The 72,089-nt window shown below is 32.0% G+C and overlaps 2 non-coding genes across 2 annotated transcripts; both read right to left on the bottom strand.

The window, feature by feature from the left end:
* Nucleotides 1-33,970: 33,970 nt before the first annotated feature.
* Nucleotides 33,971-34,077, bottom strand: LOC139869717 (small nucleolar RNA R71). The gene has a single exon (XR_011766301.1). It is a non-coding gene; the product is annotated as a small nucleolar RNA R71 (small nucleolar RNA).
* Nucleotides 34,078-42,446: 8,369 nt separating this feature from the next.
* LOC139869533 (small nucleolar RNA R71) lies at nucleotides 42,447-42,553 on the bottom strand. Its single transcript, XR_011766142.1, has one exon. It is a non-coding gene; the product is annotated as a small nucleolar RNA R71 (small nucleolar RNA).
* Between the last annotated feature and the right edge of the window lie 29,536 nt (nucleotides 42,554-72,089).

The following is a 72,089-nucleotide window of genomic DNA, read 5'->3' as shown; positions in this document are numbered from 1 at the left end:
ACTAACAGTTTCTATATGATGTAATACTGATAGCATGAAGAGATTAATGATTTTAGATAAGAATAGTTATAAAAATATCTCCAGAAATATGGAGGATATTTATAATGAAAGATACGATAACATCTCGGAATATCTAAGATCAGAGGATGATAGAAACTATTGTCTGCAAGGGTTAAGAGTAAGGAGCAAGATATTTACTAAAGACTTTAGCAGACATTGAATCATTTGGATTCTTTGAAGTCAAACTTATTCTTTGTGATTTGTCCACAGCTTTCTTCATAGTTTCGCATAATCTGCTTTTCGGTACTAAATTTTCTATTAAATGTTTCCAATATAATGATACACAGGAAGCACGAAGAGGTATATAATTTCGGACGAGAATATTTATGAAAATATCCTCAGAAATATCGAAGATATTGATGATGATATTTTGGGAATTTCTAAGTTCGATGGTTGATGAAGAAAAATTTTCCGCAAGATTTTAACATGACTTCGGAGTAAGATATATTCTAAAGATTTCAACGGATCCAGAATTATCTGGATTCTTTGAATATAGAGTATGGTCCTTGTATTTATCCTTGGTCTCCATCGTGGTTAGCTCAATCCGTTTTTCAGTTCCAACTTTTTTGAGCTTTTCCAACATACTATTCTTTATCATCAACTTTCGATGATTAAGGTCGTTTACGGTTGTCTACGGTTTCTGCTGCTTCATTCAGCTTTTTCAACATTCAGAGTATTGATTTGTAGACTGAATGCTTTTCAGAATTTCAGAATGAAAGATCATAATTCTAAGAGATAAATGTCATACATATAACTGTTGATGTAGCTATGCTGTGAGTTTTCAAAGTACTGATTACTGATTCCCAGTAATTGGTATGGCAGTTCTCGTTACAAAATGCGGATGAGTATATGATAGGGTTTCAATGAATAAATATAATGATTTATCAGAAAGATTTAAACCAAGAAGCAACGAGGTTGCTGGTACGTCTGCTGGTACGTCTGCTGGTAATATGGTGGAATATAAAAGAATTCTCCGGTATCAAAAGGGTAATCGTATATATCATTATTATAGTAAGACTACTTCGAATGAAAAGTTGAAGTTGACTTGTTGGAGCTGTGACAAAATTGGCTACTTTGAAAAGGGATCGCAAAGTTATTTTTGCTAATAAATTCCAAAGGATCTGACACGGTTACGTGGTAAGCTTTTACTCAGTTGCCGAGAGTTTCTCAGGTGCAATACTATATACATAAATCTTTCCTTCTGTAGATGAAGTGCGGTTAGTTCATCCTCTCGATTGAGGTGTTTTCAAGAATTATGAAAGGTTTGAACGCAGATTGTAATCGTCAAGGTACAATTGAGGTTTAAGATGAAATCAAGTGGCAAACTTGAAAAATTGTTTAGTTTCATATGTTATAGTCAATATTTTAATTCATTTTAATTATCCAATTTTGGTAGTCCACAGTTTATAGTACACAGTTAGCAGTTCAATAGTTCATATATAATTTAATATATAATATTTGAATTAATTAATACATATCGTGACCCGTATTCGTCTCAGACTCGATCATAACTCAAACTATATATATTATTGTAGAATCAACTTCAACCCTGTATAGCTAACTCCCGCATTACTGCATATAGAGCGTCTATGGTTACTCCAAATAATATATATAGATGGGTCGATATGATATGTCAAAACCTTGTATACGTGTCCCGATATTTAGAGTGCGTAAAATAAATAACAGAATTTAAATGACGATAAATAAAATTGCGAGAGTATAAATTGCGATAAATAAACTGCGATAAATAAATTGCGATAATTAAATTGAGATAAATAAATTGCGATAAAATAAAATGTAATACGGAATTAACAGTTAGCTAGGAACAGTTAGCTAGGATCTTATTAGCGTGGTTTCTTAACAAAATTTCATATTGTTAATTAGTCTGTTTCTAATCAATTTTTATTGTGTCCATTATTTCTTCATTATGCCACTTGTTGGATTCTGATAGGTCAAAATCCAAATATGAAATTGAATTTAAATGAAAATAGTTATTCTTCGGTGAACGGATACGTATATCGGTGGTTGTAAATAGGATAGTAAATGATCGTTGAATCAAATTCGAAGAATGTACAGTGTAACTTATTAATGCGAAATCCAAATATTTCTAGGGTATTACCTACCCGTTAAAATATTTTCACCATTAACAGTTTGTACAAAAGAATTTTTAGTTACAATCTTTGTGAAAATATACTTACATATATATAATTTCTTCAGATATAATATAGATTTAATGAGTTATTATGATATTAAACTCATTTAATTTACCGTTAGAACATGAATATATAATCTCTAAAACATTAGAGATTACATAATCATCATGAGGAACGAAGATGTAGAACGTCATGTAGAACGATGATTATACTCGAGGTACAGAATAAGATGTTGAGGCGTGTGATGTTGAAACTTGGGTTGTTGGTGGTACTGATGTTGTCGGTGCTGTTGTTGAAGCTGGTAGATTTTGCACCACGTTTTCCAAATTGATTACTCGAGCGTGAATTTCGTTGACTTCTTCGATTACTCCGGGATGATTGTCGGTAAGAACGAGCGAATGAATAAGACCCAGAATTTGAGATAGTATATACTCATGACGAGATACTATGGAAATGAGAGTGAAAATGATGTTTTGGACTAGTTTGCCGGTAAGTGTGTCAGGTTCTTCGCCAAGAGGGGAATGTGCGGGATGGAAGGGATCGCCTTCTTCGCGTCTCCATTGATTAAGTCGACTACGAACTCATCAGATAAATTAGGGATGAATGATTGGTCGATTCATTCTAGTGATGCATGCTTTCAGAGCTCAGGTGGATATCCATATCGAAATAGCTGTCAGAATAATTATCGGAATAGTTATCGAAATCTGAGGGACTCGAACTGGTTGAGGGGTTCATCTCGTACGATCAGATGAAGGATTTTCAATAAGAATTAGATTATAGGAGGTACTTTAGTACCCTGCAATACATAATTTACATATGCATATATAATACTAAAATCCCATAAGTTACGGAGGAATCTACGAAAGTTGTCAGGCAAAGTCTACAGTAATAGATATGTTAAGATATGAATTAGCAGATAAGCTAAGAAACGAATTTTGTCTATACACTATTTATGCAATCATTGCAGTAAGATGTGTCTAGACTAAGAATGATAAGCAGGTAATTTCCTAAGGATGATAAACAGATGATTCCCGACAAAAATGATAAGCAAAACTTTTGACATGCAGACACTGTCGAAGTCCAGACTTACTAATGCATCCTAACGACTATTAGGTAGACACACTAATGCAAGACCTGGTTCACTAAGACCACCACTCTGATACCAACTGTGAAGACCCGTCCTAATCCATCTGGACGAAGTCCATATCAATTATAAACGATTCACAATAGTTGATTACATCGCGAGGTACTTGAGCTCTATATGATACATTTTACAAACATTGCATTCGTTTTTAAAAGACAAACTTTCATTTCATCAAAAGTTGACAGCATGCATACCATACCCTAACATATTCAACTATAATTGACTTAGTAATAATCTTGATGAACTCAACTACTCGAATGCAACGTCTTTTGAAATATGTCATGAATGACTCCAAGTAATATCTCTAAAATGAGCAAATGCACAGCGGAATATTTCTTTCATACCTGAGAATAAACATGCTTTAAAGTGTCAACCAAAAGGTTGGTGAGTTCATTAGTTTAACATAAATAATCATTTCCATCATTTTAATAGACTACAAGATTTCATTTTCAGTTCTCATAAATATACGTCCCATACATAGAGACAAAAAATAATCATTCATATGGATTGAACACCTGGTAACCGACATTCACAATATGCATATAAGAATATCCCCATCATTCCGGGATCCTCCTTCGGACATGATATAAATTTCGAAGTACTAAAGCATCCGGTACTTTGGATGGGGCTTGTTGGACCCGATAGATCTACCTTTAGAGTTCGCGTCAATTAGGATGTCTGTTCCCTAATTCTTAGATTACCAGACTTAATAAAAAGGGCATATTCGATTTCGATAATTCAACCATATAATGTAGTTTCAATTACTTGTGTCTATTTCATAAAACATTTATAAAAATTGCGCATGTATTCTCAGCCCAAAAATATAAAGGGTAAAAAAGGCAAATGAAACTCACAATACTGTATTTTGTAGTAAAAATACATATGACGACATTGAACAAGTGCAGGGTTGGCCTCGAATTCACGAACCTATATCATTTGTGTATATATTAATACATATAATCGTAATTGAACAATTTTATATATTATAACCTAATTTATATATTATATATATATATATATATATATATATATATATATATATATATATATATATATAATTTGTGTATGTATTCAAAAAGATTAATATTTATATAGTTACATTAATATATCCATATTTATATATATAATTATAATGAAACTTACAATACTATATTTTGTAGTAAAAATACATATGACGACATTGAACAAGTGCAGGGTTGGCCTCGGATTCACGGACCTATATCATTTGTGTATATATTAATACATATAATCGTAATTGAACAATTTTATATATTATAACCTAATTTATATATTATATATATATTTAATTTGTGTATGTATTCAAAAAGATTAATATTTATATAGTTACATTAATATATCCATATTTATATATATAATTGTTTAGTGAAAAAAAAAACAATAGTTTGTTATATGTAAATATTTATACAAATAATATTAATAGGTTTAATATATATAGTTATGTGAAAATATTAATATAATTATGTAATAAGTATATTTTATGTACATAGTATTTATTTGTTTAAAAAGATAGCTTTGATAATAATAATGATTTACAATAATAATAATAATAATAACTTTATTATTAATAATACTAATAATGATATTGTTAATACTGATATTTATAATAATAATAATAATAATAATAATAATAATAATAATAGTAGAAATCTTATCAATAATGATAATATTAATAACCATATTATTTATTAATAATACTAATCATAATAACAATAACTGACAATAATAATAATGATATTAATAATTTTAATTAATACATATAGTAATAATAATGTTAATGGTAATAATAATACTACTTTTAATAAAAATAATATTAATGATGAATATTATACTACGATGATAGTCTTAATCATATTTTACAACAAATACTAATATTTATGATATTTCTAATTCTAGTAATAATAATAATAATAACAATAATAATGGTACTAGTGATATTTAATATATTAATTAATAATCAATCGTAATAATAGCAACATTAACAATAATAATAATAATAATAATAATAATAATAATAATAATAATAATAATAATAATAATAATAATAATAATAATAATAATAATAATAATAATAATAAAAAGGTGAGACTACCTCAATAAAGAGGCTGTCTAAAAAGAAAACGTCTCTGCCAAGGATCGAACCCGCGACCTCTCGCTCCCCCGTTAACATCTCGGACCATTGGGCTGTTGCCCATTTTTCTATTTTAAAACCCTCGAAATTATATATAAACCGTATTATAAAACCTCTTCTTCTTCCCCATGAGTTTTAATTCGGTCGATGTTCAAACCAGATTCATAAAGTTTTATTTATTTAGTTTAAGAATTGTTTAACAAACAGCAAATGATTAAAGATTAATTCATTTAATGAAAACATCGAAAACAAAAAATTAAGAAAACTGTAAAAAAAACCCCATTTTAGTTCTTCATGAACTCAAAATCAAAATCGAAGATTTTGAACATTTTAGCTCAAAGTTTCTACACGAAAAATGTTTGAAAACTTTTTTGTAATCTTTATCAAATCTCAATTTCACTAAATTCGTAACACAAAGATCGAATTTAAATGATGAACCCCGTTTGACTTTATGTGTTCAAACGTTTGACTTCCAAAATTCGATTTCGATATGGAAATTTAACAAATGAAACTTTCCAGATTGATTGAGCGAAGTGTTTAAAACATTACTGCATTAATAGATTTTTAATTAAAAAAAATTTCGAAGTTTTAGAAAAATAAAACTTGAACAGGGCCGTTACCTGTTATTTCTCGTTTTCTGTTTGAATTCCAATTGAAAAAAATGACTGTGAACGATAATTGTAAGTGATAATTGATATTGTATTTCAATTGTTTTCGTTTTACCACTGGAAGTGATCGATTTATATATATATATATATATATATATATATATATATATATATATATATATATATATATATATATATATATATATATATATATATATATATAAATGACTATCAACCTTGAATTAATCAGTACAGAAAAATATATAAAAAAAATAAAAAATAACAGAGGATAGAGATTGCTAACAGCTTTTGGATGTTAATGTGCTGTAAAGTCGTGATTCCAGCTAGAAACACATCTGGTATGGTGTTGATAGGAAAAGGCAACGAATTTGGGGATCCTTAAGGATCTATTTGTACGATTTTCTTATAGATTTAATAATTAATAATTAATAATTAATAAATATATTAATAATAATAATATTAATAAAATCAATTATTGATTTTCTAAGATATATATCTGTATACTAATATTAAGTATATAATAACATTATTTATATAAATTTTTATATATAATATTAATGACACAAATAATAATAGTAACAATAGAAATAATATTCATAATAAAATTAATATTAATAATAATACTACTAATAACAATATTAATAAGAGTAATAATGATATTAATAATGAATACAATAATATCAAAACCAATTATATATATCAACTTTCCTACTTATATATTGTCTATAGAAAATAATAGCATGACTAATACTGATTTCAATATTCATATTGATATTGTTAGTAGTGATGGAAGTAATAATGGTATTAGTATGACAATCATATGATTAACTTGTAATTACATTTAATATTTAATTTGTTAATTATATTTTATTATATGTTAACATCTATTGAATATTTAATATTTTTATATTTGATCTATATTGTAATATAATAATAATTATTAATAGAATTCATATATATATACATTAGATTTATAATAATATTTTATATATATATATTCATTTATAGTAGTACATGATTATTTTTGGTTACTCCAACTATTATTTTTATAATTTCAATTCTAATTGATTAAGTGTACTTTATTAATTCAAAATATTATATATACACTTATATTTATATTTATATCTATATATGTATTTACCTAATTATTTATACGAAATTGTTCGTGAATCGTCGGGAATAGTCAAAGGAAAATTGGTTACATGAACACAGTTCAAAGTTTTTGATATTTCAACATTACAGACTTTGCTTATCGTATCGAAATCAAATAAGATTTAAGTTTAAATTTGGTCAAAAATTCCCGGGTCATCACATCTATTAGGCTGAGCCCTTTTGTCTTAGTTAGGGTTTTACTCTATATACTGATATATGTTCCTATGAGATGGATTAAGCAATAAACAATACATTTCAATTAAGTCTAATACATGTAAGACGCCTAATCTTCTTTCAGTTTGTTTTTAAAATTTACGTATGCTATCTTATTTTTGTTGGAAGCTTCGACGAGCCCAACACACCCACTATAGAGGATCTAGACTATACTAGACTGTTGTTCGCGAGGTGTACTAGTAAATAGCTTATATTTTGCTAGGAAAAACTATTAAATACGATACAATTTTACACAAGATATTTATTTATTTATAGAATGGGTATACCTAAACCTTGCTACAACACTTATAGGCAGTGTACCTAATCGTACAGTAGTGTAGTTTTTAGTAAGTCCGGTTCATTACACAGGGATATACTTAAACAAGCTTAACGCTATATTAGTTCTAATTTATAAAAATACAAATATATATATATATAAGTAATCTTATTATTATAAAAAGGGAGTTTTTACCGTTTAATGACCAGTTTGTCGATTTTTAAAACTTTAGTCGCAGTTAAAACCTAATGTAAAATATTAAATAAATAAAAGACTTAATTTAAAGCGTAAAGTAAATAACGATAATGAAATTGCGATAAATAAAAGTGCGATAAAATAAAATTACGATAATTAAAGAGTACGAAAATTAAAAGTGCAATTAAATACAATGACAATAAATAAAAGTGCAATTAAATACAATAACAATAAAAAAAAGTGCAATAATTAGAAGTGCAATTAAATATGAAAATAAAGGAATTATGCTTATTTAAACTTCCGTAATCATGATGTTTGACGTGTTAATTTTAGTTTATTCCCATGGGTTAATTGTCCTGGATTATTTAATATGTCCGTCTGGTTTTTGTCCATAACAGTCCATAAGTCATAAATATAAAGTGCTAGTGTCCTCGTCAAATTATCCTTATACCCGAAGTCAAATATTCCAACTAATTGGGGACTTAAACTGTAACAAGGTTTTAATACTTTGTTTAATAATTACACCAGGATATCAACTGCGTGTAACCCAAGGTTTTAATACTTTGTTAACAATTACACCAAGTGTCCTTGTATATAATTTTACCCCTTTTTTAATAATTCTAGTGACTATTAATCCATTCCCGTGTCCGGTTAAATGAACGATTATTCGTACATATAAATACCCCGCCCATCGTGTCCAATTGAGTGTATATGGTTATTTATAGGTACGTCCAATTGTAAATCTTTATATTAAAATTAACAAACTATCATTTAGTTAAACAAATATAAAGCCCATTAATAGCCCATAGTCTAATTTCCACAAGCGTCGTTCTTTTGTCCAAAATCCAATTATGGTACAAAGTCCAATTACCCAATCTTAATATTTTTAGCCCAACATCATGATTAATTCGTCTTAAATAAGCATAATAATAACTTAGCTACGAGACATTAAATTAAAAAGGTTGAACATAACTTACAATGATTAAAAATAGCGTTACACGGACATAATTTCGACTTACACCCTTACAACATTCGCTAACATACCCTTATTATTAGGATTTAAAATTAAAATATAAATATAAATATATATATATATATATATATATATATATATATATATATATATATATATATATATATATATATATATATATATATATATATATATATACGTTGATAGAGAGTTGGATGGATGGATATATTAAACTGAACCAAACACGCGAATTTATAGGCCTGTGAGCTGAAAAAGGGGCTCATGCGATCGCATGAGTTTTGCTCCTCCAGCTCATGCGATCGCATGGCCAGCTGGGGAGGCTCACATGTCTTTGTTTTTTATGCCGACGGTTTTTATAATATAATATAATATATATATTAATTTTAAGAATTAATTATATATTATATTATATTCATGTGCATAGTTGACTTGTAATTTTTAGTCCGTTGCGTCGAGCGTTGAGAGTTGACTCTGGTCCCGGTTCCGGATTTTCGAACGTCCTTGCGTACAATTTAATATCTTGTATTTTGTGTTTCGAATCTTGTACTCTTGTAATTTTGAGACGTTTCTCATCAATAATTGGAACCTCTTTAATTGTATTTTGTACTTTTGAGCTTTTTGATCGTTTGCATCTTCAATTCGTCGAATCTGTCTTTTGTCTTCACCTTTTATTATTTAAACGAATATCAGTTGTAAATAGAACAATTGCAACTAAAAGCTTGTCTTTCTTGAGGGATAATGCTATGAAATATATGTTCATTTTTAGCATTATCATAGACTCACTACACCAACACTTTGACGTTGGTTAGCCTTTACTTTTATAAATCCTTAGTGCACAATGTACTTAGGCGACAGTGTCGACCATATATCTTTAGGCGGTATAACCGACCATGTATTACTTAGGCGGCAGAGCCGACCATATAATAAGAACAACAAAAGTGCACTAAGAACTTAAACACAAACTAAGGCTTGATCGAAAAACTTAACAAAAACACTTATATTAAATTACAATTATAATATTACTTACAAGCTTTCTCTTCTCTACTTTCGCTAACTCACACTCTTCTTCTCTTCTTCACAACTCACTTCTTATTTCACTCTCACAACTTACAAATGAACTCCTCACCCATATTTATACTACTACATGGAAACTTCTACACACTAGATATTTTCATGGATAAATATCTAGATATTTCTTTCAATTATAAATATCTAAATTATCTAGAATTTTCTTTTATATTATAATATCTAGATATTTTCTTATACATATTAATATCTAGATATTTTACATATATACATCTATTAATTCCATATTATTTTATAATATCAAATTTGCATTGCATTTTAATACTCCCCCTCAATGCAAATTTTCTTCCAACGATGTCTTGCAGACCATTCCAAGTGCTTCTCTGAATTTTGTAAACTTCGGTTTATTTAGGCTCTTGGTGAATATATCTGCAACCTGTTCATCTGTCTTTGTTGGCACCATCTTGATCTCCCCTACAAGAACCTTTTCGCGGACATAGTGATAGTGCACTTCTTTATGTTTTGTTCTCGCATGAAAGACTGGATTTTCTGCTAGACGTATAGCTGATAGGTTATCGCAGACAAGCTTTACTTGATAATCTGCTGATTGATGTAGATCTTCCATTAGTTGCTTCAACCAAGTAATTTCTTGCGTTGCTGATGCTGCCGACCGATATTCTGCTTCAGTGCTTGATAAGGATACTGTTGTAGTGACCCGAACTTTTCCATGTTTATATATATTAATTGAGATTGATATTTACATGATTAAATGTTTCCAACATGTTAAGCAATCAAACTTGTTAAGACTTGATTAATTGAAATATGTTTCATATAGACAATTGACCACCCAAGTTGACCGGTGATTCACGAACGTTAAAACTTGTAAAAACTATATGATGACATATATATGGATATATATATATTTAACATGATACTATGATAAGTAAACATATCATTAAGTATATTAACAATGAACTACATATGTAAAAACAAGACTACTAACTTAATGATTTTTAAACGAGACATATATGTAACGATTATCGTTGTAAATACATTTAATGTATATATATCATATTAAGAGATATTCATACATGATAATATCATGATAATATAATAATTTAAAATCTCATTTGATATTATAAATATTGGGTTAACAACATTTAACAAGATCGTTAACCTAAAGGTTTCAAAACAACACTTACATGTAACGACTAACGATGACTTAACGACTCAGTTAAAATGTATATACATGTAGTGTTTTAATATGTATTTATACACTTTTGAAAGACTTCAATACACTTATCAAAATACTTCTACTTAACAAAAATGCTTACAATTACATCCTCGTTCAGTTTCATCAACAATTCTACTCGTATGCACCCGTATTCGTACTCGTACAATACACAGCTTTTAGATGTATGTACTATTGGTATATACACTCCAATGATCAGCTCTTAGCAGCCCATGTGAGTCACCTAACACATGTGGGAACCATCATTTGGCAACTAGCATGAAATATCTCATAAAATTACAAAAATATGAGTAATCATTCATGACTTATTTACATGAAAACAAAATTACATATCCTTTATATCTAATCCATACACCAACGACCAAAAACACCTACAAACACTTTCATTCTTCAATTTTCTTCATCTAATTGATCTCTCTCAAGTTCTATCTTCAAGTTCTAAGTGTTCTTCATATATTCTACAAGTTCTAGTTACATAAAATCAAGAATACTTTCAAGTTTGCTAGCTCACTTCCAATCTTGTAAGGTGATCATCCAACCTCAAAAAAATCTTTGTTTCTTACATTAGGTTATCATTCTAATACAAGGTAATAATCATATTCAAACTTTGGTTCAATTTCTATAACTATAACAATCTTATTTCAAGTGATGATCTTACTTGAACTTGTTTTCGTGTCATGATTCTGCTTCAAGAACTTCGAGCCATCCAAGGATCCGTTGAAGCTAGATCCATTTTTCTCTTTTGAAGTAGATTTATCCAAGGAACTTAAGGTAGTAATGATGTTCATAACATCATTCGATTCATACATATAAAGCTATCTTATTCGAAGGTTTAAACTTGTAATCACTAGAACATAGTTTAGTTAATTCTAAACTTGTTCGCAAACAAAAGTTAATCCTTCTAACTTGACTTTTAAAATCAACTAAACACATGTTCTATATCTATATGATATGCTAACTTAATGATTTAAAACCTGGAAACACGAAAAACACCGTAAAACCGGATTTACGCCGTCGTAGTAACACCGCGGGCTGTTTTGGGTTACTTAATTAAAAACTATGATAAACTTTGATTTAAAAGTTGTTATTCTGAGAAAATGATTTTTATTATGAACATGAAACTATATCCAAAAATTATGGTTAAACTCAAAGTGGAAGTATGTTTTCTAAAATGGTCATCTAGACGTCGTTCTTTCGACTGAAATGACTACCTTTACAAAAACGACGTGTAACTTATTTTTCTGACTATAAACCTATACTTTTTCTGTTTAGATTCATAAAATAGAGTTCAATATGAAACCATAGCAATTTGATTCACTCAAAACGGATTTAAAATGAAGAAGTTATGGGTAAAACAAGATTGGATAATTTTTCTCATTTTAGCTACGTGAAAATTGGTAACAAATCTATTCCAACCATAACTTAATCAACTTGTATTGTATATTATGTAATCTTGAGATACCATAGACACGTATACAATGTTTCGACCTATCATGTCGACACATCTATATATATTTCGGAACAACCATAGACACTCTATATGTGAATGTTGGAGTTAGCTATACAGGGTTGAGGTTGATTCCAAAATATGTATAGTTTGAGTTGTGATCAATACTGAGATACGTATACACTGGGTCGTGGATTGATTCAAGATAATATTTATCGATTTATTTCTGTATATCTAACTGTGGACAACTAGTTGTAGGTTACTAACGAGGACAGCTGACTTAATAAACTTAAAACATCAAAATATATTAAAAGTGTTGTAAATATATTTTGAACATACTTTGATATATATGTATATATTGTTATAGGTTCGTGAATCAACCAGTGGCCAAGTCTTACTTCCCGGCGAAGTAAAAATCTATGAAAGTGAGTTATAGTCCCACTTTTAAAATCTAATATTTTTGAGATGAGAATACATGCAGGTTTTATAAATGATTTACAAAATAGACACAAGTACGTGAAACTACATTCTATGGTTGAATTATCGAAATCGAATATGCCCCTTTTTATTAAGTCTGGTAATCTAAGAATTAGGGAACAGACACCCTAATTGACGCGAATCCTAAAGATAGATCTATTGGGCCTAACAAACCCCATCCAAAGTACCGGATGTTTTAGTACTTCGAAATTTATATCATATCCGAAGGGTGTCCCGGAATGATGGGGATATTCTTATATATGCATCTTGTTAATGTCGGTTACCAGGTGTTCACCATATGAATGATTTTTATCTCTATGTATGGGATGTGTATTGAAATATGAAATCTTGTGGTCTATTGTTACGATTTGATATATATAGGTTAAACCTATAACTCACCAACATTTTTGTTGACGTTTTAAGCATGTTTATTCTCAGGTGATTATTAAGAGCTTCCGCTGTCGCATACTTAAATAAGGACGAGATTTGGAGTCCATGCTTGTATGATATTGTGTAAAAACTGCATTTAAGAAACTTATTTTGTTGTAACATATTTGTATTGTAAACCATTATGTAATGGTCGTGTGTAAACAGGATATTTTAGATTATCATTATTTGATAATCTACGTAAAGCTTTTTAAACCTTTATTGATGAAATAAAGGTTATGGTTTGTTTTAAAATGAATGCAGTCTTTGAAAAACGTCTCATATAGAGGTCAAAACCTCGCAACGAAATCAATTAATATGGAACGTTTTTTAATCAATAAGAACGGGACATTTCAGTTGGTATCAGAGCGTTGGTCTTAGAGAACCAGAATTTTGCATTAGTGTGTCTTATCGAGTTTGTTAAGATGCATTAGTGAGTCTGGACTTCGACCGTGTTTACTTGAAAAATGATTGCTTAACAAATTTTGTTGGAAACTATATATTTTTAACATGTGAATATTATGTGATATATTAATCTCTTAACGCGTTTGATATTATGTGATAGATGTCTACCTCTAGAACAAGTCCCATTGACTCACCTAATAATAATGAAGAGTCAAATGTAAATTGGAATGATTCGTGGACTGATTCACAAGTTCCCGAAGAGGAACCGGAAGAAGAGTCGGAACCGGAAGAAGAATCGGAACCGGAAGAAGAATCGGAACCGTATGAAGAAATAGAACCGGTGGGGGAAATAATAAAACGGTTAAGTAAAAGAAAATCCTCAACCAACCGACCAAGGTTAATTATGGTCAATGGTGTTTCCGCCAAGGAAGCAAAATATTGGGAGGATTACCAATTCTCCGATGAATCTGATTCTGACGAGAATTCCGATGATGTTATAGAAATTACCCCAACTGAATTTAAAAAGGCAAAAGAAAATAATAAGGGAAAGGGCATAAAAATAGAGAAATCTAATTCCAACCCCGATGAACTTTATATGTATCGTCAACCCCCGAAGTCCTTAAGTTGTAACAATGACCCGGGAACCTCTAAACCACCAGGTTTTTCTAAACCAATGTGGATAACGACGGCTCGTATTAGGGGAACATCATATATCCCTAGAAACTTGGCAAAACGAACCAAAACCGAAGAAGAAGAAACAAGCGAGTCGGAATAAGATAGTTGTATTCGTGTGGTGTAATATATGTAATATAGTGTGCTTATGCTTTATGATATATGTAAAAATTGCTTGTATTAATAAGTAATTTTTTTTATGAATCTAACTCTTGTCTATTTTACAGTATAAAAACACAAAATGGATAGACAACCCAATATTTTAAGAGACCTACCCGGAGACATGATTGATGAAATCTTGTCTAGAGTCGGTCAGAATTCTTCGGCACAACTATTTAAGGCGAGATCAGTTTGTAAGACATTCGAAGAAAGTTCCAAGAATGCCTTGGTTTATAAAAGGCTTTCGTTCGAAAGATGGGGGATATCACATTGGGAAATCCATAAGTTACGATGTGTTTACTTTGACGCATATATTGCGGGGAACCCAAATGCTATTTTACGCAATGGGTTAAGAAATTATTTTGACTCAATATATCCGAATATTGGACTTCGTGATTTAGAAAAAGCGGCTAACATGCAACATAAAGAAGCATGTTATGCTTACGGATTAGTAATGTTCGCTTCTCACCAAAGTGAGAACAAGAACATCGGCCTACAACTATTAAACAAAACGTTCCCACAAGTGACGGAGTCGGTAATTGGGGTAAGAAATGAGATTTTTAGATTGTTACGGGACTGTTGGACATTACGTAACCCTCGTCCCTTTGACGACATTACAACACGCTGTCTTATCAACGGCCATAACGGTTATGTTCCACAAGACCAAGGATGGGAAGTAATCCTAGTAAAACCAGAATGCATGACTTGTTTCTAGACGTATGAATTACGTGTCTTTATTGCCTTTGCTGAACGACTTGTGTACTAGCTAGAATTATCTTCACAACCATCTTGTATCAAATTTATTGTGTGCTATATTTCATGCTATATGTAAAATAAGCGGTATTGTAAGTTTGTAAAATATTGTGTAAAAGTTTGAACGCGAAATATTATTATAATCAGTTTTTCATATAGAATTGTAGTAGTTGAATTGTATATTAGCTACTAAGTATGAACTTAACGGGTAGGTACTACCCGAATTTAAACTTATAAAACGCTAATATGAAGAAAAAGCTTTTATAAATGAGTTCATATTATGCTACGAAATACTATTAACTACTCTTAATATTCTGTATGATTAACTTGTTCCATTTGACTATTTTGAAGGAAATAGCACCGACTACTCGACACACCGTGAATATGAATGAAGAGGAATTCCGTACTTTTCTAGCTTCAAACATAGCCGCAGTACAGGATGCGCTACATACCAACAATAACCTTGGATCTAGCAGTACAGGAAATCGTGTAGGATGCACCTACAAAGAATTCACTGCCTGCAAACCTTTGGAATTTGATGGAACCGAAGGACCGATCGGATTGAAACGGTGGACCGAGAAGGTCGAATCGGTGTTTGCCATAAGTAAGTGTACTGAAGAGGACAAAGTAAAGTACGCTACGCATACCTTTACAGGTTCTGCGTTAACATGGTGGAATACCTATCTAGAGCAAGTGGGACAAGACGATGCGTACGCACTACCGTGGTCAGCATTCAAGCACTTGATGAATGAGAAGTACCGTCCCAGAACCGAGGTCAATAAGCTCAAGACAGAACTTAGAGGGTTACGAACCCAAGGATTTGATATTACCACGTACGAAAGACGATTCACAGAATTGTGTCTATTGTGTCCGGGAGCATTCGAAGATGAGGAAGAGAAGATCGACGCGTTTGTGAAAGGATTACCGGAAAGAATCCAAGAAGATATAAGTTCACACGAGCCCGCCTCCATACAACAGGCATGTAGAATGGCTCACAAACTAGTGAACCAAATTGAAGAAAGAATTAAAGAACAGACTGCTGAAGAGGCCAATGTGAAGCAAATCAAAAGAAAGTGGGAGGAAAACGGTGATAAGAATCACCAATACAACAACAACAGCAATTACAACAATAATCGCAACAATTATCCCAACAATCGCAACATCAATCGCAACTACAACAAACGGCCCAACAACAACAACAACAACAACAACAACAACAACAACAACAACAACAACAACAATAACAGCAACTACAACAATCATCCCAACAACAATAATAACCGCAACAACAACAACAATCAGAAGCAGCTATGCCAAAGGTGTGAAAAGTATCACTCGGGGTTCTGCACCAAATTTTGCAACAAGTGTAAAAGAAATGGTCATAGCGTGGCGAAGTGTGAGGTCTACGGACCAGGGGTTAATAGAACGAAAGGAACAAATGGTTTCGAAACGAGTAATGGCGGAGCAAGTAGTGTCGGAGCAAGTTATGCCAATGTAGTTTGTTATAAATGTGGAAAACCGGGCCACATTATTAGAAATTGCCCGAACCAGGAGAACACGAATGGACAAGGCCGCGGAAGAGTTTTCAATATTAATGCGGCAGAGGCACAAGAAGACCCGGAGCTTGTTACGGGTACGTTTCTTATTGACAATAAATCTGCTTACGTTTTATATGATTCGGGTGCGGATAGAAGCTATATGAGTAGAGATTTTTGTGCTAAATTAAGTTGTCCATTGACGCCTTTGGATAGTAAATTTTTACTCGAATTAGCAAATGGTAAATTAATTTCAGCAGATAATATATGTCAGAATCGAGAAATTAAACTGGTTAGCGAAACATTTAAGATTGATTTGATACCAGTAGAGTTAGGGAGTTTTGATGTGATAATCGGTATGGACTGGTTGAAAGAAGTGAAAGCAGAGATCGTTTGTTACAAAAATGCAATTCGCATTATACGAGAGAAAGGAAAACCCTTAATGGTGTACGGAGAAAAGGGCAACACGAAGCTACATCTTATTAGTAATTTGAAGGCACAAAAACTAATAAGAAAAGGTTGCTATGCTGTTCTAGCACACGTCGAGAAAGTACAAACTGAAGAAAAGAGCATCAATGATGTTCCCATTGCAAAAGAATTTCCCGATGTATTTCCGAAAGAATTACCGGGATTCCCCCACATCGATCCGTTGAATTTCAAATAGATCTTGTACCAGGAGCTGCACCAATAGCTCGTGCTCCTTATAGACTCGCACCCAGCGAGATGAAAGAACTACAAGGCCAATTACAAGAACTTTTAGAGCATGGTTTCATTCGACCAAGCACATCACCGTGGGGAGCTCCTGTTTTGTTTGTCAAGAAGAAAGATGGTACAATCAGGTTGTGTATCGACTACCGAGAGTTGAACAAACTTACCATCAAGAACCGCTACCCACTACCGAGAATTGATGACTTATTTGATCAACTACAAGGCTCGTCTGTTTATTCAAAGATTGACTTACGTTCCGGGTATCATCAAATGCGGGTGAAAGAAGATGATATTCCAAAGACTGCTTTCAGAACACGTTACGGTCATTACGAGTTTATGGTCATGCCGTTTGGTTTAACTAATGCACCAGCTGTGTTCATGGACCATATGAACCGAGTGTGTGGACCATACCTTGACAAGTTTGTCATTGTTTTCATTGATGACATACTTATTTACTCAAAGAATGACCAAGAACACGGTGAACATTTGAGAAAGGTGTTAGAAGTATTGAGGAAGGAAGAATTGTACGCTAAGTTTTCAAAGTGTGCATTTTGGTTGGAAGAAGTTCAATTCCTCGGTCACATAGTGAACAAAGAAGGTATTAAGGTGGATCCGGCAAAGATAGAAACTGTTGAAAAGTGGGAAACCCCGAAAACTCCGAAACACATACGCCAGTTTTTAGGACTAGCTGGTTACTACAGAAGGTTCATCCAAGACTTTTCCAGAATAGCAAAACCCTTGACTGCATTAACGCATAAAGGGAAGAAATTTGAATGGAATGATGAACAAGAGAAAGCATTTCAGTTATTAAAGAAAAAGCTAACTACGGCACCTATATTGTCATTGCCTGAAGGGAATGATGATTTTGTGATTTATTGTGACGCATCAAAGCAAGGTCTCGGTTGTGTATTAATGCAACGAACGAAGGTGATTGCTTATGCGTCTAGACAATTGAAGATTCACGAACAAAATTATACGACGCATGATTTGGAATTAGGCGCGGTTGTTTTTGCATTAAAGACTTGGAGGCACTACTTATATGGGGTCAAAAGTATTATATATACCGACCACAAAAGTCTTCAACACATATTTAATCAGAAACAACTGAATATGAGGCAGCGTAGGTGGATTGAATTATTAAATGATTACGACTTTGAGATTCGTTACCACCCGGGGAAGGCAAATGTGGTAGCCGATGCCTTGAGCAGGAAGGACAGAGAACCCATTCGAGTAAAATCTATGAATATAATGATTCATAATAACATTACTACTCAAATAAAGGAGGCACAACAAGGAGTTTTAAAAGAGGGAAATTTAAAGGATGAAATACCCAAAGGATCGGAGAAGCATCTTAATATTCGGGAAGACGGAACCCGGTATAGGGCTGAAAGGATTTGGGTACCAAAATTTGGAGATATGAGAGAAATGGTACTTAGAGAAGCTCATAAAACCAGATACTCAATACATCCTGGAACGGGAAAGATGTACAAGGATCTCAAGAAACATTTTTGGTGGCCGGGTATGAAAGCCGATGTTGCTAAATACGTAGGAGAATGTTTGACGTGTTCTAAGGTCAAAGCTGAGCATCAGAAACCATCAGGTCTACTTCAACAACCCGAAATCCCGGAATGGAAATTGGAAAACATTACCATGGATTTCATCACTAAATTGCCAAGGACTGCAAGTGGTTTTGATACTATTTGGGTAATAGTTGATCGTCTCACCAAATCAGCACACTTCCTACCAATAAGAGAAGATGACAAGATGGAGAAGTTAGCACGACTGTATTTGAAGGAAGTCATCTCCAGACATGGAATACCAATCTCTATTATCTCTGATAGGGATGGCAGATTTATTTCAAGATTCTGGCAGACATTACAGCAAGCATTAGGAACTCGTCTAGACATGAGTACTGCCTATCATCTACAAACTGATGGGCAGAGCGAAAGGATGATACAAACGCTTGAAGACATGCTACGAGCATGTGTTATTGATTTCGGAAACAGTTGGGATCGACATCTACCGTTAGCAGAATTTTCCTACAACAACAGCTACCATTCAAGCATTGAGATGGCGCCGTTTAAAGCACTTTATGGTAGAAAGTGCAGGTCTCCAATTTGTTGGAGTGAAGTGGGGGATAGACAGATTACGGGTCCGGAGATTATACAAGAAACTACCGAGAAGATCATTCAAATTCAACAACGGTTGAAAACCGCCCAAAGTCGACAAAAGAGCTACGCTGACATTAAAAGAAAAGATATAGAATTTGAAATTGGAGAGATGGTCATGCTTAAAGTTGCACCTTGGAAAGGCGTTGTTTGATTTGGTAAACGAGGGAAATTAAATCCAAGGTATATTGGACCATTCAAGATTATTGATCGTGTGGGACCAGTAGCTTACCGACTTGAGTTACCTCAACAACTCGTGGCTGTACATAACACTTTCCACGTCTCAAATTTGAAGAAATGTTTTGCTAAAGAAGATCTCACTATTCCGTTAGATGAAATCCAAATCAACGAAAAACTTCAATTCATCGAAGAACCCGTCGAAATAATGGATCGTGAGGTTAAAAGACTTAAGCAAAACAAGATACCAATTGTTAAGGTTCGATGGAATGCTCGTAGAGGACCCGAGTTCACCTGGGAGCGTGAAGATCAGATGAAGAAGAAATACCCGCATCTATTTCCAGAAGATTCGTCAACACCTTCAAGAGCTTAAAATTTCGGGACGAAATTTATTTAACGGGTAGGTACTGTAGTGACCCGAACTTTTCCATGTTTATATATATTAATTGAGATTGATATTTACATGATTAAATGTTTCCAACATGTTAAGCAATCAAACTTGTTAAGACTTGATTAATTGAAATATGTTTCATATAGACAATTGACCACCCAAGTTGACCGGTGATTCACGAACGTTAAAACTTGTAAAAACTATATGATGACATATATATGGATATATATATAGTTAACATGATACTATGATAAGTAAACATATCATTAAGTATATTAACAATGAACTACATATGTAAAAACAAGACTACTAACTTAATGATTTTTAAACGAGACATATATGTAACGATTATCGTTGTAAAGACATTTAATGTATATATATCATATTAAGAGATATTCATACATGATAATATCATGATAATATAATAATTTAAAATCTCATTTGATATTATAAATATTGGGTTAACAACATTTAACAAGATCGTTAACCTAAAGGTTTCAAAACAACACTTACATGTAACGACTAACGATGACTTAACGACTCAGTTAAAATGTATATACATGTAGTGTTTTAATATGTATTTATACACTTTTGAAAGACTTCAATACACTTATCAAAATACTTCTACTTAACAAAAATGCTTACAATTACATCCTCGTTCAGTTTCATCAACAATTCTACTCGTATGCACCCGTATTCGTACTCGTACAATACACAGCTTTTAGATGTATGTACTATTGGTATATACACTCCAATGATCAGCTCTTAGCAGCCCATGTGAGTCAACTAACACATGTGGGAACCATCATTTGGCAACTAGCATGAAATATCTCATAAAATTACAAAAATATGAGTAATCATTCATGACTTATTTACATGAAAACAAAATTACATATCCTTTATATCTAATCCATACACCAACGACTAAAAACACCTACAAACACTTTCATTCTTCAATTTTCTTCATCTAATTGATCTCTCTCAAGTTCTATCTTCAAGTTCTAAGTGTTCTTCATATATTCTACAAGTTCTAGTTACATAAAATCAAGAATACTTTCAAGTTTGCTAGCTCACTTCCAATCTTGTAAGGTGATCATCCAACCTCAAAAAAATCTTTGTTTCTTACAGTAGGCTATCATTCTAATACAAGTTAATAATCATATTCAAACTTTGGTTCAATTTCTATAACTATAACAATCTTATTTCAAGTGATGATCTTACTTGAACTTGTTTTCGTGTCATGATTCTGCTTCAAGAACTTCGAGCCATCCAAGGATCCGTTGAAGCTAGATCCATTTTTCTCTTTTCCAGTAGGTTTATCCAAGGAACTTAAGGTAGTAATGATGTTCATAACATCATTCGATTCATACATATAAAGCTATCTTATTCGAAGGTTTAAACTTGTAATCACTAGAACATAGTTTAGTTAATTCTAAACTTGTTCGCAAACAAAAGTTAATCCTTCTAACTTGACTTTTAAAATCAACTAAACACATGTTCTATATCTATATGATATGCTAACTTAATGATTTAAAACCTGGAAACACGAAAAACACCGTAAAACCGGATTTACGCCGTCGTAGTAACACCGCGGGCTGTTTTGGGTTAGTTAATTAAAAACTATGATAAACTTTGATTTAAAAGTTGTTATTCTGAGAAAATGATTTTTATTATGAACATGAAACTATATCCAAAAATTATGGTTAAACTCAAAGTGGAAGTATGTTTTCTAAAATGGTCATCTAGACGTCGTTCTTTCGACTGAAATGACTACCTTTACAAAAACGACTTGTAACTTATTTTTCCGACTATAAACCTATACTTTTTCTGTTTAGATTCATAAAATAGAGTTCAATATGAAACCATAGCAATTTGATTCACTCAAAACGGATTTAAAATGAAGAAGTTATGGGTAAAACAAGATTGGATAATTTTTCTCATTTTAGCTACGTGAAAATTGGTAACAAATCTATTCCAACCATAACTTAATCAACTTGTATTGTATATTATGTAATCTTGAGATACCATAGACACGTATACAATGTTTCGACCTATCATGTCGACACATCTATATATATTTCGGAACAACCATAGACACTCTATATGTGAATGTTGGAGTTAGCTATACAGGGTTGAGGTTGATTCCAAAATATGTATAGTTTGAGTTGTGATCAATACTGAGATACGTATACACTGGGTCGTGGATTGATTCAAGATAATATTTATCGATTTATTTCTGTATATCTAACTGTGGACAACTAGTTGTAGGTTACTAACGAGGACAGCTGACTTAATAAACTTAAAACATCAAAATATATTAAAAGTGTTGTAAATATATTTTGAACATACTTTGATATATATGTATATATTGTTATAGGTTCGTGAATCAACCAGTGGCCAAGTCTTACTTCCCGACGAAGTAAAAATCTGTGAAAGTGAGTTATAGTCCCACTTTTAAAATCTAATATTTTTGGGATGAGAATACATGCAGGTTTTATAAATGATTTACAAAATAGACACAAGTACGTGAAACTACATTCTATGGTTGAATTATCGAAATCGAATATGCCCCTTTTTATTAAGTCTGGTAATCTAAGAATTAGGGAACAGACACCCTAATTGATGCGAATCCTAAAGATAGATCTATTGGGCCTAACAAACCCCATCCAAAGTACCGAATGCTTTAGTACTTCGAAATTTATATCATATCCGAAGGGTGTCCCGGAATGATGGGGATATTCTTATATATGCATCTTGTTAATATCGGTTACCAGGTGTTCACCATATGAATGATTTTTATCTCTATGTATGGGATGTGTATTGAAATATGAAATCTTGTGGTCTATTGTTACGATTTGATATATATAGGTTAAACCTATAACTCACCAACATTTTTGTTGACGTTTTAAGCATGTTTATTCTCAGGTGATTATTAAGAGCTTCCGCTGTCGCATACTTAAATAAGGACGAGATTTGGAGTCCATGCTTGTATGATATTGTGTAAAAACTGCATTCAAGAAACTTATTTTGTTGTAACATATTTGTATTGTAAACCATTATGTAATGGTCGTGTGTAAACAGGATATTTTAGATTATCATTATTTGATAATCTACGTAAAGCTTTTTAAACCTTTATTGATGAAATAAAGGTTATGGTTTGTTTTAAAATGAATGCAGTCTTTGAAAAACGTCTCATATAGAGGTCAAAACCTCGCAACGAAATCAATTAATATGGAACGTTTTTTAATCAATAAGAACGGGACATTTCAACTGTTGGTTGTCTCTTGCTACACCATGATATTACTCCTGATCCAAAACTAAACATGTATCCCGTTGTTGACCGTCGTGTGTCATAGTCTCCAGCATAATCAGCATCACAATATCCAGTCACCCGACATTCTTTTGTTCTCTTATATAAAATACCAAAGTTAATAGTGCCTTTAACATACCTTAAGATGCATCGTACAACATCAAGGTGAGGCTTCTTCGGATTGCTCATGTATCGACTAACCACTCCAACTGCATAAGATATGTCTGGCCGGCTTAGTGTGAGATAAATAAGACTTCTGACCATCTTTCGATACATGGTAACATCTTGAAGACTTTTTCCTTCATCTGCTCGTAGTTTTGTATTCGAATCCATCGGAGTTGAGATAGGTTTGCAATTAAGCATTCCGTACTTCTGTAAAATATCTCGTGCATATTTTTGTTGTCCAAGAAATAATCCTTCTCTTTTTCGCTCTATTTCGAGTCCAAGAAAATGTTTGAGTTCTCCAAGCTCCTTCATATGAAATCTGATAGACAGATTCTCTCTTGTTCTTTGGATCTCCTCATAATGATCTTCCGTGATGATTAAATCATCCACATATACTAGCACTATGGCTAGTTTTCCTTGATCATGTTTCACAAATAAACTAGAATCTGAAGGAGCAACTGTGAAACCACTTTGTACCAAGAACTCGCCAATCTTCCCGTACCAAGCTCTTGGAGCCTGCTTCAAGTCGTATAGTGCTTTCTTTAATTTGCAGACATGCTCAGGATGGATTTTGTTCTCAAAGCCTCTTGGTTGATCCATATAAATGTCTTTGTTAAGTTCTCCATGTAAGAAAGCGTTCTTGACATCCATCTGCCACATCTTCCAAGATTTGCTAGCGGCTAAAGCTAGTAGAGCTCGAATTGTTGTGATCTTCGCCACTGGACTAAACGTTTCTTCATAATCCAGCCCATATTGTTGAGAAAAACCTCTATCAACAAGTCGAGCTTTATACCTTTCAATGGAGCCATCTGATCGAGTCTTCGCCTTGTAAACCCATTTACAAGATATTGGTTTTACATCTTTTGACTTTGGAACTAAACTCCATGTCTGGTTTTCTTTTAGTGCATTAATTTCTTCTTCCATTGCTTTCTGCCACTCTCGACTTTGTGCTGCTTCTTCATAAGTAGAAGGCTCAATAGGTATTGATTCATCCACATGAGCAGCATTGGCATACCTTGGATTAGGTTGCCTCGGTCTTGTTGATCTCCGTAATTCTTGTACATGCTCCTCGACATCCATTTGGCTTGGACGAACCTCCTCGGATACAGATTGATGCACACCAGTTTTCCATGGACTCTTTTCCTTAGAGTACGACCCTTCTCCTTCTTTTATTGGATCCAATATCTGCTCTTTAGGTTCTTCTTTTTCTTCTGGACCTTCTTCTAATCCATGAGATTCTGGAAGCTCTATCTTTTTGAGGTGACCACCATGAAGACGCTTCATCAAATACCACATTTCTTGAAGTATGGCACTTTCCAGTATTTGGATCACAACATCTCCATCCTTTTCTTGATTCATCATAACCGACAAAAATGCACCGAATTTTCTTCTTATCAAATTTGCTTCGTAGATGATCTGGAACGAAGACGTAGCATACACATCCAAAAACCTTGAAATGGTTGACGGTCGGCTTGATCTTCCATAATCTTTCATATGGTGAAATATACCCCAACTTTATTTGTGGAAGCCTATTTATCACGTATGATGCCATTCTCATACATTCAGCCCAAAAACTTCCTGGTACATTCTTGCCATGAAGCATACTTCGACAAGTTTCAGCAAGATGACGATTCTTGCGTTCCGCCACTCCATTCTGTTGTGGAGTATTTGGGCAAGTTAATTGCCTTCTGATCTTGTGCTTCTCAAGATAGATATTGAACTCGGTTGATAAATATTCTCCTCCATTATCTGTGCGTAAGCATCGAATCTTATAATTGAGCTCACTTTCTACCTTATTCTTGAACTCTTTAAACTTCTGAAAAGTCTCCGACTTTTCCTTCATGAAGTAAACCCACACATACCTTGAGAAGTCATCAATGAATGTCACCATATACTTCATTCCTCCAAGTGATGTTTGTTTCACTGGGCCAAAGACGTCTGAGTGTATGAGCTCTAGTGGTGTCTTGGACTGATGTTGTGACTCCTTGAATGGCAATTGGTGAGCTTTTCCAAATTGACATCCAGCACATATTGTATCTGTTCGGATATCAATTTGAGGAAGCCCATTTACTATGTGTTTTACCATCATGTCCTTTAACTTATTGTATCCCACATGCCCAAGACGTTCATGCCACAGATCAGCCGTCTCATTCTTTCGAGTCTTATCCACATAAGCTGTTTCAGCAGATAATACATAGACCGATTCTATTCTTCTTCCATGGATAACTGGATTGCCAACCACCTTTACTCTCTTGAATACGGACACATCTTCTGGTCCAAAGAGCACATAATTCCCTTCTGCTGTCAATTGTGGTACTGACAGTAAATTCTTCTTTAGGCCAGGGACAAGATACACCTTCTCGAGTTGGAACTTATGAGAGTCGCCTTCACTTTGACGTTGGTTAGCCTTTAATTTTATAAATCCTTAGTGCACAATGTACTTAGGCGACAGTGTCGACCATATATCTTTAGGCGGTATAACCGACCATGTATTACTTAGGCGGCAGAGCCGACCATATAATAAGAACAACAAAAGTGCACTAAGAACTTAAAGACAAACTAAGGCTTGATCGGAAAACTTAACAAAAACACTTATATTAAATTACAATTACAATATTACTTACAAGCTTTCTCTTCTCTACGTTCGCTAACTCACACTCTTCTTCTCTTCTTCACAACTCACTTCTTATTTTACTCTCACAACTTACAAATGAACTCCTCACCCATATTTATACTACTCCATGGAAACTTCTACACACTAGATATTTTCATGGATAAATATCTAGATATTTCTTTCAATTATAAATATCTAAATTATCTAGAATTTTCTTTTATATTATAATATCTAGATATTTTCTTATACATATTAATATCTAGATATTTTACATATATACATCTATTAATTCCATATTATTTTATAATATTAAATTTGCATTGCATTTTAACAATTTTGTCCAGAACAGCTAAATTTACGTATGCTATCTTATTTTGCCCAAAACAGCTAAAGTTGGCTAGTATCATCTCATTCCTTATCAAAGGACATATTTTACGTCTCGATATTCCTAAATATCGATGAATTTTTTGTTTCTTTTGGATTCATTACAATCATACATATATATGAACATGGGAAGATTACGATGGTCTAATAAAACATTAATATTCGAGATCCGATAGGTTACTTTCAAAATGATACCGAGTTTGTATCAAAAGACCGTAAAAGTTCTCGTTTACGTATATGGTACTATCGCCTTCTCTATTCGTACTCAAATACACTGTTTCAATTCTTCTACGTGATTTTAGCTGTATAGAAATGATTTACGTGTTTTAAAAAGCGTTTTGTTGCAAATCAAATTTTGAAGGAGATAAAGGGTTTGCGAATTGGTATGTAGGTTATATAGAAAGCAAATCCTTTATCATGAAAATCATAAATTGGGATATATATAGATCGTATAGAAATCAAATCATTTGTCATGTGTCATGAGACATAGGTATTCTAATTAACCCATAATAATTTTTCTAATATAATATTTTGTCATGAGACATAGGTATTCTAATTAACCCATAATAATTTTTCTAATATAATATTTACTAGTGAAATCACCCGTGAAATTACGGGTTTGTTTAAACGAAACAATTTAATGATATGTTTTAAGTATTAAGTGAACGTAAATGCTAAAGTCATTTAGTTTAATGACCCGTGGAACGACATATTCCGACTAAGAAACTTGTCATTTTTTTATAAACATATAAATATACTTAACTTAGTCAGAATAAATGAACTACATTTATTCCCTCATCACTTTCTTTCAATTTTCATCTCAATTATTATTTTTCTTGTCATAAAATAAATGATGGATAACAGTAAATCTTTAATATTAATTGTTACATATACAGAATCTTTATATATAGCTAAATAAATTTCAATTAACTTAAATAAATAAATAAATAAATAAAATATTTAATTAATATTAATGACATTATCATGATAGCTTAGATTTTTTTTCTTTTTATTTTTTATTTTTTCTTAATAAAGAAATTAACCAAATAATAACATTATCATTACAGAATTTTAATAGAAATTATAGATTTCTTTAATAACATGATAGGTATTAGGTATTGATCATCAATTAATCATTATGATCAAAATATTTGAAAGGGTATACATGTAAAATTGAGTATATTCATTGTAATTATTTATATTACTTTTCATCCAACTCGAAAATACATTTAAACTATTTGATATTACATTTATTTCCATCCTTTATTATCTCCTTCCCTTTACATCTTATTCGTTTTCATTCGGAAAAAAAAAAAAAAACTTGAAAACACAACGTAAAAGAATTCTAAATAGATTACTTTTTTCTGCGTTTTTCGTAACACAAAGCCAGAACACAAAGATTCCAATATATATCGACTTTCCTTAATCCATGCCACCATATTAAAATATTAAACCGTAGTACTTATCTAATGATATAACCATTTAAATATTAGAAAACTAACCATGTATAGTTGTTGTATACCTAACTAATTGTTATAATAATTTATTAATCAATACTTTATTTTTAAATTAATAAATTATAGACTAATACATATTTTAACCTCTTTAATTTATTAAAACGCGTAGTTTAAATATAAAACTAATAATCATCTATTTGTTTTTTATGGCAGGATGGCCATGTTGTTTTCCGCTTTCCGAACACCACCACACCATAATCAAAACGTACAACTCACTAGCACCAATGAAAATTCTAAAGAAATGGGGAACAAAGATGGGCATTACGTTGAATGTGTTGAATGTGTGTAAGATGTTCAAGCAATACGAAATGGAAACTCTTTATATGAGGAGGCATGAAGCGTTCCAAAGTATTGTTCGAAGTTGAACAATAAACGACCAAACCCGACATAATTATGACGAATCGATTAACCTAAACAATAACTTCTTGAAGAACCCGAATCAGAGCCTAAACCCGACATAATTTGAACTTTTATTCAACCTTATCCATCGTCCACTAGGTGGTACCAAAAATCAAAAGAGCCTCCAATGTTGGGATATTTTGGATATGACAAAATTATGTTTGTCGAGTGAGGATGCTCGAAAAAACTTATTGATAATCCGCAAGAATTCAATAACGCGGCATGAAAATGATGATGGAGGAGGCGAAGCAACGAGCGTGCAAGTACATGCGCGTACACTGTTTAACTTTCTCAATTTTCTCACAAACCCAATATCAAAAAACTTGCCTCATGTCAAACGAGAAATGCTTAAGAACGCAAGACCACCAGCATCGACTAGTTGTTTACTTTGTTTGTACAGTATCTTTGTAGAAAACACGTCGAATGAGATAATGATCGGCGGAAGGGTCAACAATTTTGAGCGAATGAAATGAAGTTTATGAAAATGTCGTCAAAAGTTGCTTATTTATGCAGTTCAGCACAAACCGACATTTGGAATACTAGTTTCAGAGAGTGTCAGAAAAGCATACCAAACCGGTATTTGGAATGCCGGTTTAGGGGACGGGTGGCAAAAAACTAGGTCACGGGTTGAAAATTGGTGTTACATAGGTACAAGCCGACATTCGTAATGCCGGTTTGGGGTAAGAAGTGAAAAAACGACATTCACAATGCCGGTTTTACTACTTATATATATATATATATAAAATCTTCTAAAAACTAGATTTGCAAAATACTTGTAAAAAATCGCTATAAAAAATAATAATAATAATAATAATAATAATAATAATAATAATAATAATAATAATAATAATAATAATAATAATAATAATAATAATGTTAAAAATTCAACCTTCTACCTAGAGATGTCAATGGATTGGATATGGATCGGGTGACCCCATATCCATATCTATGTCCATTTAATTTTATAAATCTATATGCATATCCATTTAAATATAATTCATGCATCCATATTATACACATACTAATAGCAGCCAACTTTCTCCCCTTCCCATTGGTCCACGTGTCCACCCCCTCTCACAAACGATTACTGTTCACGTTTTGCCCCCTTCTTTTTTTCTCTCTCTCTTTTCTTTACTTACAAAAAATGAGGAGACCGGCTCCTGTTTCAGCCATGTCTTCTCCCACACCTCCTCCCATACCTTATCCCTTACCTTCTTGCTCTAATAATAATTTCATTTGATTTACCCTACTTCTCAGCAATTTCATTTGATTTACTCTACTTCTCAGCAACATCGTCACTCGTCTTCACCCATTTTTGGCCTGATTCTTGAGTGGTGTTCGGTCGTTTACTTCGATTAGGGTTCATCCGTCTCCAAGGTACGTCCTTTTTTTCCAATTAATTTCAGTTATTCATCAATTATTGTTGATTGTGGCTTCTTCTTCGAAGGGTTTCTCTTAATTTCAGTGTAATTTTTATTTATTTATTTATTTTTTTGATTATGTGGCTATAAATATTTATGTTTGTATATATACATGTATGTTTGTTTATGTTGGTGATTGAAGTATTATTTGTTGCTCTGTTTTGATATTTATTTGCTGTTGAAAGGGGAAAATATACTAGGGTTTTTGGGTTTATGTCTGGTATAAATTGTATCTGTGTTCACAATGGAGATGCAGCAACCAGATCCTGTTACAAAATGGAGCCCATCTAGCCACCAAATAGGGTTGGAAGGTAAGCAAAATTTACATTTTATGATTCGAATTTTTGGTTTTTGCACCATAATTGGGGTTTAGACAAAAGACCGACACTTGTGGAAATTGGACTATGGGCTATTAATGGGCTTTATATTAATTAAATGATATCTCGTTGATTTAATATAGAGATTTATAATTTGACGTATTTATATTTAACCACATACGCTTGACTGAGTACGGTGGGCGGGATATTTATAAATACCAATAATTGTTCATTTAACTGGACACGGGGATGAATTAATAGTTAATGGACTCATTAAAATAGGGGTGGATTACATTCAAGGGTAATTGGTGTAATTGTTAACAAAATATCAAAACCTTGGATTACATGCAGTCGATAACCTGGTGTATTCATTAAACAAAGTATTAAGACCTTGTTACAGTTTGAATCCCCAATTAGTTGGAATATTTGACTTCGAGTATAAGGAAAATTTGACGAAGACTCTCGCACTTTATAATTATGACCGATAGACTATTATGGACAAAACCAGATGGACATATCGAATAATCCAGGACAAAGGACAATTAACCCATGGTAATAAATTAAAATCAACACGTCAAACATCATGATTATGGAAGTTTAAATAAGAATAATTCCTTTTTTTATATCTCATAGTACTTTTATTTATTGTCATTTTATTTATCGTATTTTAAATTATCGCACTTTTATTTTTACGCTTTACTTGTATTTTTAATTATCGCATTTTTATTTATCGTCATTTAATTTACGCTTTAAATTAAGTTGTATTTATATGTAATCTTTTACATTAGGTTTTAATTGTGACTTAAGACGTAAAATCGACAAACCGGTCATTAAACGGTAAAACCCCCCTTTTATAATAATAATAATACCACTATATATATATATATATATATATATATATATATATATATATATATATATATATATATATATATATATATATATATATATATATATATATATATATATATATATAGTTTAAAATAAATATAGCGTTAAACTTAGCTGTATCCCTGTGGAACGAACCGGACTTACTAAAAACTATACTACTCTACGATTAGGTACACTGCCTATAAGTGTTGTAGTAAGGTTTAGGTATATCCCATTCAATAAATAAATAAATAACTTGTGTAAAATTGTATCGTATTTAATAGTATTTCGTAGTAAAATGTAATCTATTTCGTACTACACCTCGCACACATAAAGTATTTTTGGCGCCGCTGTCGGGGACTCGAAAGCGAAACGCTATAAAATAAAATATTAGTTTTTAAAGTACTTTTGTAAGAAAAATATATAAGTTTAAAAAAATATAAAAAAAGTATATATATATATATATATATATATATATATATATATATATATATATATATATATATATATATATATATATATATATATATATATATATATATATATATATATATCTATTTAAGTGTTTAAATAAAAAGAAAATATATTTTATATAATTTATATAAAGTATAAACGTATTTTTTTAGTTCTTAAAAGTATAATTTTAAATATCACTTATATTTTAAATTTTGTAAGAGTTATAAATTAAAAACAAAAAAATAAAATAAAAGAAATCTGAACCTGTCACTATTGAACCTGCATTTGATCTGAACCTGCCACTCATGCGATCACATGAGTATGGAGGTATAAAGCCATGCGACCGCAAGGTGTTGTCTGACACGCCTGAAACCTCTGCTGGTACGGATTAGGGTTAGGTTTTAATTATTATTATTATTATTATTAATTAATTATAGTTAGGGTTTAATTTAATAATATTTAGTTTAGTTTTAAATTAATTTGTATTTTTTAAGTTTTAATTAGTTTTATTAATATATAAATTAATCCTTTTATAAAATAATAATATAAAAATAATATTTTTATAAAAATAAGTAATTTTATCATTTTTTTATCTTTTTATAAATTGTATATCTTAATCGTTTATTTCGTAATTTGTATATTTATCGTTCGTAATTAGTTTAAACTTAGTTTTTGCCATAGTTATTTTTATTTCTAGATTTTTAGGCTTTGCCGTAAAATCCCTTAAGTGCTTTTTCTTTAGACTAAGATTTAGGTGCTTTAGAATTTTGGGACGTAGTTTATAGATTTTAGTGCCTATTTAAGTAATTGCCGTTTTGAATATAGAATTCCTTTAAGCTTTAATACCTTTAGACGCAAGTTTTAATATTTAGTTTTTAGACTTTTAAGTTTCGACGCTCTACTTTCTTATTATTGTTTTTCGACTTTCTATTTTTCGACGTTTATTTTTCGATTCTTGTTTTTCGACGCGCTTTTTCTTTCTCGTTTCTACGCTCTAGTTTTTAGGAAATAGATTTTATCTTCAAAATCTCGAAAAAAATTATTTTAAGTGGTTAAATTGATAGGCATCTAAAATTTTCTTGTTCGTAGTAATATTTGGATTTGTTAGTGGCGAGTTGTGGGCTTCCGATTTAAAGGTTCCTGGCTACCTGCTGCATCTATTGGCTATTCGAAACGTGAGCAAAATTAGAAAAGTCTATTAATTTGATAACTTTAATAATTTTTATCTTTATAACTAATAGGATATTCAGTGAATGCACCGAGCAAAACGTTCACCACCTTTCATACGTTCACCACCTCTAACTCGATCAAGACATCTAGCCAATATCATCGCCGTTGATTTTTCTTTAGAATCATCATCTAGTCGACCAAGTACTCCAATTCAAATTTCTGATAATCCATTTTTTGAACCCGACTTCACAATTGAGAACCCGGAGGATATTCAAGGACAATTCAGAGATCCTGAACCACTAATCATTCCTCCTGAACCGCAAATCATGCAACCAGAGGTTGTAGAGGAAGAAACCATTAAATCAAAATCCTCTAGTGATTCAGATTCAACAAATTCAATCATGGAAAATCAAGAACCTCTAAGTATGAAAGATCGAATGAGAACTACACGCACTGGCCAAGGTCATGCAATTACTCAACCAGACATTAATGCGCCAGATTACGAAATCAAAGGAAAAATCCTACACATGGTAACTAATCAATGCCAATTTAGTGGTACACCAAAAAAAGATCCAAACGAACATCTTTGAACCTTTAATAGGATCTGTACTCTATTCAAAATCAGAGAAGTTGAGGATGAACAGATCTATCTCATATTGTTTCACTGAACTTTAAAAGGAGAAGCCAAAGATTGGTTAGAATCGCTACCTGAAGGGGCGATTGATACATGGGATGTCTTAGTTGAGAAATTTCTTAAAAGACTCTTTCCGGTATCTAAAGCCGTGAGACTTCAAGAAGAAATTGTTACGTTCACACAAAAGCCAAATGAAACTCTATATGAGGCGTGGACAAGATTCGAAAAGTTGTTGAGAGGATGTCCTCAACATGGTTTAGACACTTATCAAATAGTGCAAATATTCTACCAAGGATGCGACGTTGCTACACGAAAAGACATCGACACAGCAGCTGATGGTTCCATTATGAAGAAAATCGCAACTGAAGCTCACAAAATTATTGATAACACAGCATCTGAAGCGACCCGTCCTAATCCATAAGGACGAATAACATAACATGTGGTTACATTGCGAGGTTCTGACCTCTATATGATACATTTTACAAACATTGCATTCGTTTTTAAAAGACAAGCTTCCATTACATCGAAAGTTGACAGATATGCATATCCTTTCATAATATATTTAAACTATGAATGACTTAATATTAATCTTGATGAACTCAACGACAACGTCTTTTGAAATATGTCATGAATGACTCCAAGTAATATCTCTAAAATGAGCAAATGCACAGCGGAAGATTTCTTTCATACCTGAGAATAAACATGCTTTAAAGTGTCAACCAAAAGGTTGGTGAGTTCATTAGTTTATCATAAACAATCATTTCCATTATTTTAATAGACCACAAGATTTCCTTTATTCAATAATCATACACTGGCAAGTGTTTAAAAAAAATCATTCATATGGATTGAACACCTGGTAACCGACATTAACATCATGCATATAGAATATCTACAAAACAGAAATCCATCTGTATAATATAAACTCAAAGTACTAAAGCATACCATTTTCCAGTATGGGGGGAGTTAGTGCCCGTAGATCTAACTTTAGGATTCGCGTCAATTAGGGTGTCTGTTCCCTAATTCTTAGGTTACCAAGCTAAAAGGGTGATATTCGATTCGATAATCCAACCATAGAATGTAATTATCGAGTACTTGTGTCTATTTCGTCAAACATTTATAAAAGCAGCGCATGTATTCTCAGTCCCAAAAATATATTGCAAAAGCATTTAAAAAGGGAGTAATGAAACTCACAATACAATATTTTATAGTAAAAATATTCATAAGACGGAACTGAACAATGCAGGGTTGGCCTCGGATTCACGAACCTATATCATTTATATATATTAACACACATATTTGTAATCGAACAAATTTATATATTATAAATGTTATCTTAATAAATTATGTGTTTCCTTCATAACTTAATTAAATGTATTTATTTTACGTACTTTAAATAATTAAAAATATTAATATAGTTTAGTTAAGTATATTTTTATATGACTAATTTTTATTGTAGTAACGATAATAATATTAGTAGTAATATTGATAATAATAATAATACTATGGTTTTTATAAAAAGATAATAATGATACTAGTAATAATAAAAATGATAATAATAATAATAATAATAATAATGTAAAAATAATAATATTAATGTTAAAAATGAAAATAAAATAATAATGATAAAAATAATGATAATTCTAATAACAATAAAAATGATAGTTTTTAATGATAATAAAATGATAATTTTAATATAAAATGATACTTTTAATAATAATAGTAGTTTTTAGTAAAAAAAAATGATAAGTTTAATAACAACGATAATGAAATAATACTTTTGATAATAATACTTCATAATAATAATAATAATAATAATAATAATAATAATAATAATAATAATAATAATAATAATAATAATAATAATAATAATAATAATAATAATAATAATAATAATAATAATAATAATAATAATAATAATAATAATAATCACTACCTCAAAGGATAAGCTTTTTTTTTTAAAAAAAATGTCACTGCCTGGACTAGAACCTTCGACCTCTCGTTTCCCTTAACAACTCCTAAGACCATGGCTCCGTCGCCTCTTTTCTATTTTATTCCGTAACCCATTTGTATTTAACCCTCCTTCGTATCATTTCGGCCCAAGTAATTTCACAAGCCCAATTATATAAATCGGCCCAACACCTAAACTAAAATTAATTCGACCCATGATCATAAACATAACAGCCCATAGTATCACTGGAACAAGTCCACATTCTTTTGCTTAAACTTAGGATTCGATACAGAAATTTGAAGTCGTCATTATCTAATCATATATCCGTCCCCCATCTTTATCGTTACAGCTCATTCCCACTTTCATTTATATTCATTAATAGAGAACAGAAAAAGAAAAGAAAAACAAAAAAGATGCATCGATATCTCAATGGTTTTCATTGTTGGCCGAACTTGAAAGAATTTAGAGGTACCAGTTTGCACACGCGTGATCGTTATATTTGATAATGATAATTGATGTATTTATTAAATTGTGTTTGGGTGATTGGTTTAATAGAAACAATAGACTTTCGAATGGTGTTTTATGATAGTGATGAAGGTGGTGTTTAAATGACCGAAGGTGGTGAGTTTTTATGATTTGTTGCTCGTGTTGCTCGATGGTGTTGCATCTTGAAACATAAACGGTGAAACAAGAAGATATTGCAGTTTTGTTATGAGGTGTCAATCACAAGGAAACAGAAATATATCGCAGCAGCAGTGGTTGGTGATTGAGTATTTGGTTGAAAAAAAAATATAGTAGTAGCAGTAGCAGATCAATTCATCATTCATCTACCTTTAATCCCTAGTGGACATATGTGTTTTGTAACATCCCGCCTTTTTCCGTTTACTTTTCCGTTTAACTATTTAAATTCCATTATATGTTTATAACATCTCCCGTTGATACGCGTTTTAAAAATATCTCGTTTAGGTAATTAACGCACCCGCAACCGAACTCGAGGGACTAGTTTCGCCAAAGAGCCAAAGAGGTGACTAACATTTGACTAGTCAACCCCACCTCCTTTCTTTTTCATTTTCATTTTTCCTTTTCTTTCACTACTTCTCCATTTTCTTTCAATTATCCATTTCAAAGAATCATCATCTAAATCCAAGCTAGCGGGTGTCTTGCAAAACAAATTACATATTTGGAATCCTTGCAACTTCCTCTTCGATTCCATACCGATTTCATTACGTTTGGGTAACTTTCTAAAATCACTAGATTTTGTGTTCTTGATGTTTTTTAACTTACAAAGTTGTTAATTAGTGTCTATGGCTCAAGTCTAACATGAATATATGATTTATATGTTCGATTTTGTTATTTGAAGTAACTAGCTTGAACATAAACTTTGGTGTGTTTGATTTGGTGATTTGGTTGTGTGGATAATGTTAAATGTTATAAATGCATGTATTAAAAGTGTTCATAACATCACTAGCTTCAATTTGATGTGTAGGTTATTTTAGAAAACTTCATAAACATGATTAGTGATTTTGATGTTGTTGGTTAGGGTTTGATAGAATTGAATGTGAACATTTAATGTATCGAATGCCATGAATTGTGGTTGGTAAGTGGTTACTTAGATTGTATGCTTGATTACTTACGAAACGGCGTGTCATATGTATGCATTTAATTCCCGAATCCTATTTTGTGCATTTATGAACTTGAGCATTAATTGAGCATTAAATGTTTGAAAGTCGGTTATTGCAAATGATGTTTTTGGTTGATGAAATGTGTTTAGTTGTGTTCTTTGACAAATTAGCTTTCCAACGATATAAAATGAGTGTCATAAGTGTTTACAGTTTGTGATTTGTGTTTGATCGAAGTTCGGAAAAAGACTTGAACAATTGAAACTAACCAGGTACCAGCACACGTTATGTGCCGCGGCGCGGCCAGCCTATGTCGCGGCGCGACATAAGGCGTATCCAGGTTCTGACCTCCTTGGTCAAAATAAGAAAAATGTTTGGCACGCTATGGACCTCCGATTCACATGAGACTTGTTCTAAAATGCTTATATATGAATAAAAACCTCAGAAAAATAGTTCGGGACCCGACCCGAACGTGTTGACTTTTTCGTTGACTTTGACCGACCAAAGTTTGACTTTTTGTCAAACTTAACCAAATGATTATGCAATCTTTCTTATTTGTTTCTATACTTGTGTCTTGCATGAAACTTGGACAATTTGATTCACATGCTACATAATCGAGTCGTAACGAGCCATAGGACTAATTGAACATCTTTGACCTATCGCGTTTACCGATATTGATACGACCTATATGTTTAGGTCAAGACTAGCATTATTCTTGCACACGTTACTTTGTGAAGTACTTTTCATACGTGCACTCAAGGTGATATCATAGTCCCATATTTCAAACAACTTTTATGCTTTAAACTATGGGATGAGAAACATATACGTATCATACTTTTACACTTTGAACACAAGTACGAAAACGAACATTCCACGTACGGGTTTGAACAAAAAGCCTTAATTCAATTATCATTAGTTACACTTGCAGGGTGTAAACGTGAACTTATATTATGTGATCACATGGGCTTGACGAGCCTCATTCAGACGGTTCGCTACCGTTAGCGGATGAAATATATTTTCGGGTCTAGTGTATGTTCTAACACTATACAAAGGGTGCAAAACAGTTAAGTTTGATAATTGGGTACCCGCGAAACAATAACAACTTTGGAATGCAAATGATTTTACTGTAGCAATTCACTGTAGCAAGTCAATTTCACTGTAGCAAATAGTGATTTTTGAAAACACTGTAGCATTTTGAGTAATGTGGCAATTTGAAAACACTGTAACAAATTAGTGTTTAACTAGTTCATCTTAAACGCTTTAGTTAACTTATCTAAATATCAATTGAATCAATAAACGAATGTTACTATCGTTTATTATATATATGTATATATCTTTTTAATATACATAAATCAGTTTTTAAATACACATTGGAAGTTATTTATAAATAAATTTTAATAATAAATATTTTAACTTATCATATACATTCAAATAGATATTTAAACCAATAAGTTTAATGTACGGTATCAAACAATTAATACATTGTTACCTTTTCATGTTATAGTATATATGTATCTATTTACATATAATTGTTCGCGAATCGTCGAAAACAACCGAAGGGTATTTAAATATATAAAAGTAATTCAAAAATTTTGAGATTCAGTTTTACAGACTTTGCTTATCGTGTCGGAAATGTTAATCATACAAAGATTAAGTTTAAATTTAGTCGAAATTTTCGGGTCATCACAAACGTTTACTAAAACAACTATGATTTCACCAACGTTTTCGTTGACAGTTTTCTATATGTTTTCTCAGGTCCTTGAATGCTACTTGATACATGCTTCCGCACTCTTTTTTGATACTTGCTTGGATGTCGAGTATACATGCATAGTTGGAGCGTCTTTTGACTACTTTAAATTGTGTCGCATAGGTTTCATTCGTACGTTAAACATTGTAATGTAACTAGTCTTTTAAACTACATTTGTAAACTTGAAACATCCTTTTACTTATGAAATGAATGCAACATATTTTGGTCAAACGTCATGTTAAAGACTTATGACCACGTAACGGGACCTAAGTAGTCGGCGCCGTCAAACATGATTTGGTCGGGTCGCTACAGATGGTATCAGAGCGTTGGTTGTAGGGATTTAGAGTTCATTGGTGTCAACCCCGAGTCATAGGGTACATTAGTGAGTCTAGACTACAACCGGCATATAGACTTAAAGTAGGAATTACTTGACTACTTGTGCATTTATACACAAATGTTTCTACTCATATCTACTCTTATTTCATCTTAATCTCATGTCGTTTAATTTAATTGACACGCCATCTTGACTTAGTGAAATAATGTCGAATGCACATGTGAATTAGGGTAATATAATTTCCGGGATTATATTACGGTGACTCATATGAACGTTCTGACATTATGGCATAAAGAATTTAAGGCGAGTCAAGGAAAATTTCTCTCTATGCTTATTCCATATCATGGTTAGTATTATTAAAAATACTAATCAACAGTATTCTTGTGTTTTGAAGGAACAATGCCTCCTCGTCGTGTGCCACGCCATGAGTTGTATTTATTTTATGCTTTAAATTAAGTTGTATTTATTTTAATATTTTACATTAGGTTTTAACTGCGACTAAAGTTTTTAAAATCGACAAACCGGTCATTAAACCGTAAAACCCCCCTTTTTATAATAATAATATTACTTATATATATTTGTATTTTTATAAATTAAAACTAATATAGTGTTAAGCTTTGTTTAAAAGATTCCCTGTGGACGAACCGGACTTACTAAAAACTACACTACTGTACGATTAGGTACACTGCCTATAAGTGTTGTAGCAAGGTTTAAGTATATCCATTCTATAAATAAATAAATATCTTGTGTAAAATTGTATCGTATTTAATAGTTTTTTCTAGTAAAATATAAGCTATTTCATATACACCTCGCATAACAACAAGTATTTTTGGCGCCGCTGCCGGGGAACGCCGAAGCGAAACGACACATAAAAAAAAAGAGATTTTTATTAAGTTTTATTTAGTTTTTGTAAAAATACATTTTAAATATTAAAAAATTTAAAAATTTAAAAACCGAAAAAAAATATATATATAAATCTATTTTTAAGATTTTTATTTATAAAATTATAAAGTATTTCTATATAAGTTTTATAAAAATATAATTATTAAAAACAGAAAAATATATAAAATATAATTTAAAAAAACTACAGAACTTGTCGAACGAAACTTGTGCATTTAAAATTTTAACCTTCGCGACTCGCGGAGTTTTTCTGGTACGTATCACCGCGACTCGCGGAGCCACCCTGACACGAACAGAAATCCTATTCTGCATTAATTACGGTGTAATTATTATTATTTAATTAAAACCCTAATTAGGGTTAGTATTTTAAATAATTAATTAATTTAGTTTTGTTTATTTAATTTGTATTTTAAGTCTAATTAGTTTAATTAGTTTATAAAATTAATAGTTTTATAAAATAAATAATATAAAAATAATATTTTTATAAAAATTGTATTTTTTTTACAACTTTTAGTTTATTTTTATATTTTGTCCCTTTTTATTCGTTTTTAGCGTAATTTTTGTATTTTTCGCTCATTTTTAGTTTTAAGTTCTAGTATTTTGCCGTAGCTTATTTTTTACTTCTAGATTTTTAGGTTTTGCCGTAAAATCCCTTAAGTGCTTTCTCTTTAGACTAAGATTTAGGTGCTTTAGAATTTTGCGACGCCTATCTAAGTTTTAGTATTTTTTGAAAGATATTGCCATTTGGGAAATACTTTTACTTGTAAGCTTTAATATTTTTAGACGCAACTTTTAATTTTTAGTTTTTAGTTCCTTCTTAAGTTTCGACGCACTACTTTCTTATTTTTATTTTTCGACGCCTTTTACCTATGTATCAATTATCACTCCAATTAGTAATCTCAATTTGCAATTTTAATTTTAAGTTAGTGATAATAATAAGGTTGGGTTAGTCGAGTGTTTTAAAGTTTTATAGTCACTCTTTTTCTTTCTTATTTTTCGACGCTTTTTTTTTCAACCCTTTTCTTTTTCGACCTTTTTCGACGCGCTCTTTTTCTTTCTTATTTCTCGCCATTCTAGTTTTTAGGACATATATTTTTATTCTATTTCTTATCTAAATTTCTTTAAATTACGAAAATTTATTTTAAGTGGTTAAATTGATAGACATCAAAATTTTCTGGTTCGTAGTAATAGTTGGATTTGTACGTGGACCGGGTTATTGGAGCCAAACAGTACTCAATTATATTGAGACCAAACGAATCCTGCCCCTCTGCTGCATCTTTTGGCTATTCGAAACATGGGCAAAATCAGAAAAGTCTATTAATTGGATAACTTATATAATTTTTCTTTCCTTTTAAAAAACTAATAGGATATTCAGTGAATGCACCGAGCAAGACGTTCACCACCTTTTGTACGTTCACCACCTGTAAACAGATCAAGACATCTAGTAAATATTGTCGCCGTTGATTTTCCTTTAGAATCGTCATCCAGTCGACCAAGTACTCCAATTCAAATTTTCGATAATCCATTTTTTGAACAGACCTCACAATTGAGAATCCGGAGAATATTCAGGGACGATTCATAGATCTTGAACCATTAATTTTTCCTCCGGAACCACCAATCATTCAAACAGAGATTGTTGAGGAACGAACCATTAAATCAGAATCCTCTAGTGATTCAGATTCAACAAATTCAATAATGGAGAATCTGGAACCTTTAAGTATGGAAGATCGAATGAAAGCTACACGCACGGGCCAAGCTCACGCCATTACTAAGCCAGACATTAATGCACCAGATTATGAAATCAAAGGACAAATCCTACACATGGTAACTAATCAGTGTCAATATAGTGGTACGCCAAAAGAAGATCCCAACGAACATCTTCGAACCTTTAATAGGATTTGTACTCTATTTAAGATTAGAGAAGTTGAGGATGAACAGATCTATCTCATGTTGTTTCCCTGGACTTTAAAGGGAGAAGCCAAAGATTGGTTAGAATCATTACCTGAAGGGGCGATTGATACATGGGATGTGTTGGTTGAAAAATTTCTTAAACAATTCTTTCCGGCATCCAAAGCCGTAAGACTTCAAGGAGAAATTGTTACGTTCACGCAAAAGCCAAATGAAACATTATATGAGGCGTGGACAAGATTCGGAAGGATGTTGAGAGGATGTCCTCAACATGGTTTAGACACTTATCAAATAGTACAAATATTCTACCAAGGTGTCAACGTTGCTACACGAAAAGACATCGACATAGCAGCCGGTGGTTCCATTATGAAGAAAACCGCAACTGAAGCTTACAAAATCATTGATAACACGGCTTCCCACTCACATGAGTGGCACCAAGAAAAATATATCTTTCGATCATCTAAAGCGGCTAGAGCCGATTCTAGCCATGACTTTGATTCCGTTTCCGCAAAAATAGATGCTTTCGAAAGACGAATGGAAAAGATGAATAAAGATATTCACGCAATACGAATCAGTTGTGAGCAATGCGGTGGATCACACTTAACGAAAGATTGTCACATTGAACCAATGATGGAACAACGAGAGAATATTTCCTATATGAATCAAAGGCTGGGAAATAATTATCAAAATAATTATCAACCGCCAAAGCTAAACTTCAATCGAAATCAAAACATTCTTTACAATCCAAATGGACCCAACAACAACTCGTACAACCAACAAGGTCCGAATAACCAACCAACTCAAAACAACACTTTCAATCAACAAAGACCTGGCTTGTATAAACCACCACAACAAACCGAAGAGAAAAAGCCAAATCTGGAAGAAATGATGGCAAAGCTAATGGAATCTCAAACACAATTTATTACATCTCAAACCCAAACGAATGAGAGGTTTGATCAGTCATTAAGAACTCAACAAGCTTCCATTTTGAATCTAGAAAAACATGTAGGTACTCTTGCTAGCATGATGAGTGAGAGGGAACAAGGAAAGCTACTGAGTAATACTGAAGTAAATCCTCGGAATGAGAATGTTAATATGGTGTCAACGAATTCTGAAAAACCAGCTCCAGAAACTGGGAAGGTTTTCGATGTGAGTAACAATGAAGAAGTTACATCACCTCCACCACCACCCGAGTATGTAGAGCCAGTGGTGACACCATACAAACCACCCATCCCGTTTCCAAGAAAAGAAGTTGAGTATGAGCAAGTGATAGGTAATAAAGATTGTGATACATCTGGAAAGAAGAAGAAGAAAAAGAATAAGAAAGTACAAGAAACAAAAGCCGTAAATATAAACCCGGTGAAGACAGTTCCACCAAAACCTCCACCTAGGGTTGGTGATCCGGGTGAATTTATTGTTCCTTGTCTACTTAGTGATTGTGTCATGTATGATGCACTAGCAGATTTAGGTGCGAGTGTGAGTGTTATGCCTTTTTCATTATATAAGAGATTAGGTGTAGGTGAGTTAACTCCAACATATATGAGTGTTCGACTCCTTGATCAAACCATTAAACACCCAGTTGGAATTGCTGACAACCTACCCGTTCAAGTAGGTAATTTAACCTTTCTAGTCGAATTTATTGTCATTAACACAGAGGAGGAATCAAACGTTCCTCTAATTTTAGGTCGACCATTCTTAGCGTCCACCGGGGCATTATTTGATGTAAGAAAAGGTAGAATGACACTTAGTGATGGTAACAAATCGGTTACCTTTATGATTCGAAAGTCTAAATCTCCACCAACCAAAACCATTGAACCAGCAAAAACGATTGGTAAGAACCATGTTGTTTTACCAACTCCAACGGTAGTGCTTAGCAATAATGAAACGCCTAAGTGTGGGGGAAATGAAGTAACACCTAATGATAACTTGATAATAAAGAACCCCTTTGTTGATACAAAATTAAATGACCCTGTTATTAACAGTTCAATGAAGAAACTTTTTAAACGGGTTATTGATGCTAGAAGTAAGGGGAACTTTAAGTTATGTAATCGGTTAGTATCCAATCTGTCGCCTAAAGAAAAGGCGAAACTAGTTGAATTTGTGGATATTACGGAAGAAGCTGGTCACTGGCTTAAAGCAAAAGTCACAGATATGCAAGTTGATTATGGTCCAAGAGAAATTGACGATGAAGTTAATCACAATTTCGACACCACAGCTACCTAAGTGTGGGGAGATTCAAATGTTCTAAAAAGAAAATGCTGTTTGGAGTTAGTTGTTCTGTTCTCGTGTAGTTCCGAGAATGGAATCCGATTGGTCTTTTCCACTAGCAGACACTAAAGAACTAGTTTTCTCCCCCCATTCTGAATTTTTTGTTTTGTAGGTTTTATATGAATTTAATATGCTTTTTAAATTTAAGTTTTGTGTGATATAAAAAAAAAAATTTACTTTATTTCATTAAGTTTAAAAAATGATTTCTAAAATTCATCGTGAGTTGAAGATTAGGTCGTTGAACCGAAATTACTTTACCCGAGGGCGGGACGACAAATTTTGTTATCGTTATTTTTAATATTATTGATCTAAAGTACGCCAAAAATATTATATTTTATAAATTTTTGAACGTAGAGTTATATACCAAACTTCAAAAATATGTATATATATGTTTGTATTTTATCATATATACAACAGGGTAAAACAGCGCACTTTCAAAGACTGTCATTAAGTTCAGCAAAAGCTACTGATTTTGACGACAAGACGCAAAATATCAAATGTAAAATAACAACAATATGTTTGCAAACTCGGTATTTTTAATCATTTTTCTACACTATTCACCCTCATGAATTTAATTTTTTACTGATTTCTTGCAAATGAGGGCATTGCAAGATCTCAAGTGTGGGGAAGGGTTATAAATTCTCTCGGGTTTACACTTGGTTTAATTGCCAAATTTTGTGAAAATCTGAAAAATTTTCAACTAAATGAATTCAAAATCATGTTTATGCATATTTATGAACGATAAAACTAGGTGTTAACACCGAAATTATTGTTACCTCGGAAAGGACATAAATTGAGAAACAAACTAAAATGTTAGAATTCATTTAAAATGGAATAGAGGAAAATAAAAAGGCAAAGAAAGGAAAATAAAAGCCAAGTGTGGGAAATTTTTACCAAGTTATTCAAAACATATATCACATATTTTTGTACAAATAATTGAAAATACTTTTGTTTTGGACGAAAATAATCAGTTTTACCCGATTTATTGTAATACTTTTGAAAGAATAGATGGATCTACACGATGAATCAATTCCATCATTAAAAGGAAGTAAAGTCTTCTGAAAAAGACACGCGCTTCTTGATTTAGGTCATGAAGTTGTGGTCCAGACCAGCTGTAGGTTGACGAAAAATCTAGAAAAGTCATCTCTAAAATCAGCAGGAAATCCACGGACCTCAGCATCAAACAGGGTCGCCAAGTGGTCAGATTTATCCTAACCATGAGAAGAATTTATCTCGTACAATGGGGGGGCACCGTGCAAATTAGCTTGATAAGACTAATGAATCAGATCTCCAGAAAGGATAATCTCCTTAAAAGATCAAAAATCAGCTTTTAAGACTGATATTACTCAATCCTTGAGATTGACCTTAAAGATTGAGAATTACAAACTCATGGAATTCAATGATATCTAAACTCGAGCTTGAACGAGAAAATATTTTGATAAAAAAATTAAAACCGATTTGTTTTCTGAAAACCCATTTTCAATGCGTTCATTACCATTGAACGTAAAATCCTAGGAATTCAACTGGAATTCATTAGGTCACCTGAACCAATTCGGGTGTCAACCGTAGGAACGGTGGTTGCATAGCATGGTCAAAGACAGGACCTTGTGCCAGACCGAAAAATTATAAGGGTGAGCTTTACTATTGCTCCTACCAAGGATAGTAATTGCATCCGATACGTTATAGACCATAATTAAAAGAATGTCAGGGGACATTGCCTTAATAGTTGCTTGTTCAACGCTTTCCTTTACAACCGGACGGTAGTTTACCGAAAGGTAATATACGGAGCAAGTATACTGGATGTGTTGCTTTCCCAATACAAGGTTAGCAAGTAGGTGACACAAAACCATAAGTTTTGAGCTAAAATTTTCAAATCTGAAACCCACCAAACCCATAAAAAGAATTTGCAAACACCGGTGAAGGGTTATTCCGGAAAACTTATCTAGGGTAAAAGCTAGATTTAATTTTCAAAAGATCAAATGTTTTCATAAAGATCCAATTTCCTTAAAGGATCTAAATTTTATAGTCATGTGGGACTGTAAACCACATCGTTACTACCATTGTTTATACCGCCGTAAAGAAATCACTGATGTACAAAGTGTGAAGAATAAAGAAGTGATTCTAGTATTTCAAGACTATATTGCTTGAGGACAAGCAACACCCAAGTGTGGGAATATTTGATAATGCTAAAAACGAACATATATTTCATAGCATTATCCCTCAAGAAAGACAAGCTTTTAGTTGCAATTGTGCTATTTACAAGTGATATTCGTTTAAATAATAAAAGGTGAAGACAAAAGACAGATTCGACGAATTAAAGACGCAAACGACCAAAAAGCTCAAAAGTACAAAGTACAATCAAAGTGGTTCCAATTATTGATAAGAAACGTCTAAAAATTACAAGAGTACAAGATTCAAAACGCAAACTACAAGATATTAAATTGTACGCAAGGACGTTCAAAAATCCGGAACCAGGACATGAGTCAACTCTCAACGCACGACGCAACGGACCGAAAGTTACAAATTAATTATGTATATAAATATAATATAATATATAATTAATTATATAAATTATATATTTATATTATATTTATATTATATTTATATTATTAAAATCCGTCGGCAAAGCTAAGATCCAAATTGGAGTGAGCTGGAAATTCAAACTCCGCGACTCGCGGAGTTTGAAGGGTAAATTCACCGCGACTCGCGGAGCACTCAATACCAAATCTGCCTATAAAAGGAAACGCATTTTGATCGTTTTAAATATCATATATCATCTCTCTCTCTATATATGTAAACGTATATATATATATTTTAATTTTAATTTTAATTTTAATTTTAAATCCTAATAATAAGGGTATGTTAGCGAATGTTGTAAGGGTGTAAGTCAAAATTCTGTCCGTGTAAAGCTACGTTATTTTTAATCATTGTAAGTTATGTTCAACCTTTTTAATTTAATGTCTCGTAGCTAAGTTATTATTATGCTTATTTAATCTGAAGTAATCATGATGTTGGGCTAAAAATATATAAATTTGGGTAATTGGGCTTTGTACCATAATTGGGGTTTGGACAAAAGAACGACACTTGTGGAAATTAGACTATGGGCTATTAATGGGCTTTATATTTGTTTAACTAAATGATAGTTTGTTAATTTTAATATAAAGATTTACAATTGGACGTCCCTATAAATAACCATATACACTCGATCGGACACGATGGGCGGGGTATTTATATGTACGAATAATCGTTCATTTATCCGGACACGGGAATGGATTAATAGCCACTAGAATTATTAAAACAGGGGTGAAATTATATACAAGGACACTTGGTGTAATTGTTAACAAAGTATTAAAACCTTGGGTTACACGCAGTCGATATCCTGGTGTAATTATTAAACAAAGTATTAAAATATTGTTACAGTTTAAGTCCCCAATTAGTTGGAATATTTGACTTCGGGTATAAGGATAATTTGACGAGGATACTCGCACTTTATATTTATGACTGATGGACTGTTATGGACAAAAACTAGACGGACATATTAAATAATTCAGGACAAAGGACAATTAACCCATGGGCATAAAACTAAAATCAACGCGTCAAACATCATGATTACGGAAGTTTAAATAAGCATAATTCTTTTATTTCATATTTAATTTCCTTTATTTTATATTTAATTGCACTTCTAATTATTGCACTTTTATTTATTGTTTTTGTATTTAATTGCACTTTTAATTATCGTACTTTTTAATTATCGCAAGTTTATTTTATCGCACTTTTATTTATCGCAATTTCATTATCGTTATTTACTTTACGCTTTAAATTAAGTTGTATTTATTTTAATATTTTACATTAGGTTTTAACTGCGACTAAAGTTTTTAAAATCGACAAACCGGTCATTAAACGGTAAAACCCCCCTTTTTATAATAATAATACAACTTATATATATATTTGTATTTTTATAAATTAAAACTAATATATCGTTAAGCTTTGTTTAAAAGATTCCCTGTGGACGAACCGGACTTACTAAAAACTACACTACTGTACGATTAGGTACACTGCCTATAAGTGTTGTAGCAAGGTTTAAGTATATCCATTCTATAAATAAATAAATATCTTGTGTAAAATTGTATCGTATTTAATAGTTTTTCCTAGTATAATATAAGCTATTTCATATACACGTCGCATAACAACAGTTATCATCAATTAAGGGTTAAGGGGGAAGATGTCTCCAAAACCGCTTTTCGAACTCGTTATGGTAGTTATGAATTCCTTGTCATGCCATTTGGTCTCACTAACACACCGACGATGTTCATGGATCTTATGAACCGCGTGTGTAAACCGTATCTTGACAAATTCGTTATCGTGTTCATCGATGATATTTTGGTTTATTCTAAAAATGAAGAAGAACACGAGGAACATCTCTGACTAGTGCTTGAACTTTTAAGACAAGAACGACTCTATGCCAAATTCTCCAAGTGTGAATTTTGGTTAAAGGAAGTTCAATTTCTTGGTCATGTTGTAAGTGACCAAGGTATTAAAGTCGATCCATCAAAAAACGAAGCCATTAGTAAATGGGAGACTCCTACTACTCCTACTCACATTCGTCAATTCTTGGGTCTCGTCGGATAGTATCGTAGATTCATCAAAGATTCCTCTTTGGTTTCTCGTCCTCTAACCGCGTTAACTCATAAGGGAAGAAAATTCGTTTGGGCAACCGAACAAGAATATTTAAAATCTTGAAAACGAAGCTAACCACCGCTCCTATCTTGTCACTTCCTGAAGGCAACGATGATTTTGTTGTGTATTGCGACGCCTCGAAACATGGTTTTGGGTGTGTGTTGATGCAACGAACGAAAGTCATTTCTTATGCTTCTCGACAACTCAAAATTCATGAACGAAACTACACGACACATGATCTCGAACTCGGAGCCGTTGTCTTCGCACTTAAAATGTGGAGACACTATCTTTATGGAACCAAGAGTACTATCTTCACCGATCACAAAAGCCTCCAACACATCTTTGATCAAAAGCAACTAAACATGAGACAACGAAGGTGGATTGAAACTTTGAACGATTACGATTGCGAGCTTCGTTACCATCCCGGAAAGGCAAATGTAGTAGCCGATGCCTTGAGTCGAAAAGAAAGAGCGGTGCCTCTTCGTGTCCGAGCCTTAAACATCACCATCCACACCAACCTTAATAGCCAAATTCGAGTAGCCCAAGATGAGGCTCTCAAGGATGAAAATGTTTCACACAAGCTCTTGAACATTCTCGTCTCTCGATTCGAAATTAGGGAGACCGGACTCCGATATTTCGCCGGAAGGATTTGGGTGCCTAATTATGGGGACCTACGAAGCCTTATTTTAGATGAAGCCCATAAGTCACGATACTCGATTCACCCCGGTGCCAATAAGATGTACCATAACCTTAAAGAACAATATTAGTGGCCGAACATCAAAAGGGACGTAGCTACTTATGTTGCCAAGTGTTTGACATGTTCCAAAATTAAATCCGAACACCAAAGACCGTTCGGGTTACTTCAACAACCCGAAATCCCGCAATGGAAGTGGGAAAGAATAACAATGGATTTTATCACCAAACTACCAAAAATGACGGGCGGTTATGATACCATTTGGGTTATTGTTGACCGTCTCACCAAATCCGCACACTTTCTCGCCATGAAGTAGACCGACAAAATGGAGAAACTTGCACAACTTTACATCAAGGAGATCGTAGCCCGACACGGTGTACCTTTATCGATTATCTCCGACCGAGATGGCTGTTTTGTTTCTAGATTTTGGCGTACTTTACAAGAAGCGTTGGGAACGCGTTTAGACATGAGCACCGCATATCATCCTCAAACTGATGGGCAAAGCGAACGCATAATTCAAACCTTAGAGGACATGTTACGGGCTCGTGTTGTTGATTTTGGAAAAGCTTGGGACAAGAACTTACCTCTCGCCGAATTCTCCTACAACAATAGTTATCACGCGAGTATAAAAGCCGCACCTTTTGAAGCGATATAAGGCCAAAAATGTCGTTCACCTCTTTATTGGGCCAAAGTAGGTGACGTATAAATCACCGAACCCAAACTCATTTACGAACCACCGAGAAGATCGTTCAAATCCGAGATAGGCTTCGGACGGCCCGGAGTCGTCAAAAGTGCTATACCGACAAAAGATGCAACGACCTTGAATTTCAAGTCGGTGACTGCGTCATGTTAAAAGACCCACCTTGGAAAGGTGTCATTCGTTTTGGAAAACATGGGAAATTAAATCCGCGGTATATTGGTCCTTTCGAAATCTTGGAGCGTATTGGAACCGTTGCGTATCGTTTAGATCTTCCGCCCCAATTGAGCTCCGTTCATCCTACCTTCCATGTATCTAACTTAAAAAAGTGTCTTGCCGAACCCGATATCGTCATCCCTCTCGAGAAACTTACTATTGATGACAAACTTCATTTCATGGAGGAACCGGTTGAAATTGTGGACACCTCCGTCAAGACATTGAAACAAAGCCGAATCCCAATTGTCAAGGTTCGTTGGAATGTCAAAAGAGGACCCGAGTTTACTTGGGAAAGGCAAGATCAAATGCAAAAGAAATACCCTAACTTATTTCCGATTCTGGAAACGCAAGATCCCGAGGAAGAAACAACGACTACTACGCCTACTTAAATTTCGGGATGAAATTTCTTTTAAGGAGTAGGTAATGTAACATCTCGCCTTTTTCCGTTAACTTTTCCGTTTAAATATTTAAATTTCTTTATATGTTTATAACATCTCCCGTTGATACGCGTTTTAAAAATATCTCGTTTAGGTAATTCACGCACCCGCAACCGAACTCGAGGGACTAGTTTCGCCAAAGAGCCAAAGAGGTGACTAGCATTTGACTAGTCAACCCCACCTCCTTTCTTTTTCATTTTCATTTTCCTTTTCTTTCACTACTTCTCCATTTTCTTTCAATTATCCATTTCAAAGAATCATCATCTAAATTCAAGCTAGCGGGTGTCTTGCAAAACAAATTACATATTTCGAATCCTTGTAACTACCTCTTCGATTCCATACCGATTTCATTACGTTTGGGTAACTTTCTAAAATCACTAGATTTTGTGTTCTTGATGTTTTTTAACTTACAAAGTTGTTAATTAGTGTCTATGGCTCAAGTCTAACATGAATATATGATTTATATGTTCGATTTTGTTATTTGAAGTAACTAGCTTGAACATAAACTTTGGTGTGTTTGATTTGGTGATTTGGTTGTGTGGATGATGTTAAATGTTATAAATGTATGTATTAAATGTGTTCCTAATATCACTAGCTTCAATTTGATGTGTAGATTATTTTAGAAAACTTCATAAACATGATTAGTGATTTTGATGTTGTTGGTTAGGGTTTGATAGAATTGAATGTGAACATTTAATGTATTGAATGCCATGAATTGTGGTTGGTAAGTGGTTAGTTAGATTGTATGCTTGATTACCTACGAAACGGCGTATCATATGTATGCATTTAATTCCTGAAGCCTATTTTGTGCATTTATGAACTTGAGCATTAATTGAGCATTAAATATTTGAAAGTGGGTTATTGCAAATGATGTTTTTGGTTGATGAAATGTATTTAGTTGTGTTCTTTGTCAAATTAGCTTTCCAACGATATAAAATGCGTGTCATATGTGTTTACAGTTTGTGATTTGTGTTTGATCGAAGTTCGAAAAAAGACTTTGAACAATTGAAACTAACCAGGCACCAGCACACGTTATGTGCCGCGGCGCGGCCAGCCTATGTCGCGACGCGACGTAAGGCGTGTCCAGGTTCTGACCTCCTTGGTCAAAATAAGAAAAATGTTTGGCACGCTATGGACCTCTGATTCACATGAGACTTGTTCTAACATGCTTATATATGAATAAAAACCTCAGAAAAATAGTTCGGGACCTGACCCGAACGTGTTGACTTTTTCGTTAACTTTGACCGACCAAAGTTTGACTTTTTGTCAAACTTAACCAAATGATTATGCAATCTTTTTAATTTTTTTCTATACTTGTGTCTTGCATGAAACTTGGACAATTTGATTCACATGCTACATAATCGAGTCGTAACGAGCCATAGGACTAATTGAACATCTTTGACCTATCGCGTTTACCGATATTGATACGACCTATTTGTTTAGGTCCCATCTTTTAAACAACTTTTATGCTTTAAACTATGGGATGAGAAACATATACGTATCATACTTTTACACTTTGAACACAAGTACAAAAACGAACATTCCACGTACGGGTTTGAACAAAAAGCCTCAATTCAATTATCATTAGTTACACTTGCAGGGTGTAAACGTGAACTTATATTATGTGATCACATGGGATTGACGAGCCTCATTCGGACGGTTCGCTACCATTAGCGGATGAAATATATTTTCGGGTCTAGTGTATGTTCTAACACTACGCAAAGGGTGCAAAACAGTTAAGTTTGATAATTGGGTGCCCGCGAAACAATAACAACTTTGGAATGCAAATGATTTTGATAATCATATTATATTAAATCTTGTGGTTCAAATGCAACGTTTACTTAAACACCTATGATTTCACCAACGTTTTCGTTGACAGTTTTCTATATGTTTTCTCAGGTCCTTGAACGCTACTTGATACATGCTTTCGCACTCTTTTTTGATACTTGCTTAGATGTCAAGTATACATGCATAGTTGGAGCATCTTTTGACTACTTTAAATTGTGTCGCATAGGTTTCATTCGTACGTTAAACATTGTAATGTAACTAGTCTTTTGAACTACATTTGTAAACTTGAAACATCCTTTTACTTATGAAATGAATGCGACATATTTTGGTCAAACGTCATGTTAAAGACTTATGACCATGTAACGGGACCTAAGTAGTCGGCGCCATCAAACATGATTTGGTTGGGTCGCTACATGTTTGATAATCTTGACTCACAATAGATAACGTAGCACAATTAATCAAGTGGGTTTGCAAGTTGAGAAAATAATTAATTGTTTAGAAGTATATATATATGTGGTAGCCTTTGTATAGCTATTCGAATATGTACATAACTGGAACCGTAACAGACTGCAATTTGCTACTGTAACTCAAGCAAGGTGATGGCGGTATGGTGGGTTTAAATAGAGAAATAAACAGGAGACAGGAGCATTTGCTTGGTTCGAGAAAACAAAACAGGAATTGAGCAGCTTAATATTACCTTGTGATGGTGGTTCTTGCTTCGATTAGGAAAGAAAGAATAAACCAAACAGCTGTAGCAGTTGCAGTATGCAGTAACAAGAAGCTTGTTAATGGTGTTTTGGTGGTTAAACAAGAAGAGAACAGGAATAGCTGACATGGGTTTGTAGGAAGAGAGAGAGAGAAGAGAGAGAAGTGAGAAGAAAACGGATGCCCGGTGGTGAATGATTTAGGCCGTAATAGAAGTTGTAAATCAATGGTTCATTGTTTGAAGAGATAATGTTTTTGATGATGGTGTTTAATGAAGATGGTGATGTGGAAAGGTGATAAAGATGGAGGAGAAGAAGTGATAATAGGAAGTGGGGGTGGTTTGTTTTGGTGACTTTCGACAATTAACAGGAGGTTAATTACAATAGCGATGGTAATAGCCTTGTGGTGTCTTCAGACTATTTTTGTGGTTATTCAAAGGTAATGTTATCGAGCAGAAATTGTAGCAGTTATAGATACAACGATGAGTGTTGGTGAGTTAATGGTGGGAGTGGGTTTCGATTGAAAAGAAAACAGAAAGCAAGAAAGTGATGGTTTTTCAATATCTCGTATGCATATTGTATGTATATATAGATTAAATAAATTATAATGTAAATATTATAATAATAATAATAAATAATCATTCAATGAATGAATTGGTTATCACAACAGTGTGAAACAGTAATTCAATTAGTAATTGTAATAGTATGAAAGGCAATCAAACATAGTATATCTTCAATCATACCTAATCGATTCACTGAATCGGAAAACATATATAATAATATAAATACTATAATTTAATTAAAAACGTTTGAATATATTAGCCGTCGTCTTCTATTCCTTTCACGGACTGGATTTCGTACTCCGTTGTTAATCAGTGGCGGATAAAAGTTCTCAGAAAAATACCAAATTTTTACAGTAATTATATTTATTTATTTTGGTCATTATGGTATAAAATTTGCTCATTAATTATGAAATAAAAATTACATTAATTATTCACTCCCAACCCCAAGTAAAATATAAAAAGTTTTAAAATTTAACAAATAGCTCCTAAATACATTTTTACTAAGTCTATAATTTATAAAACCCATTTTCGGATCACCGTTTATTTTAAAATCACATAAGTTCGTTTCTAACTTGATTAATAACTATCAAAATGACAAACGAGCACTACGGGCATTTATTAAATAAATTCTAAATCATATATATATATATATATATATATATATATATATATATATATATATATATATATATATATATATATATATATAGATTTATAGTAATATCATATATTATTTTATTTACGCAAATGAATTAAATCATATAAGTTTCTATTTCAAATTTATATATATATTTAAATATATATGTATTTATTTACAGATAGTGGTTCGTGAATCCTCGCGAATAGTCGAAGGTCAAATGAATTCATAAAATTGTTCAAAATTTTTGAGACTCAACCTTACAGACTTTGCTTATCGTGTCGAAATCATATAAAGATTAAGTTTAAATTTGGTCAGAAATTTTCGGGTCGTCACAGTACCTACCCGTTAAAGAAATTTCGTCCCGAAATTTGATTGGAATCGTCATGGCTGACAATAAGTGTGTTTTCATGACGCATACGAGCTGAAAATTAAAGATTTGTCATCATTGAGTAATATGGATAAAACAATTCGCTTAAGTGAAGAGTACGAGTGAAACTATTACAAAAGAATGAAATGTGAAAAGTAAAGTTTCGTCATATCTTTTGATGTAGATAGGGTTGATTTCTGGAGTTCAAGGGATTTAAAAGAAAATCTTCGAAATCTAAAAGATTTGATTCTTCGACGAGTAAGGAAATTAAGATCTCTATAATTAAATACGGTGATCTACCTTGATTACCCTGTCAGATATTTCCATTATAAATTAAACTTTTTCCGTTCTATTATTTTCACCATTCCTATACTTTCTTTCTTAGTTCACACATCCAAAAGATTGTGAAAATGCTTAATCCCGTTCTAATCCTTGAAATTTTCCTAATTATCATTTATGTCATCCTTCTTTTCAATCTTCCACCAGAAAAATCTGTTTACTTCTACTATTTCCTTGGGGTGATACTATTCTTAATTCTACCGTGTCTTCATATTGCTATTCGTATTAATATTCACGGTTTGTAACCTCCGTGTTGTTATTGGGTTTTATATTTTCTCTTATATTTTGGAGCTCTTTGTCTTTTTATCCTCTTCTCGACCTCTAATAAAGCGAGTAACGGTCCAGAATTTGTAAGTATGGAGTTTCGACTGAACTTAGTGTTTTAAACAAGAAAGAACGTAATCGCATGATTTGATTGGTTAATTTACCAGAATTCAAGAGAAAAGATAGAACTATCAAGAAAATATGTTCTTGATATGTTTATAGATTAGATAGGATGTAAGAGTCGTGTAACATGGCACATGATGACGTTATGGTCTGTGAATCATCGCGTTCCATTAGAAACTCAGCATGACTTACTGTAATATAATCACGTTGATCAAGTGAAATGATCCGTCCTTATCCCCCTGGACGAAGTAATCAACATCTGGTCCCATTGCGATGATCGACTCCAAGTAATGTCCTTAAAATGAGCAAATGCACAGCGGAAGACTTAATTCGTACCTGAGAATAAACATGCTTTAAAGTGTCAACCAAAAGGTTGGTGAGTTCATTAGTTTATCATAACAATCATTTCAATATATTAATAGACCACAAGATTTCATAATCATAAACATAATACACTCGCAAGTATATGTAAAGCATTCTAAGTGGTTGAGCACTTGGTAACCATACTTAACATTTAATCAACGTCGCATATTCTCTTTATTATGAAATCTCCCTACACTGTACCAAGTGTAGTAACAAAACGAAGTACTGTGCAACCGTTGAATACTGGTCGTCCAGTCCGGTTGGGGTTGTCAGGCCCGATAGATCTATCAATAGGATTCACGTTTACAATACCCATGTAAATATTAGTTACCAAGCTACAGGGAAATATGCCAGTGGTACAACTCAACGTAGAATGTATTTATAAGTACTTGTGTCTATTTCGTAAATATTTATAAAAACAGCGCATGTATTCTCAGCCCAAAAATATATATTGCAAAAGCAATTAAACAGGGAGCAAATGAAACTCACAATACTATATTTTGTAGTAAAAATACATATGACGTCATTTAACAAGAGTAGGGTTGATCTCAGATTCACGAACCTATATCATTAATGTATATTAACACATATCTTTGTAATCGAACAAAATTATATATAATATATCTTAGTTTATATGTTATATATATATATATATATAATTTGTATATATTTAAAATGAATAATATTTATATATGTAGATATCTTAATATGTATGTTAGTATTTTATCAATAATTTGTTATTTGTAATATTTATAAAAATAATATTAATATGTTTAGTATATAATGATATGTAATATAAGTATAATATTTATTTGCTATAAAAATAATAATAAAAATAATGAAAATTCTAATAAAAGTAATGATAATTTTAATGCAAATAAAATGATAATTTTAATAATACTAATAATAGTAATAGTAATATTAATTTTTATTAAAAATGATAATTTTAATATCACTGATAACAATAGTTACTAGTAGTGATAATATTAATAATATTGGTAGTTTTTAATAATAATAATAATAATAATAATAATAATAATAATAATAATAATAATAATAATAATAATAATAATAATGATAATAATAATAATAATAATAAAATTATACCTTAGAAACACTAAAAAGAGATTAAACTGCCTGGGACGGGACTCGAACCCACAACCTCTCGCTTAATCCCAACACCCCTAACCACTCCCTCTGTCTCGCTTTTCTGATTTAATACAGAATTATATTTATGTAACCCGTATATATTGATGACCATATTCTTCTTTATTACATAACTTCATAATCTAATTAATTAACTGATGGATCACGGCCCAATTGACAGAACATGTTTAGTTACGGCCCAAATTCAAGTTTAATTGTTACCAGCCCGTTATAAGAATTTAATATCCTAGCCCGTATACATTAACAAGCCCAATAGGCCCAAGCCTTTAACACAGTCTTCTACTGCTAATAATGAATAAAAAAAATGTAGTCGCCAACCCTTGAACCCGCGACCTCCTTCTTGACCCCTCACGTCCCAACCAACTGAGCTGCATTTTTCTTCTTGGAAATATAGACACGAATAATAAATAACCCGTATTTAGTTCTCATCATCTTCATCCAACCTCCATTATTATCATCAACCGTCATCATATTCATAGCAACGAATCATCATTATATTTTTGTTCTTCATTACAGTAGAAACAAAGGAATATCACCGAGTAGATGTTGGGTATTCACGATTAACCGAGAACAAACAAAAAAAAATAAAAAATAAAAAATATATATAAATAATAATAGAGAGAGAAGGTGATGGTGGCGATCGAAGGTGATGTTTTTCAGTTCAAAACAGACACATAGCAGCAGTGTTGTGATTGTTGCAGGTGTTAAAAGAAGTTGGAAAATTTTTGGTGTTGTTGGGTTCGTGATTTCAAAGATAAAAAAAATTATAAAATGCAGTGATGGTGATTCGGTAGTGTCCGGTTGATGAAGGTGGCGGTGAAAAGTGATTGTGGTGGTGATGGTAACTCTCGGCCACTAACAGAAGACGAAAGGAAGTGAAGAGAGGTAGAAACGTGATGGATGAAGGTGGTTGTAGGCATTTATAAGTGAGGGTGTTCACAGTGGTGTAAGGTGGTGGTGATCCAATGGTGGTGACCGGCGGTGTAGGTGGTGCGGTGAAGGTTGAAGATGGTCTCGGTTGGTTATCGGGAGTGTTGATCCCGGTTGAAAAGAAAAAAAAATGAGTGTGTATCCTCTCAAACTCTCTACATACATATATATATTATATATAATTTTAATATTAATATTAATTAATAATAATAATTATTATAATTATGAATTGAAAGTCATAAAGTACACAGTAATTATAATCACAAGTTAAATAGTTTAGCCGCCGGTAATAGGATTTAATTTCCCTTTCACGGACTGGAATTTGTGCTCTTTTGCTAATCAGTTACGGATAAATTTAATTCGGAAAAATCCCATAATTTTAGATTAAATATATTTATTTATTTCACTCATTAACTGTTTGAAACCTGATAAAAAAAGTTTGATAATTATTTATTTTCTGTTCCAATTTATAGGTACGGGGTACTAATATTTAAACTTAAAAAGATAAAAATATTTTTGACACATCTAAAATCTTCGTAATCAATTTACAATCCAACTTTTATTTCAATCCTTCATGAACATGTACCATATCTATATTAAAACTAATAAAATATCAACCGAGTGTTACCGACGTTTGCCAATTAAGCTTGAAATCATTCATTTTTCATTTACTTTCTCTCTATATATATAATCAGTTTTAAATAACAACTTTATCACATAAATATATATTATATATTTTTAAACAAATAGATTTAATATTATTTTATATATTTACAAGTAGTATTTATATACATATTTATTTCCAACAATTAACTCATATATTATTTCAATTAATATTTCAAATTATTATATATATATATTGATATTTAAATATACATGTATCTATTTACAAATAGTTGTTCGAGAATCGTCGAGACCAGTCGAAGGTCAATTGAATATATGAAACAGTTCAAAATTTTTGAGACTCAACCTAACAGACTTTGCTTATCGTGTTAAAAATACAATATCGTATTGAGAGTTTGATTTAAAATTAGTCGAAATTTTCCGGGTCGTGACAGTACCTACCCGTTAAAGAAATTTCGTCCCGAAATTTGAGTGAGGTCATCATGGCTAACAATAAAATTGTTTTATGACGATTATGAGTTGATAAATAGAGTTTTATCATTATTAATTAATATAGATAAAACAATTTGATCATGTGAAGCGTACGAGTGAAGCTATTACAAAAGAGTGAAAAGTTTCGTCTTAACTTTTAACGTAGTCTTGGTGGATTTCCGGAATTCAAGGAATTTAAGGAAATCTTCTAATCAGAAAGAAAATGAGATAGCACGATTTATTAGCAAACTGTTGGAATTACGGAAGAACATAAATATCAAAGGAAATATTTTTGTGATATGCATAGAACTTAAGTAGAATGAAAGAGTCGTGTAACATGGTACATGATGACGTTATGATCTGTGAATCATCATTACATTTCATTAGAATTTTCAGCATGACTTACTGTAATATAATCACGTTGGCCAAGCGCATTATATTATACTAACTCATGCTTCAGTTCCCAACACTTCTCCACAATTCATTCATAATTTATACTTAGATTTTACAGAAGTTTCCAATATAATGGAATACAGAAATACAAAGAGGTAGATAATTTCGGACAAGAATATTTATGAAAATATCCTCAGAAATATCGAAGATATTTATGATGATATTTTGGAATTTCTAAGTTCGAAGGTTGATGAAGAAAAATTTTCCGCAAGATTTTAACATGACCTCGGAGCATGATATTCTCTAAAGTTTTCATCGGATCCAGAATTATCTGGATTCTTTGAATATAGGGTTTGGTCCTTGTATTTGTTCTTTGTTTCTTTCACGGTTAGCTCAATCCGTTTTTCAGTTCCATATTTTCTATCGAGCGTTCCTAACACTCCATTCTTTATTATCAAACTCTTGGCTGTTCAGACCATCTACGATTTTGCTGTTTCCTATGCATTTAATGCTACCATATCTGAATCTTTGGTTATCAATCCGAGGTGATTTCAGGATAATTGTGTTTTTAGATGATTAAACGCTGATGGTAATATGGTGGGATATAAAAGATTTTCTGGTAACGAAGGCGAAAATACAACGTATATATCAAGGTTATAATAAGGTTAGTCCGACTGAAAAGCCGAAGTTGACTTGCTGGAGCTGTGACAAAATTTGCTACTTTGAAGAAGAACTGCAAAGTTATTTTGGGTAATAATACCACTGAAGGAATTAGCACAGTTATGTGTTAAACGTTTACTCAGTTTCCTAGAGTTTTTCAGGTGCATAACTATATGCATCAATCTTTTCTTCCGTAGATGAAGTGCTGCTGGTTTATCCTCTCGATCGAGGTGTTTTCAAGAATCGTGAAAGATTTGAACATGGATTGGAATTGTCAAGATTCAAATGAGGTTTAAGATGAAATCAAGTGGCAAGCTTGAAGAATTGTTTAGTTTCATATGTTATAATCAATATTTTAATTCATTTTAATTGTCCAATAATGGCAGTCCTTAGTTGATAGTCCAATAATCGGTTTATATATATATAATCTTAGAATTACCCAACGACGTAATGTATACGTATTGTCTTTGCATCAACCCAGAGACGTATTGTAGACGTATTGTCTTAGAATTAACTAAGACGTATCGTGTACGTATTGTGTTAGGATTTATCAAAACATATTGTATACTTATTGTGTTAGGATGTACCAAATATTCGAATTAATAAATACGTATCCTGACCCATTGTACAACTTATTGTCTCAGAATTAATCCGACGTATTGTGTACATGTGTCCCGATTTATCCGACGATATGTAAAGTACGTAAAATAAATAACAGAAATTAAATGACGATAAATAAAATTACGATAAATAAATTGTGAATAATAAAATGTAATCAGTTAGCTAGGAACAGTTAGCGTGGATTCTTAACAAAATTTCAATTAGTTAATTCGTTTGTTTCTAATAAATTTTATTTTGTCCAATTTTTTCTTCATTATGCCACTTGTTGGATTCTGATAGGTCAAAATTCAAATATGAAATTGAATGAAAATGATTATTCTGCGGTGATCGGATTCGTATCTTTGTGGATGTAAGTAGGATAGTAAATGACTGTTGAATCGAATTTGAAGAATGTACAGTGTAACTTATTAATGTGAAATCTAAATATTCCTCGGGTATTACCTACCCGTTAAAATATTTTCATCATTAACAGTTGGTACAAAAGAATTTTTAATTACAATCTTTTTGAAAATATACATACATATATATTTTCTTCAGATGTAATCGTGGATTTAATGAGTTAATATGATATTAATCTCATCTGATTTACGGTTAGAACTAGAACACATAATCTCTAAAACATTAGAAATTATATAATTGTCATGTAGAACGAAGAAAAATGATGTAGATCGATTCGTAGAATGAAGATAAAGTAGATAGAACGATACGTAGAATGATGATTATGCTCGAGGTAAAGAATGAGATATTGAGGCATGTGATGTTGAAACTTAGGTTGTTGGTGGTACTGTTGATGCCGATTATGTTGCTGGAGCTGTTAAGTTTTGCACCATATTCTCCAAAGATACCACTTGAGCGCGAATTTCATTGACTTCTTCTATTATTCCGGGATGATTGTCGGTCGGAAGGAGCGGATGAATAAGGTTTAGAATTTTAGATAGAAGATAATCGTGACGAGCTACCCTGGAGATGAGGCTAAAAATGGTGTTTCGGATAGATTCATCGGTAAGTGCTTCAGGTTCTTCGCCGAGGGTGCAGGTTGGTGGGTAGAAAGGATCGCCTTCTTCTTGTCTTCATTGGTTAAGTCGACTATGAACTCATCAGATGAATTGGGGATGGATGACTGGGTGATTCATTCTGGTGACGCTGCTTTCGGAGCTTAGGTGAAACTCCATATCGGAATCCGAGGGACTTGAACTAGTGGTGAGTTCCATTTCGTACGATTAGATAAAGGGTTTTCGATATGAAATGATTTTCGGATATCGGATGATATTCTAATTACATAGAATACCTATACATAGTACAGGAGATCCCGTAGATTACGGAGGGAATTAAGGAAACGTGTCAGACAAAATTTAATGTAATGGGATATGAATTCGTCTGTATACTGTCTATGTGTTAATTGCAATTGGATGTGTCGGGACTGAAAATGACAAGTAGATATTTTTCGACAAATGGTGGTGAGCAAACACTTTTAACATGCAGACCAGGTTCAAGTCTAGACTCATTAACATAACCTAACAACTACTAGGTCGAAGTACAGACTCATTAATGCATCCTAACAACTACTAGTTAGACACACTAATGCAAGACCTGGTTCGCTAAGACTACCGCTCTGATATCAACTGAAATGATCCGTCCTTATCCCCCTGGACGAAGTCATCAACATCTGGCCCCATTGCGATGATCGACTCCAAGTAATGTCCTTAAAATGAGTAAATGCACAGCAGAAGACTTAATTCGTACCTGAGAATAAACATGCTTTAAAGTGTCAACCAAAAGGTTGGTGAGTTCATTAGTTTATCATAACAATCATTTCAATATATTAATAGACCACAAGATTTCATAATCATAAACATAATACACTCGCAAGTATATGTAAAGCATTCTAAGTGGTTGAGCACTTGGTAACCATACTTAACATTTAATCAACATCGCATATTCCCTTTATTATGAAATCTCCCTACACTGTACCAAGTGTAGTAACAAAACGAAGTACTGTGCAACCGTTGAATACTGGTCATCCAGTCCGGTTGGGGTTGTCAGGCCCGATAGATCTATCAACAGGATTCGCGTTTACAATACCCATGTAAATATTAGTTACCAAGCTACAGGGAAATATGCCAGTGGTACAACTCAACGTAGAATATATTTTTAAGTACTTGTGTCTATTTCGTAAATATTTATAAAAACAGCGCATGTATTCTCAGCCCAAAAATATATATTGCAAAAGCAATTAAAAAGGGAGCAAATGAAACTCACAATACTGTATTTTGTAGTAAAAATACATATGACGTCATTTAACAAGAGTAGGGTTGATCTCAGATTCACGAACCTATATCATTAATGTATATTAACACATATCTTTGTAATCGAAAAAAATTATATATAATATATCTTAGTTTATATGTTATATATATTTAATTTGTATATATTTAAAATGATTAATATTTATATATGTAGATATCTTAATATGTATGTTAGTATTTTATCAATAATTTGTTATTTGTAATATTTATAAAAATAATATTAATATGTTTAGTATATAATGATATGTAATATAAGTATAATATTTATTTGCTATAAAAATAATAATACTAATAATAGTAATAGTAATATTAATTTTTATTAAAAATGATAATTTTAATATCACTGATAACAATAGTTACTAGTAGTGATAATATTAATAATATTGGTAGTTTTTAATAATAATAATAATAATAATAATAATAATAATAATAATAATAATAATAATAATAATAATAATAATAATAATAATAAGAATAAGAATAATATAATAATAATAATAATAATAATAATGATAATAATAATAATAATAATAAAATTATACCTTAGAAACACTAAAAAGAGATTAAACTGCCTGGGACGGGACTCGAACCCACAACCTCTAGCTTAATCCCAACACCCCTAACCACTCCTCTGTCTCACTTTTCTGATTTAATACAGAATTATATTTATGTAACCCGTATATATTGATGACCATATTCTTCTTTATTACATAACTTCATAATCTAATTAATTAACTGATGGATCACGGCCCAATTGACAGAACATGTTTAGTTACGGCCCAAATCCAAGTTTAATTGTTACCAGCCCGTTATAAGAATTTAATATCCTAGCCCGTATACATTAACAAGCCCAATAGGCCCAAGCCTTTAACACAGTCTTCTACTGCTAATAATGAATAAAAAAATGTAGCCACCAACCCTTGAACCCGCGACCTCCTTCTCGACCCCTCACGTCCCAACCAACTGAGCTGCATTTTTTTTCTTGGAAATATAGACACGAATAATAAATAACCCGTATTTAGTTCTCATCATCTTCATCCAACCTCCATTATTATCATCAACCGTCATCATATTCATAGCAACGAATCATCATTATATTTTTGTTCTTCGTTACAGTAGAAACAAAGGAATATCACCGAGTAGATGTTGGGTATTCACGATTAACCGAGAACAAACAAATAAAAAATAAAAAAAATATATAAATAATAATAGAGAGAGAAGGTGATGGTGGCGATCGAAGGTGATGTTTTTCAGTTCAAAATAGACACATAGCAGCAGTGTTGTGATGGTTGCAGGTGTTAAAAGACGTTGGAAAATTTTTGGTGTTGTTTGGTTCGTGATTTCAAAGAAAAAAAATTATAAAATGCAGTGATGGTGATTCGGTAGTGTCCGGTTGATGAAGGTGGCGGTTAAAAGTGAATGTGGTGGTGATGGTAACTCTCGGCCACTAACAGAAGACGAAAGGAAGTGAAGAGAGGTAGAAACGTGATGGATGAAGGTGGTTGTAGGCGTTTATAAGTGAGGGTGTTCACAGTGGTGTAAGGTGGTGGTGATCCAATGGTGGTGACCGACGGTGTAGGTGGTGCGGTGAAGGTTGAAGATGGTCTCGGTTGGTTGTCGGGAGTGTTGATCCCGGTTGAAAAGAAAAAAAAATGAGTGTGTATCCTCTCAAACTCTCTACATATATATATATATATATATATATATATATATATATATATATATATATATATATATATATATATATATATATATATATATATATATATATATTATATATAATTTTAATATTAATATTAATTAATAATAATAATTACTATAATTATGAATTGAAAGTCATAAAGTACACAGTAATTATAATCACAAGTTAAATAGTTTAGCCGCCGGTAATAGGATTTAATTTCCCTTTCACGGACTGGAATTTGTGCTCTTTTGCTAATCAGTTACGAATAAATTTAATTCAGAAAAATCCCATAATTTTAGATTAAATATATTTACTTATTTCACTCATTAACTGTTTGAAACCTGATCAAAAAGGTTTGATAATTATTTATTTTCTGTTCCAATTTATAGGTACGGGGTACTAATATTTAAACTTAAAAAGATAAAAATATTTTTGACACATCTAAAATCTTCGTAATCAATTTACAATCCAACTTTTATTTCAATCCTTCATAAAAATGTACCATATCTATATTAAAACTAACAAAATATCAACCGAGTGTTACCGACGTTTGCCAATTAAGCTTGAAATCATTCATTTTCCATTTACTTTCTCTCTCTATATATAATCAGTTTTAAATAACAACTTTTATCACATAAATACATATTATATATTTTTAAACAAATAGATTTAATATTATTTTATATATTTACAAGTAGTATTTATATACATATTTATTTCCAACAATTAACTCATATATTATTTCAATTAATATTTCAAATTATTATATATATATATATATATATATATATATATATATATATATATATATATATATATATATATATATATATATATATTATATATCTATATTTAAATATACATGTATCTATTTACAAATAGTTGTTCGTGAATCGTTGAGACCAGTCGAAGGTCAATTGAATATATGAAACAGTTCAAAATTTTTGAGACTCAACTTAACAGACTTTGCTTATCTTGTTAAAAATACAATATCATATTGAGAGTTTGATTTAAAATTAGTCGAAATTTTCCGGGTCGTGACATCAAGTGTCATTATATTATACTAGCTCATGCATCAATTTCCAAAACTACTTCAAAATCATTCATAATTCAAGCTCTAAGTTTTCAGAGATTTAGAATGTAAAATAGTTTTCTTTTATGATATAACACATATAGCGCGGAGAGATAATTAATATCGGATGAGAATATTTATGAAGATATCTTCAGAAATATTGAGGATATTTACAATGAAAGATACGATAATATCTTAGAATTTCTAATATCGATGGATGATGAAGAAGATTTGTCCGTAAAAGTGTAGGGTTAGGAGTAAGGTATTCGTTAATGACTTTAGCAGATACTGAATCATTTGGATTCTTTGAAGGCAGATTTAGTCTTTTGATTTGTTCACAGTCTCCTTCATGGTTTGCTCAATCCGTTTTCCAGTTTCAATTTTTCTGAGCTTTACCAACACACTATTCTTTATTATCAAATTTTTGACAGTTACGGTTGTCTATAGTTTCTGCTGCTTCATTCAGCTTTTTCAACATTCAGTGTATTGATTCGTAGACTAGGTGCTTTTCAGAATTTCAGAATGGGAGACCAGAATTCTAAGAGATAAATGTTATATATATACATATAACTATTGATGTAGAAACTCGATGAGGTTCAAAATATTGATTGTTGATTACCAGAAATTGATATGGCAATTCTCGTTACAAGATGTGGATGAGTATATGACAGGGTTTCGATAAATGTAATGATTTGTCGGAAAGTCAAAGATTAGTGGAGTTGCTGGTAAGTTTACTGCTAATGTGGTGGAATATAAACGATTCCCCGATAATGTTGACGAAAGGCAACTTATATATCACGGTTATAATAAGACCAATCTGGATGAAAAGTCTAAGTTGACTTGCTGAAGCTGTGACAAAATTGGCTATTTTGAAAAGGAATTGCAATGTTATTTTCTGTAATAACAATGCCAAAGGAGCTATTACAGATACGTGTTAAACGTTTACTCAGGTTCCGAGTGTTTTCAGGTGCGTAACTATATGCATAAATATTTCCTTCCGTAGATGAAGTGCGGTTGGTTCATCTTCTCGATTGAGGTGTTTTCAAGAATCATGAAAGGTTTGAACGCAGATTGTAATTGTCAAGATACAAATGAGGTTTAAGATGAAATCAAGTGGCAAACTTGAAGAAATGTTTAGTTTCATATGTTATAATCAATATTTTAATTTATTTTAATTGTCCAATATTAGTAGTCCATAGTTGGTAATTCAATAATTCATGTATAGTTTAATATATAATATTCGAATTAATTAATACGTATCGTGACCCATTGTATACATGTCTCAGACTCGATCACAACTCAAAGTATATATATTATTGTAGAATCAACCTCAACCCTGTATATAACTCGATCATTACCGCATATAGAGTGTCTATGGTTATTCCAAATAATATATATATAGATGCGTCGATATGATATGTCAAAACCTTGTATACGTGTCCCGATATTTAAAATGCGTAAAATAAATAACAAAAATTAAATGACGATAAATAAATTTGCGAGAATTAAAATTGCGATAAATAAATTACGATAATTAAATTGCGATAAATAAAATGTAATAAGGAATTAACAGTTAGCTAGGAACAGTTAGCTAGGATTTTGTTAGCGTGAATTCTTAACAATATTTCTCATAATTAATTTGTTTGTTTCTAACAAATTTTATTTTCTCCAATGTTTTCTTCATTATGCCACTTGTTCGATTCTGATAAGTCAAAATTCAGATATGAAATTGAATGAAAATGGTTATTCTGTGGTGAACAGATTCGTATATCTGTAGATGTAAGTAGGATAGTAAATGACTGTTGAATCGGATTTGAAGAATGTACAATGTAACATGTTAATGTAAGATCTAAATATTTCTAGGGTATTACCTACCCGTTAAAATATTCTCATCATCAATAGTTTGTACAAGAGAACTTTTAATTACCATTTTTATGAAAATATATCTACATATATATTTTTTTCAAATGTAATCATGGATTTAATGAGTTAATATAATATTAATCTCATTTGATTTATTGTTAGAACTAGAATACATAATCTCTAAAGCATTAGAAATTATATAATCGTCATGTAGAACGAAGATAAATGATGTAGAACGATTCATAGAACGATGATTATGTTCGAGGTACAGAATGAGATGTTGAGGCGTGTGATGTTGAAACTTGGGTTGTTGGTGGTACTGTTGGTGCCGGTGATGTTTCTGAAGCTGGTACGTTTTGCACCATATTTTCCAAGGCTACAACTCTGGCGCGAAGGTCGTTGACTTCTGTTATTACTCCGAAATGATTGTCGGTAGGAACGAGCGGATGAATAAGGTTTAGAATTGTGGATATAATCTAATCGTGTCGAGCTACCCAGGAAATGAGGCTGAAAATGGTGTTTCGGATAGTTTCGCCGGTAAGTACTTCAGGTTCTTCACCAAGAGGTGAATTCGGTTGGTGGAAGGGATCGCATTTTTCGCGCCTCCATAGATTAAGTCGACTACGAACCCATCCCCAATTCATCCAGAATTGATGATGACTGATTTGTTGATCCATTCCGGTTATACTGTTTTCGGAGCTCAAGTGTGTTTCCATATCGAAATAGCTGTCGGAATCCGAGGAACTTGAACTAGTGACGAGTTCCATTTCGTACTTTCGAATAAAGGATTTTCCGAGATGAAATGATTTCTGGCTATCGGATGGTATTCTAATTACATAGAATATATATATATATATATATATATATATATATATATATATATATATATATATATATATATATATATATATATAGAACAAAAGATTTCGTAGATTATGGAGGAATTTACGAAATATGTCAGGCAAAATTTATAGTAACATATACGCTAAGATATGGATTAGCAGATACGCTAAAATATGAATTTTGTCTATACACTGTTCATGCAATCAATGCAGTAAGATGTGTCTAGACTTTAAGGATGATAAGCATATAATTTTTGACACTAAATGATAAGCAAAACTTTTGACATGTAGACACGGTCGAAGTCCAGACCCACTAATGCATCTAAACAACTATCAGTTAGACATACTAATGCAAGACCTGGTTCGCAAAGACCACCGCTCTGATACCACATGAAGCGACCCGTCCTAATCCATAAGGACGAATACAATAACATATGGTTACATTGCGAGGTTCTGACCTCTATATGATACATTTTACAAACATTGCATTCGTTTTTAAAAGACAAACTTCCATTACATCGAAAGTTGACAGATATGCATATCCTTTCATAATATATTTAAACTATGAATGACTTAATATTAATCTTGATGAACTCAACGACTCGAATGCAACGTCTTTTGAAATATGCTATGAATCACTCCAAGTAATATCTCTAAAATGAGCAAATGCACAGCGGAAGATTTCTTTCATACCTGAGAATAAACATGCTTTAAAGTGTCAACCAAAAGGTTGGTGAGTTCATTAGTTTATCATAAACAATCATTTCCATTATTTTAATAGACCACAAGATTTCCTTTATTCAATAATCATACACTGGCAAGTGTTAAAAAAAATCATTCATATGGATTGAACACCTGGTAACCGACATTAACATCATGCATATAGAATATCCCCAAAACTGAAATCCATCTGTATAATATAAACTCGAAGTACTAAAGCATACCATTTTCCAGTATGGGGGGAGTTAGTGCCCGTAGATCTACCTTTAGGATTCACGTCAATTAGGGTGTCTGTTCCCTAATTCTTAGGTTACCAAGCTAAAAGGGTGATATTCGATTCCATAATCCAACCATAGAATGTAATTTTCGAGTATTTGTGTCTATTTCGTTAAACATTTATAAAAGTAGCGCATGTATGCTCAGTCCCAAAAATATATTTCCAAAGCATTTAAAAAGGGAGTAATGAAACTCACAATACAATATTTTGTAGTAAAAATATTCATAAGACGGAACTGAATAATGCAGGGTTGGCCTCAGATTCACGAACCTATATCATTTATATATATTAACAAACATATTTGTAATCGAACAAATTTATATATTATAAATGTTATCTTAATAAATTATGTGTTTCCTTCATAACTTAATTAAATGTATTTATTTTATGTACTTTAAATAATTAAAAATATTAATATAGTTTAGTTAAGTATATTTTTATATGACTAATTTTTATTGTAGTAACGATAATAATATTAGTAGTAATATTGATAATAATAATAATAATACTATGGTTTTTATAAAAAGATAATAATGATACTAGTAATAATAAAAATGATAATAATAATATAAAAATAATAATATTAATGTTAAAAATGAAAATAAAATAATAATGATAAAAATAACGATAATTCTAATAACAATAAAAATGATAGCTTTTAATGATAATAAAATGATAATTTTAATCAAAAATGATACTTTTAATAATAATAGTAGTTTTTAATAAAAAAAATGATAAGTTTAATAACAATGATAATGAAAATAATACTTTTGATAATAATACTTAATAATAATAATAATAATAATAATAGTAATAATAATAATAATAATAATAATAATAATAATAATAATAATAATAATAATAATAATAATAATAATAATAATAATAATAATAATAATAATAATAATAATAATCACTACCTCAAAGGATAAGCTTTTTTTTTTTTTAAAAAATGTCACCACCTGGACTCGATCCTTCGACCTCTCGTTTCCCTCAACAACTCCTAAGACCATGGCTCCGTCGCCTCTTTTCTATTTTATTCCGTAACCCATTTGTATTTTACCCTCCTTCATATCATTTCGACCCAAGTAATTTCACAAGCCCAATTATATAAATCAGCCCAACACCTAAACTAAAATTAATTTGACCCATGATCATAAACATAACAGCCCATAGTATCACTGGAACAAGTTCACATTCTTTTGCTTAATCTTAGGACTCGATACAGAAATTTGAAGCCGTCATTATCTAATCATATATCCTTCCCCCATCTTTATCGTTACAGCTCATTTCCACTTTCATTTATATTCATTAATAGAGAACAGAAAAAGAAAAAAAAACAAAGAAGATGCATCGATATCTCAATGGTTTTCATTGTTGGCCGAACTTGAAAGAATTTAGAGGTACCAGTTTGCACAGGTGCGTGATCGTTATATTTAATAATGATAAATGATGTATTTATTGAGTCGTGTTTGGGTGATTGGTTTAATAGAAACAATAGACTTTCGAATGGTGTTTTATGATAGTGATGAAGGTGGTGTTTAAATGACCGAAGGTGGTGAGCTTTTATGATTTGTTGCTCGTGTTGCTCGATGGTGTTGCATCTTGAAACATAAACGGTGAAACAAGAAGATATTGCAGTTTTGTTATGATGTGTCGATCACAAGGAAACAGAAATATATCGCAACAGCGGTGGTTGGTGATTGAGTGTTTGGTTAAAAAAAATATAGTAGTAGCAGTAGCGGATCAATTCATCATTCATCTACCTTTAATCCCTAGTGGACATATGTGTTTGATAATCTTGACTCATAATAGATAAAGTAGCACAATTAATTAATCAAGTGGGTTTGCAAGTTAAGAAAATAATTAATTGTTTAGAAGTATATATATATGTGGCAGCCTTTGTATAGCTATTCGAATGTGTACATAACTGGAACCGTAACAGACTGCAATTTGCAGCTGTAACTCAAGCAAGGTGATGGCGGTATGGTGGGTTAGAATGGCGAAATAAACAGGAGACAGGAGCAGCTGCTTAGTTCGAGAA

Source organism: Rutidosis leptorrhynchoides, chromosome 9, assembly GCF_046630445.1.
Source record: "Rutidosis leptorrhynchoides isolate AG116_Rl617_1_P2 chromosome 9, CSIRO_AGI_Rlap_v1, whole genome shotgun sequence".
Taxonomy (NCBI): Eukaryota; Viridiplantae; Streptophyta; class Magnoliopsida; order Asterales; family Asteraceae; genus Rutidosis; species Rutidosis leptorrhynchoides.
The sequence above is the reverse complement of the archived record's forward strand: the minus strand, read 5'-3'. Positions and strand labels throughout refer to the sequence as shown.